This window comes from Nicotiana tomentosiformis, chromosome 3, assembly GCF_000390325.3.
Source record: "Nicotiana tomentosiformis chromosome 3, ASM39032v3, whole genome shotgun sequence".
Taxonomy (NCBI): Eukaryota; Viridiplantae; Streptophyta; class Magnoliopsida; order Solanales; family Solanaceae; genus Nicotiana; species Nicotiana tomentosiformis.
In genome coordinates, this window is record NC_090814.1 from 41,526,683 (window position 1) to 41,598,771 (window position 72,089).

The following is a 72,089-nucleotide window of genomic DNA, read 5'->3' on the forward strand; positions in this document are numbered from 1 at the left end:
GTGCACCGTGGTAATTGTGACTCGGTTGATTCTGTGGTACTGTGTAGTTATCATATCTTGTTGCTATTAATGTATTCCCTACGTGTTAGAGTAATTGAGTCGCGATCCATTTTAGAAATCATACTTAGGTTATATGCTTATTCTGGTGAGACCCACTGAGGTCATTTCTGTTGTTGAGTTATTTGCTTAAATTGCAATTATGTACTTGGTCACAACAATCATTTTCTTATCATATCTCAGTCTCTGTTATCATTTATTGTTACATCATGTTATCATTGTTTGGGCTGATTGGTATGAGTTTTGTGAGCCCGAGAGATTAGACAGATTGATGACTAAGTTGGGGCCTGAGGGTCAGCTTGTGAGTGATATTTATGGGATCAGGCTACACATTGCATCAGGCTTTATTGACATATTTATGGGATCGGGATGCACACCGCAGCATATCATGTTGACTTATATTAGTGCTTGGGCAGGATACTCCCCTCCGAAGTCTGACATACCACCAGTGAGCGCAGGTACTATTGAGTGTTGAGTGCGAGTGCCGAGTGCCGAGTGCCGAGTGTGAGTGTTGAGTGATTGAGAGTGTTGAGCGATTGAGAGTGTTGAGCGATTGAGTGTGCTGAGTGAGGTTGAATTCTCCGAGAGTGTGAGTATATGAGTTTATAATTGTGTTGCATTACAGGTGACATGCATATTTGACATGTAGACATAGAGATGTAACATTCCTCATGCTAGCTATACTTGGCATATTTTATCAGTATTGAGCCTAAACTATTGAATTTGAAAGCATGTCTACATTTTTGTACTGTGTACAAACTGATTATGAGATTTTTCTAAGTTATTACTGTCATTTCCCTGTTATATTTGTACGGTCATTATGTGGATTTAGACCGTACCTTTGTGAGCTCGTCACTACTTTCAGCCCAAGGTTAGTCATGTTACTTATTGAGTACATTGGGTTGGTTGTACCCATACTACACTGTGCACTTCATGTGCAGATCCAGATACATCTGGACCCGGTGGTTTCTAGACTTGGAGCATTACCTGCTTGGAGACTATTGAGGTAGTTGTTATGGCATCCGCAGACCTCAACTCTCATTCTTTTTAGTTTATTTAGCACTGTTCTATCTTTCCAGACAGTTGCATTAGAAGTTTTGACTGTGTTGACATTTAGTAGCTCATGTACTCGGTGACACCCGGATTTTGGAGATTTTGTATTTGAGTCGCAGTTATTCCTATCAGTTATTTATGAGATTCTTCACTGTTAAACTTATTACATCATGTTTTCAATTTAAAATTCATATTTATTTTGTGATTGTCGACTTACCTAGTACTGTGATAGGCGCCATCACGACATGTTGATATTTGGGTCGTGATAAGTACACTCATACTCAGCACACTCACAGTGCTTGGCACAAGTGCCCCTCACCATCACACACACAACCACACTCAGCATTGTACGGGTGCCTGGCACAAATTTCCCTCACCAAAGCACATATATAATATCGTTCCTACGCTCACTGTAATATCAGACTCCGGAGGGGCGGATCCTTTCCCAAGCGCTAATCAACAATCAATATAATTGTTGCAACGTGCAACCCGATCCAGATATTAATCTGTTGCGGCGTGCAACCCGATCCAATATAAAATCACAATACGACTCTATGACCCACATCAGTCATCAACCGCTCAAGTCTCAATGGCTCACATCTCATAGAACTCGGCTCAAATAACATCACATATAGAAGGCAATAACAACATATGTTATCACATACAAATAATGTATAGAGACTGAGATATAATATGCGGATGAAGAATTATGACTGAGAATATGAGTACAATAAGACAAACAGTTCAAAATAGCAAGAATAGCCATATCATGTATCAAACAAATAAACACATAGCCTAGACATGATTTCTAACATGAATCATAACTCAAGTAATCATACAAGTAGGGAAAACACGGATATAACGAGGCATGAAAGCAAACAAGTCTTATGGTATCCTAAAGTCTACATGGATCATAACTAGCCAAGTGTACGCACACACGCCTGTCACCTAGCACGTGCGTAATCCCCAACACATCTCAAGTATCATAGTTAACATGGATAATTACCCTCAAACCAAGTTTAGATATGTTACTTATCTCAAAACGCATGAATCAATACTCCAAAAAGTATTTCCCACGTGAATCAACCTCCGAGCTCGAATCTAGTCAAAGGAACTCAATATAATCAATAAAAGCCATAGGAAACAACCCCAAACAATAAAGCTAAGATCTTGGTCCAAATATGCAAAGCCAACCCAAAAAGCCAACCATGGGCCCGCACCCCAAAACCTGACAAAACTCACAAATCTCGAACACCCACTCCACTACGAGTCCAAATAAATGTGTTTCATCCAAAATCGACCTCAAATCGACCCTCAAATCATAAATTTTTACTCTCCAAAATCATAGAAAAAGATCCCCAAATTTTACCTTTAATTCACCTAAACTAGGTGTAATAATACATGGGTAATTAATATCTAATGATGTTTTAACTTCAATACCACACAAGAGGGGGGTGATTTGTGTGGTGTCCAATTTTTCGCGTGCACGAATTATGGAAAGACCTGGTTCTTCTATGTATTCCTTATACTACTGTTGCAGAATAATAAATGCAGAAATTAAAGAACACAAAGATTCTTATGTGGAAAATACCTGGCTCAAAAGGTGAAAAAACCACGACCTACTTCCCAGTAGGATTTTCCCAAAACTCTTCACTAAATCACTGAGCCAAAAACTGCATTTACAAAATACTTTTGTAAACCTGGGATTAACTCTAATCCCGTTGTGGCACACAGCCTCTAACTATTGCGACAACTTCAAGTTAACTCTAACTTGAATACTCTGAGTACCTATTACAATTGCCTCTAGATAAAGCTGAAAGGTACAATATGAAAACACCTACTACAATTGAACTAGAATAAAAGACAGACACTTGGAACTGGTTCTTGTATCTGGTTCATGTAGCTTCAGGTTCGTACACTTGAATCACACACGAACTGCTTGCAAAATGCCTTGCTATTTTGCTCTCAATTCACGTTTAACTTCTGCTTTTGTGCGTCCCATGTAGAATGAGAACTTCCTACGATTTATAGAGTTAGTAGAGTAGAAAACAACTAGAGTTCTAATGCTACTCTTCCTTGGTGGAAGAGTTCTAGTTGATCTCAACCTCTAACTCCTCCCTTATCTTAGATAATGTTCTCGTTGAGTAAGGAAACCTTCTCCTTATCAATTATGCAATCTTTTCGATCAGGAGATATCTATTATTATGTTAGATTTCGTTTATCTCCTGTATGTGCATCTCATGTGCTTTGAATATGCCCGTGCCTATGCCTACCAGTGATGGACCTGGTTCATCCCTGAGTTCCTTTGTCAATCTTCAAAACTATCCTTTCCTTGGGCCAACAAATTCCCCATTTTTGATGATGACAAATTTTGTGCTTCCATAAGCTTAGGCCCTGTTTCAACTTAGCTCAACATCAACACAATGTTAGAAACATTTTTTCTTTTTATCACTTATCATCAAGGACCATGTTTATTAGGTTATAAATATCACTATTCAAAGTGTAAAGCACAACCTTTTTCTCCCTTTTGGCATCATCGAAAAGTTGCATAAAAACTGTAAGATAACCAGATTTTAAAACTTACTCATGGCCACTGGAGTTACTTCAAATGCAATCATGGATTAATCATCATAGATCAAGCTAAGAATTTTAACCATCAAAGAAATATAAACAAACAGTTAGAGAAAAAATAGTGAATTTCATTGATGATTAATAAGATTCTACTACAAAGCATAAGAAGAAATAAAAATACTGAAAACATGAGCAAACAAAAAACATCCCAAACTGGGTCACTGGTTGATCTACACTAGGCTAGGAGGCTTAAGGCTTGGAAGAACTAGGTGCTTGGTTTTTTTTTTGGCTTGGAGAAGTTTCAGGATATCTTGAAGAATTCCATCATTCTTCTCCTTTTCCCTTGCTAGTTCAGTTCTGAGAGCATCTCTCTTAGACTCTACCTCAGCCAACCTTTTCTTCAGCCTCTCAATCTCAGCATCCTTAGCCCCACTTTCTTGCACCAAGGCTCGCACCTTGCTATTCACTAGTACCTTCTTAGATGAACCAGGTTCTTTAGGAGTGACATGGACTTCATAGTCACAAGCAGGTAGCGTATTTGCCCCAAAATGATCCTTGCTTGTACCAACCTCCCTTTCTTCTTTGGATTATAACTCTCAGTCACTCTCTTCAGTAGGTCTGCGAGGGTTTCCTGTTCAGATGAAACAGGTTCATCTATATTTTTCCCAAGTTGAACCAGCCCTTCTCGGCTTCGCCAGACCCACTTCCCCCTGTTTTCTTTACACTCTCCTCTACTCCAGCATATTTTTCTTCCCAAACAACCATTGCACTTGTGTCTTTGGTTAAACTCACAGGAGTGGGTGAAGAATCAACCACTCTTTTACCCTTTCTCCTCACAGCACTTCGAACACCCTTGCTCTCTTTTTCTTTTTCTTTTTCATTTTTACCATTAATTCCTCCAGACTCTGTAGTTTCAACACCTGCTATAGACCCTACTAGTATAAACCTATTCTCCAAATTTGTTCTCTCCCTGCAACAGCCTTGCGAGCAAGCATCTTTACTCTTTTCTTAGAGGTTGGGGTAGTGGAAGGGATGATAGTGAGTGTGGAAGTTTAATCAAACTGAATTTCAGTTTTGAAAAAATTTTGGAGTGTATCCCTAGAATCTAGGTACTTCAATTCGGTTGAGACTCTTTTGAACAGAATTGGTTCACTTGTAACAGATAAGTCCAAAAGGAATTTGTGAAGATGTCAGCTATTTGCTTGTCAGTAACACAAAATTCCACAGTGATCAATCATTTTTCATAGTTATCCCTCAAAAAGTGATGCCTAACATCTATGTGCTTAGTTGTCTTATGATGAACCAGGTTCTTGGTCATACTAATTGCACTAGTGTTATCACAAAAAATAGGGATACAACCAACATCAATTTCAAAGTCCATTAATTGTTGTTTGATCCACAACAATTGAGCACAACATGAAGCAGCAACAACATACTCAGCTTCAACAGTAGATAAGGCCACTGAATTTTACTTTTTGGTAGCCCAAGACACAAGACATGAGCCAAGAAAGTGTGCCATACCTGAGGTGCTCTTTCTATCCACTAGAAAACCTGCATAATCAGCATCAGCATATCCCACTAGATTGAAATTACTATCTTTTGTATACCATAGACAGAGATCAGTGGTGTCTTTTAGATGTCTCAAAATTCTCTTGACAACAGTCAAGTGAGACTCCTTTGAATTTGCCTGAAATCTTGCACAAAGGCCTACACTGAAAACAATGTTAGGTCTACTAGCAGTGAGATACAACAATAAGCCAATCATTCCCCTATACAACTTCTGATCGACAGATGAACCAGGTTCATCCATATCCAACTTTGCAGCTGTTGCAATATGAGTGTCAATTTTTTGGAATCTTCCATTTTAAACCTTTTAAGCAACTCTTTTACATATTTCTGCTGATGGATCATAGTTCCATTTGAATTTTTTTAAATTTGTAAGCCTAAAAAGAAATTAAGCTCTCCCATCATGCTTATTTCAAATTCACTCCTCGTTAGTTTAGCAAATTCTTTATTTAACTTATCAGTAGTTGCTCCAAATATTATATCATCAACATATATCTGAACTATTAAAAAATCTTTATCTTTTGCTTTCAAGAACAAAGTATTGTCAATTTTGCCTCTCTTGTAGTCATGCTCAAGCAAAGATTTTGATAATCTTTCATACCATGCTCTTGGTGCCTGCTTGAGCCCATAAAGTGCTTTGTCAAGTTTGTACACATGATCAGGATTTTCCTTGTTCTCAAACCCTGGAGGTTGTTTGACAAACACTTTTTCCTTCAAATAGCCATTTAGGAAGGCACTCTTGACATCCATCTAGTGAATGGTGAATTCCATGTAGGCAGTAAAGGCTATGAGGAGCCTTATAGCTTCCAACCTTGCCACTGGGGCAAAAGTCTCATCATAGTCTATGCCTTCCTCCTGACTATATCCTTGAACCATCAATCTTGCTTTGTTTCTTGTAACGGTTCCATCTTCATCAAGTTTATTTTTGAAGACCCACTTAATGTCAATTACTGATCTATCCAAGGGTCTTGGTACCATATGCTAAACTTGACTCCTTTCAAATTGGTTGAGTTTATCTTGCATTGCATTTACCCAATCTGCAATTACTAGTGCTCGAAGGGTCTAAAATACCCGATTAACACAAAAACGAAAAAGGAAGACGCTAACCCACAAAACTTGAGCATGAATATGGTCCTTTTTTTTTGTTGGTAAATATGAATATGGTGTTTTAACATCACGTGATCCGTTTTTGTATAAAATCGTACACCATTTCCTTTATTCTCAAAACTGGAATAGATCCCTCCGAACGGCTCCTTGAATAGTCACTGCTGCATTTTTTCCCAACTCCAAACCAAGCTTCATATTTTTCGCGAAATACCAGAAGACAAGACATCGTATGTGTTAGCTTTATATTAAATTGGTAGTATCCTCTCTATTGAAATGCAAAATGGACTCCTCATGCTTAGATTGTTTGATTGAAATTAATAACAGAACGCTGGTTTTCCTTTTGCCTTCTCTTAGGGTTTAGGGTTTGTTTGATTAAGAAGTGGGATATTCTTTAATAATCTCGAGCTATTAATTTGATAAACAACTTTTTTGGGTCGATTTTATTTACAATTTTAATTGCACCAATAATGAGTTTCCCTATTAAATTTCTAGTACTTTATAGACCCAATTTTGAAGTCTTGGACTCTTTAAAGTTTAATTTTTGAACTGTGACTTGTTTGTATATCTGCATGCATGTGTGTCAATGTAGTAAAAAAGGAGCTTTTTTTTCTTTCTCTATGTAGGTCTTCTTCCACTTTGTTTAATGTGCTTTATTTTATATTTATTTATGTTTTTTAATCTTTTTTGTTCCTGGAACTTCATTACTTGCAGAACTTCATTTCCTTCCAGACTGAATATACTGGTTTTATTAAGCAAGAGGTAACCATTGTTTGTTTGGAGCATATAATGAAATCCTTTTGAAATGCACCAGTATGGGGTTTGTCATGGAGGGCATCTAATGCTATATTTTTCATATTTGATTTAATGCCGCTATATTTTGTCTTGAGATTCTTTTGGTAAAATATGGCATGACATGCTATGTACTTCTGCACTGTGTTTTCTACCATGTTATCCATTGTTTAGTTCGATGGTTGTATAACATGAAATTTTATCTTTTGGCATGTTTTTACATATGTTTCTTAGTCCTTATGTTTCAACATATTGCATAAATATTCTGATGTGAAACCACTGATGTTTTCCAGGGTTGCTTCTGATTTGGCCATCCTGCCATGGCTAATAATTCTCACTTCACTGGCATGCAGGTATCCCTTCCAGAAGAATCTTTTTCCCTTTTCCTAAAGTTAGAAAATTTCGGTTTAATATAAAATTCTTATGCATTCTCTGGTATTTATACATCAAATACTTTGGTATCTCTGGTACATCGAATACGTTGGTGTCAAAATCTGTGTATGTAGAGAATAAGGTTCTACCACTTTTTGTATACCACTTGTATACCGGAATTTTCCTCCACTACATCAATGAACGTTACTTTATCAGAAAAGGCTTCTCGGAAGGCACAGTAGTTGCTGAATGGAGGTGTGCCAAGGTATAATGAATATGCAATCTGTATCATTCATACACACACATGTGTGTGTGTGTGTGTGTGAGAGAGAGAGAGAGAGAGAGAGAGAGAGAGAGAGAGAGAGAGAGAGAGAGAGAGAGAGAGAGAGAGAGAGAGAGAGAGAGAGAGGGAGAGGGAGATTTTGTCTTAATAACAAAAATGTAGTCTTTCAATAGTTTTGTTTGAAATCTGTTATGAGAACAACTATCCTAGGCCTAATCCTCTTTACTAATTTTGTTAGAATCTTACGCCTTCTCTATCAGTAGTCTTCTGCCTTGACTTACATATGTCTAGACAATATACAATTTTTTCCTGATAAGGAAAGGAAGGTACACCGTTGCCGGGGATTGAACCCCGGTCACCCACGTGAGGCAATATACATAAATGGAAGTACGTTCTTCTAAAATCTTCCTGAGTACTGCTCCTGGAGAATTTGTTTGTGTCTTATATGTGTTTACTATTAACTTGAATGTTGTTGCTATGAAACTAACCCTTATTAACAAAGAGGTGACGTGGTTTGTCAGTCTGCTCTGTTTACTTTGGTGGTGGATATTTAGAGTAAGAAAGATCTGAAAACTGATGTGCAGTAGGTAAAAGAATTGGTTGAGATTCTATTATCACGTTTGCTTTCGGTTTTCGTCTTTTACTGACAACATTCTTTTCCTGGATAATATTGATAGCAGAGCTCTGTCCCTATCATTCTTCAGTCATATTTTGAATTTATTACAGTTAATAGTTGAGACATCTGTGCTGCTGTTAGTGTCTCTACGAGCATAGAGAAGTTGAGGATAGCTTCCATTAAGGACTAGTAGGTTGATCTGTTTTGTTTCTGCTTTCTTCTTGACGGGGCTGCCTTTAGAGGACACCTCTGATTTGATACATTTAGGGACCAAGTTCTGGAATGGAACTCCTAGAGGCTTTCTGATTGGAAATTACTTCATTATTTCCCTGTTGTTTGCTTTGGTTTGTTGCTTTACTCTTCCTGAGTTTGATAATCAAAATATTTCTTAATATTTATCCTTATAAGAGTATGGGTGATGCATGTTCTTTCTAAAATGGATTGACAAAAGGTTACGTGGTTGGAAACTTGTTGACCACTCTAAGAAGGAGAGGAGGAGGAGGAGGAGGAGGAGGAGGAGGAGTAGTAGTAGTAGTAGTAGTAGGTTATCTAAAAGCGTTTCCTTGGAGAGGTTAGTTTTGGCACTCATCTTTGGAGTCTAACAACTTCTGTAAAACTTATGACAATAGAGACAACTAGAGCTCAAGGTCTACTGACAGAGGTTCCTATTCCAATCCTTGGATGTTTCTCCTTAAGTTACTAGTTTTCCCTGTTAAAAATAGATATTTGTTGGGCAAATAGCATTTTTAGTCCCTATGTTTTAATTAGATTATCTGCCATTACAAAGAAACCTTTCCTCTCCTTTTCTTGTAGAATTCTTCAACTGAAGACTAAGAACTTTCCTGAAATTCAATGGTAGTGTTTGTCTCCCATGTACTTAACAATTGCATACGGGACTTGAACTTCCTTTTCCATTCAGAGCCAACAGAGACTCCTTGATTATCTGCAATATTTCCATCTCAATCTTAAGAACACTGAAATTCTAAGCTACAAAATCTAAATTCACCAAAATTGGCAAATGAAAATGATGAGCTGAGCAAAACTGAGAGTAACACCATATGAAATACTAGTGAATGTGAAAGTAGCGATAAAAAAATGGAGGTTTTCTCGAGGGTAAGGAGAATGAATAATACCCTCGGCAAATTTCTGGGTTTCTTCCCATTGATATAACAGGTTTTTTCGTCGCCAGATGCTGCTCGTTGTCCTTGGAAGCCTCTGCCTGCGGCTGCTGCTTGACGGTGGGGTTCTCCACTTCTCCTGTTGCTCCCATGAATTTTTGTTCTGAAACTATGTAGGATTTGATTAAATGTAAGCTCAGATGAGCTTTGCATGCTTAAACGAGATAGAAACAGAACATGACGATAACAAATGCAAAGTGTAGTCTTGAGTGTTCAATGTTGCTTTTTAACTTATTGCCACGTCTGATGACTAACCCACCAGAATACAATACAAGAAATAATTTATGGAGTACAAAACAAGGGAAAATTAGATGCCTGAATTTGTTGTCCTTAATGTTTAACAGCCCATAATTTTGTTTGATGTTCGTTTGTATAAGGACTAGACACACACATTGCTTAATTGAAGGTCAAATGTGCTTCTTCACATATCCAAGGACTAAAAAGTAATAATGCAATAACACATGGACTAAAAATGCTATTGGCCCTATTTTTTAGTAAGGTAATTAATTTTAATTAATGTAAGGGAAATCCCCGTATACAAGTAGTATACCAAAAAGTAGAGCAACTTAGACCGAACTATGTTTCTCTACAAAAGTCACCTAATCATCTATACAAACAAGGACCTTATGGGTGTACCAAAAAGGAACTAGAGACAGGAGGTTGCTCCTTACATGTACAAAATCATCCTCGACCCCTTCAAACGCTCTCCTATTCCTTTCCCTCCAAACTACCCACATAAATAGCTACTGGAACTACATCCCATGCCTTGGGTCTTCTCCTCCTCCTGAAAGCTCAGCTGTACATTGCCTCCTTTACTGTTCTTGGCGTGACCCATTGTACTCTTAAGCAGTTTAGGACCTCCCACCATAGGCGCGTAGCTACTTGACAATGTAGTAGTAAGTGGTCCACATCTTCTCCTGAACAATTACACATATAGCACCAGCTAACATGTCTGATTCTCCTTCTCAAATTCTTGGCAGTCAATATTGCTCCCTTAGCAGCCAACCACACAAAGAAGCGCCGTTTTTTGGGCGCCCTTGGTATCCTAATCGAAAAATGGGGTGAAGTCTACTTCATTCCTTACTAGGAGTTTGTGATAGAATAATTTGACTGAGAACTGTCTATCCCTCCCCTTCTCCCATCTCCAACTGTCAAGTACAAGGTGCAATGCATACTGTTTGTAAAGTAGTTCTACTTTTTGCGTCACTTGGCCATCAGTTTGTTTTCATTTTTCTTCTGTCTGACGGTGCTTTCCGTCCATCCCGTTTTAGTGTAGATTCCTTTTCTTCTAAGTTTAGATGAGAGTGAGGTGGACGATTTCATGTATTCTTAGAAAGTTACTTCATTTTCTGGCCAATTCTCAGTGTTAATTTTCTTGGAAGGTTTGTCATAAGTTAAAAGATTCAGTACTCTGCAATTACCTGGGAAAGACAGGCAGAGCCCTTAACAGCTGATTTGGACATTGTGGCTCAAAAGTAGAAAGAACTAGTTGGCTCGGATAGGTGTATCAATGGATAGTGAGTGGGGTGGAATGAGACTATGTCAGATGGTTATTAAAAAGTAACCACACCCTTGTAGAATAACAACTCCAACTCAATAAACTACCAGTGAGTTGCATCTTAACTAGCTTAGCTGAAGTCTCACTAATATATTCTAGTTCTTTCCTAGTTTGACACAATTTTTGCATTAAAAGATGTGTTTCTTGTAACCCGAAAAGAAAAGACACTTTGTCCATCAGAAGCAGTTGAACCCAAGCCTTTAGGTAAAGATGCTTATAATTTTGTCCATTCTGGTCAAGCGCTATGATAGGCCATATGTTTGCTATCTGTCGTTATTCTCATTTCAAGCTTTGTATTGATTAGATGATGACAGTGGTTGAGCCACACCAGTTATTTTGTACACAGTTTTACACCATCTTGTTATTATGAAAGATTATCTGATTTATCAAAACAAGAAAAAGGTTTTCATGTTACTATCCGTTTTGTCTCCCAGATTCAGGTCTTGTCCTTCGAATTAATTTAGGCAGTTGTGCATGGATACTCTCAACATTGTTGCAATGATTGGAAAATCAACTAAATGTGATTGAAAAGTAGTTATATTGCTGATTTCATCTGTTCTCCCTTGCATGAATGTTGGTTGAGAAAGCCTCCTATACCGCCTTTGGCTGGTCCTCCAGGTCCTCATCAAGGTGCTATTCCATCCATGTCGCTGCAGGTAAAGTTTTTTACGTATTTTGGGGGCTGGGGTGGAGGGATAAATGGTGTTTGACTGTAGAATTGCTATGATAATTATGTTTCCCACGTTTTAGCAGTTCCAGCCTATGCTTCCACCCCAGCAGGCACAACCATATGTTTCCGGGCCATCTCAACAATTTCAGCCACTTGGACATACAAATGTTGCAATGCCTCCTCAACCTTCACAAATCCAATTTCCTCAACCAATGCAACAGGTTGCTGGTAGACCTGTAGTAGGAGGACATATCATGCCTCAAGGACCACCTACTCCCCATGATTTTCAGCGAAATAGGCCTGTCACTCCTGTTCAAGCACCACTTCAGCCAAATCTTCCAATGTCAAATAACCACATGCCTGGTGCAGGTGGCCCAAGTTTGCCATTATCTTCTTCATATAATGTAAGACCTTGAGAAGAGCTCTTGTGGTTATTGTTTTATTAGTTTTCAATGTTCGTAGAAAGGAGAGATGGTTGGCATCTCCCCTGACAGCCTTCGGGCTTTACCTGTTACAACACATCCGGTTAAGGCTTCCCGCTTCGGTGGATCTTACCCCAATTTTTTCCATCTCCAAAAAAAAAAATGTTTTCTTTCATCATATTGTTGAAATTCATCATTTCTGTTGTCATCTTCATCTTGTGGGAAACAGCAGGTAAATGCAGATTCTTCCAGCTCCCAGTATCAGATGCAGACACATGATCATAGTTTTCCGTCAGGGGGACAACCCTGGATGTCAACAAGTAATCATAATGTGAACTCTGTGACAAATATGCAGAAGACTGGGGAACTAGCAGCCCACTTGGCTGTTCCAGTGAGAATTCAATGTGTTTAATTGTGTATGTTTCTATCTGTTTCAATGTTTTTAATATATTTTGGGTTTCAGGAAGCTGTTTACGGGGTTGACTCTGTTGAGACTGCTCTGTCAGATTGGATTGAGCATGCTTCTCGAAAGGGGAAGAAGTATGTGATTACCTTCTTTTCTTGTCTTTAATTCTTGGTAACATGTTAAGGTTAATGGGTGTGTGTAACGGCTAAAAGAGTCAAATTTCAATTCTATGATACTGCAATTTCTGTTGAGGCTACTCCGTCAGATTGGATTGAACATACTTCTGGAAATGGAAAGAAGTATGTGATTTCCCTTTTTGACTTGGCTTTAATACTTGGTAACATGTTAAGGTTAATGGGTGTGTGTAGTGACTAAGAGAGTCAAATTTTCAATTCTATGATACTCCAATTTTTGGTAAGCAAACGTTTAAGATTCCAGTGAATGTACTGATATAAAATATTGGTATACAAGAAAAGGTGTGGAAAAGTATTAGCTTTTCATCTAGATCCAATCATTTATAGTTTGAGTGCTCTAGACACTAAAAGAAGAGCATGCCGAATTTGACTTATCGGAATCCTTGCTTTTGGATTATATTCACCTAGGTTACTCATAAGAATATGACGCTCAATTCCCTAGAACACGTGTATTTGAGAGTTGTGAGAAGGCACGGGAGAAAATATGTTATTGATATTGGATGATAAATACAATACAAGAGGTCCCTATTTATAGCTATACACTACAAGGAGATATTACTCCTCTTCCAATGTGAGACAAGACTACACTATACATATCTATAAACTAACACTCCTCTCAAGCCGGTGCATACACATCATATGTACCGAGCTTGTTACACATGTAACTAATACGAGAACCAGCAAGAGACTTAGTGAAAATATCTGCTAGTTGATCATTCGACTTTACAAACTTTGTAACAATATCTCCTGAAAGTATTACAAAGTGACAGTCGATCTCAATGTGTTTAGTCGTCTCATGAAACACCGGATTTGACGCAATATGAAGAGCAGCTTGGTTATCACACACTAGTTCCATTTTGCTGATTTCTCCGAACTTTAACTCCTTGAGCAACTGCTTGACCCAAACTAACTCACACGTCGCCATAGCCATGGCCCGATATTCGGCTTCGGGCCTAGATCGAGCAACTACATTCTATTTCTTACTCTTCCACGAGATCAAATTACCTCTTACTAGAACACAATATCCAGACGTAGAACGTCTATCAAAAGGTGATCCTGCCCAATCAGCATCTGTGTACCCAACAATCTGCTCGTGGCCTCGATCCTCGAATAGTAATCCTTTGCCTGGAGCTGACTTTATATACCGAAGAATGCGAACAACTGCATCCCAGTGACTATCACAGGGAGAATCCATAAACTGACTTACAACACTCACCGGAAAAGAAATGTCAGGTCTAGTCACTGTGAGGTAATTCAATTTGCCAACCAACCTCCTATATCTCGTAGGGTCTCTAAGAGGCTCCCCATGTCCAGGCATAAGCTTAGCATTCGGATCCATAGGAGAGTCAATAGGTCTGCAACCCATCATTCCAGTCTCCTCAAGAATGTCTAAGGCATACTTACGCTGTGAAATAACAATACCTGAGCTAGACTGAGCGACCTCAATACCTAGAAAATACTTCAATCAGCCCAGATCCTTAGTCTGGAAGTGCTGAAAGAGATGTTCCTTCAGATAAGTAATACCATCCTGATCATTACTAGTAATAACAATATCATCAACATAAACCATTAGATAAATACACAGATTAGGAGCAGAATGCCGATAAAACACAGAGTGATCAGCCTCACTACGAGTCATGCCGAACTCCTGAATAATTGTGCTGAACTTACCAAACCAAGCTCGAGGGGACTGTTTCAAACCATATAGTGACTTGCGCAATCTGCGCACACAACCATTAAACTCCCCCTGAGCAACAAAACCAGGTGGTTGCTCCATATAAACTCCTTCCTCAAGATCACCGTGGAGAAAAGCATTCTTATTGTCTAACTGATAAAGAGGCCAATGACGTACAACAACCATGGACAAAAAGAGACAAACAGATGCTACTTTAGCCACGGGAGAGAAAGTATCACTATAATCAAGCCCAAAAATCTGAGTATATCCTTTTGCAACAAGACGAGCCTTAAGCCAATCAACCTGGCCATTCGGGCCGACTTTGACTGCATAAACCCAACGACAACCAACAGTAGACTTACCTGCAGGAAGAGGAACAAGCTCCCAAGTGTCACTCGCATGTAAAGCAGACATCTCGTCAATCATAGTATGTCGCCATCCTGGATGAGATAGTGCCTCACCTGTAGACTTAGGGATAGAAACAGTGGACAAAGAAGATATAAAAGCATAATGTGGTGACGACAGACGATGATAACTTAAACCGACATAGTGGGGATTAAGATTAAGTGTGGATCGTACACCTTTGCGGAGTGCAATTGGTTGACTAAGAGGAGAGAAGTCCGCAGTAGGTGCAGAATCTGCTGCGGGGCGTGAATCACCTGGGCCTGATGCTGGATGTGGACGACGATGATAATTCAAGAGTGGTGGAGCTGCAGAAGGTTGAACTGGATTATGTGGAGGAACTGGAGCTATAGGTGGTGGAGCTACAACCGGAGCTATAGGTGGTGGAACTGGAGCTATAGGTGGTAGAGCTACAACTGGAGCTATAGGTGGTGGAGCTACAACTGGAGCTGTAGGTGGTGGAGCTGGAGTGACTGAATCTCCAAAAGATGAAACTGGTAGTACCTCAGAAATATCTAAGTGATGACCTGAACCTGTGAAGTATGATTGGGTTTCAAAAAAGGTAACATCAGCAGACATAAGGTACCGCTGGAGGTCAGGAGAGTAGCATCGATACCCCTTTTGTGTTCTCGAGAAACCCATAAATACGCACTTACGAGCACGAGGAGCTAACTTATCTGTTCCTGGAGTAAGGTTATGGACAAAACAAGTGCTTCCAAAGATACGGGGTGGAAGAGAGAACAAAGGTAAGTGGGGAAACATGACAGAGAATGGAACTTGGTTCTGGATAGCTGAAGATGGCATACGATTAATAAGATAGCAAGATGTAAGAACGACATCCCCCAAAACGCAACGGAGCATGAGATTGTATGAGTAGGGTACGAGCAGTTTCAATAAGATGTCTATTCTTTCTTTCAGCTACCCCATTTTGTTGAGATATGTACGGACAAGATGTTTGATGAATAATCCCATGAGATTTCATAAACTGCTGAAATGGGGAAGACAAATACTCTCGGGCATTATCAGTACGAAATGTGCGAATAGAAACCCCAAATTGATTTTGAATTTCAGCGTGGAAGGTCTGGAAAATAGAAAACAACTCAGATCGATTTTTTATCAAAAATATCCAAGTGCACCTGGAATAATCATCAATGAAACTGACAAAGTAGCGGAATCCTAAGGTGGAACTGACCCGACTAGGACCCCAAACATCTGAATGGACTAAAGTAAAAGGTGACTCTGCTCGATTATCAAGACGCCGAGGGAAATGGGAGCGGGTATGCTTACCGAGCTGACATGACTCACACTCTAGAGCTGACAAGTGAGATAAACCAGATACCATTTTCTGAAGTTTTGACAAACTGGGATGTCCTAACCGTTTATGTAATAAATCTGGTGAATCAGTAACATGATAAGTTGTAGAAGGAAGACAAGATGTGAGTTCATGTGATTTAGCAAGAATAAGGTAATAAAGTCCGTTTGATTCACGCCCGGTACTAATGATCCACCCCGTACTGCGTTCCTGTATAAAAACATGGTCATCAAGAAATAAAACAACGCATTTAAGTGATTTGGCTAAGCGACTAACAACTATGAGATTAGAAGGACTATTGGGAACATAAAGGACTGAATCTAAAGGTAAGGAAGGAAGTGGGCTTGCTTGACCTATTGCAGTTGCCATGATTTGAGACCCATTGGCCATTGTGACTTTTGGAAGAGATTGAGAATACGAAATAGTAGTGAAAAGAGATTTGTTACCAGAAATATGATCTGATGCACATGAATCAATGACCCAAGACTTAGAGGACGAAGATTGGGAGAAACAAGTCACGCTATTACCTGTTTGAACAACAGAAGCTATCTCAGAAGATGTCTGCTTACATGCTTTATACTGAAGGAACTCAATATACTCTGCTAAAGAAGCCATCCGACAATTCAAAGCATCGGTTCCCATGTCGCTACAATTTGTAGCAGTAGGGTTAACTTGAAATAGTGGAAATAAATAACTCCTGTGAGAAAACTGAAGAAATAGCTTGAAAAAACACTGTTTACAGCAGGAAAACAGAACACTGTTCTGTGCCGGAAACACTATTTCACGCCGGAAACACTGTAGCTCGCCGGAAAATTTCAAAGTTGTCGGAATTTGTTGTAACCAGGATGGATAGACTCGGAATTCCTTTGTGAGCAAGCTGTCCTGAAGAAATATTTTCAAAAAATGGCCAGAAAGGTCACTGTTCACGCCGGAAAAATATAAAAGTGGCCGGAATTTGATTTGAATTAGATGGGTAGGTTCGGAATTTTGAGGAGAGCACACTGTCCTGAAGAAGCTTCACGAAAAAATTGCCGGAAAGTGGCCGGAACCCTCGTCGGAAAAGTTGTTGCCGCCGCGTGGAGGAGCGTGGCGGCTTTTCTGCCGGATAAAATTTCAGGGGTTGGTAGTCGGAGGGTGATCTACCTCGTGGTGGTGTTGGTTTTAGCACAACACCGACAGAAAGTGACTTTTACTTAGACAAGCCTTAGGTCACCGGAAAAATTACACGATGACTAAGTTCTTTCTTCCCGGTTAACGCTGGAATGACGCACAACGATCTTTTCTCACTAATGCTCTGATACCATGTGAGAAGGCACGGGAGAAAATATGTTATTGATATTAGATGATAAATACAATACAAGAGGTCCCTATTTATAGCTATACACTACAAGGAGATATTACTCCTCTTCCAATGTGGGACAAGACTACACTATACATATCTATAAACTAACAAGAGTCATTAGACCTTTGGCTAATAGTTCAGTTGTTCCTAGAGGAATTCACTCTGGGCATCCAAAAAAAGGGAGGGCTGTATCAGTGCCTGGGAGAATTATCCATCCCTCTAATAGAAGCTGATGATGTGAACTTAGAGCTCTTATCCCTCTTTCTAGATCATCTTGCTACACGCCATCTGTCAAAATGTTAAATGTGTTGCTTATCTCAGATATCTGCTCGCCAGGCAAGTTGACAGTTAGCACTTCCTTTCCTCTTTAAGACTCTTCAATTTCTCGCCAAATTGTCCACATCATTGTTGGAAATGTCACTTCCCAAGCAATGTCTCTATTTCTTCTTGTAATTCTGTCGCGACTCTGGAAAATGGTTCTTCATGTTTCCTTGCATACTCAACTGATATCTCTCATGTTTAGCATCTTATTCCATGCCCTTGCTACAGTGTAACTTTGAGAAATAAGTAGAAGAGTTTGGTGGAATGCATCAAAACAATATCTTACGCCTGAATGCTTCTATATGCACTCTTTACTATGCTTTTTTAAAGGTAAAATAACTTTATTATGATTGTAATTAGTTTGGAAAACAAGCTGTATAACCATAAAGTAGAAAATCCGCAAAAAAGATGATTCTCTATAAAAGATACCCAATCTCCTTACAAACTGGATTCTAATTGGTGCACCAAAAAGAAATTAGAGGTAATATTCATCAATGTACACAATCACTTTCTATCCCTTCAACAGCTCTCATATTTCTATCCCTTTAAAGGAAGGACATAAGAGCTAGTGGAGCAATATCCCACACCTTTGTCTTCTCTCCCTTCTTCTGAAAGCACAACTTAATATTGCCTCCTTCACTGTGCCTGACATCCTCCATTGTAAGCCGAACCATTTCAAAATCTCCCACCATAACTGATATGCTACATATAATGCAAAAGGAGATGATCTATATCTTTACACGAAGTGTTATACATAAAAAACCAACTGACATATGTAATCCTCCTCGTTCTAGTTTCGCTGTTGAGATCACTCCTCTTACTGTCAACCAAGCCAAAAAACATACCTTTCTGGTGTCCCAGCCAAATTGATTGATACAGGGATGCTAGTTCTTCTCTAACCAAAAGCTTATGGTAATACGACTTAACTGAGAGCCTCCTGTTGATCCCAACCCCATCTCCATTAGTCCTGTTTGACAAGCAATGCGTTTACCTTGTAGAACATTTCAAATAGGCTTTCAAGTTCATCTATCTCCCAATCTTGAAGACACTCCTCCTATACTTCAAGTCCCATTGAATTCCTCCTCATGCATCCTTCTTACCCGCTGTTCTGTCATTTCTTTCCGTAGATGTTTGGAAATGTGTGAATCAACCACACCACATGTGCTTCCAAAAATTGCCCCTAGTTCCATCCCCAACCCTAAATATGACTTATCCGCTGAACTCGTCCCATCCCTTCATAATATTCCTCCACAGGCTGCTCCCAAAAGGAAAATGTGTTTTAAGTCCTCGGCCCCATCCACCTTTCATGTTTTTCTGCTATTACCCCCTCCATAGAGCTTGTTCCTCGATCTCAAATCTCTATGTAGAGCCTTGCTGAAAACATGAAGATCTATCCGTGAGGCCTCCCCATCTCTTTGGTGTCGTTACTCTCTCCCATCTGACTAAGTGAAGCTTCGGAGCCCCCTTTCCTTACTCCCATAAGCAGTTCCTTTGGAGTCTCTCTAATTTATATGAATACTAACCAATGCTTGTAGCGGTGACATGAAGCATGTCGGAATAGTCGACAAAACACTCTGTACTCCCTTCCTCCCTTTTGACAAATAGTTCCTCTGCCATCCTGCTAATCTCTTTTCAACTCTTTCAATCATCACTTTTCACTGTGTTTGGTCCTTGTTAGACGCACACAAGGCACACCAAGATGTATAGTGGGTAGAGCTCCAAATCGATATGGTCCACTGCGCCGCCCACTCACATGATCTCATACTTTGTGAGGTTTATCTTCAGATCTTGATACTATCTCATACCATATTGGGTTAATGTCTGCATCACAAACACTAATGTGTTGTCCGCGAACAAGTAGTGGGTAAATTGGCTCCCATCACTGTCGAGAAGTCCCTCAAGTATCCACCTACAACTGCTTTGTCCATCATTTTTGTTCCAGTAGTATCAAAGTCAATGTGCCCTGCAGTCTGAGTCCCCTCGGACTGCCAAAGACACCGCATGGACTGCCATTCACCGCAACCAAGTTCTATCTGACTATTGATAAGCAGAACTTGATCCACCTCAATCAATGAAGTTATTTTGACCCCAATTTACCATCATACATCTTTTACATGTGGATTCATGCTAGTAGGTATTGCTAATTGAGCATCTTTTAATGATCACTTGCAAATCATGATTGCTATTGTTATTATATTTCCTATGGGTTTATCACTTCAACCAATTACTAACTTTCTTACAATTCTGCAATTAAATTTTTAGATATTATTATAATCGAAGGACAAGAATCTCTAGCTGGGAGAAACCTCTAGAGCTGATGACAGATATGGAGGTGAGGTCACTTGTCAGCCAGCTTTTAGTCTTTTGCTTTATGCAGACAAGAGTGGGTTGCTCTAGTGGTAAGCACCCTCCACTTCCAACTAAGAGGTTGTGAGTTCGAGTCACCCCAAGAGCAAGTTGGGGAGTTCTTGGAGGGAGGGAGCCGAGGGTTTATCGTAATCAGCCTCTCTACCCTAGGGTAGGGGTAAGGTCTGCGTACACACTACCCTCCCCAGACCCCACTAGTGGGATTATACTGGGTTGTTGTTGTTGTTGTTGCTTTATGCAGATAGTGACAGTTTAGTTTTATCCAATTTCTTGTACTTAAAAAAAAAGTTTTATCCTATTCTTGAAGTATGAAGCTTAACACTCTTTCTTTCCTGAACATCTGTGATTTCTGCATAATGTTCGGAGAGAGAGAGCAGATCTCTCTGATCTTGCTATACTATGTAGTCTTCAATTGGGATATTCATTTGCCTTTTGTTTCCAGTATAGCTATAAAAGATTTTGTATTTTCCACTATTGTTCTAAAAGATGTGTGTTAAGCATATGCAATACATGATTATTTTGGGCCATTTTTTTACCAGCAATTTTTTTGTCTTGATTAATGTAATGTCATTGTTACTCTATAGCTAGATGGGGAGTGGAAACTTGATGTAAGACTGAGGTTCACTCTTCACATTCTGGTTTACAGAAGAGTAGTTTGGCTGGTGGGGAGATTTTTGGACTTTGATTGTTTAAGGTGAGGGACAAATATTAAGGGACTAAGAGCTGGAGGTATAAGGAAGTCTGAACACTTGCAAGTTACAAAGCAGTAATGTTACTATTCAAAGCGTAAAATTTTATCCTATTGAAATAAATATGCACAAAACATGGAAGAAGTAAAAAAGTGGAAGAATGATAATTTAGGATTTTGCCAAGACCCCAAAAATTAATCTGTTGAGGATGGTCCCAAATCACAAATAAACTTTATAAACTTTTGGAAATTAATTCAAGTGTTCTAGGACTGAGTTGAATCATAAATGGATATAAGCAACAAGCTTCTTTGACTAGTACTTTAAGATGAGGCTACACAATGCACGTTTTCTTTGGATCTATTTGCCTAAATATGTGTCATACAATGAGAAACCATAGGTGTCTTGACTTTCTTCTCTTTGGAGGGAACATATGATATATCCTCGGAGTTACCTTCATTCTTTGTTCCTAAAACTTGAGCAATTAGCTGTTATTATGATGTGCAGCTTATAAACTAGAAGATCAAACAATAAATATAGAAGTGACAGATGTATGAAACACAACCTGCCAAGTTTCATTAGCTGGCTTGCATTCTGACACTTGCTTTTAGTCCTTTGTATCTTAATATCAATATTAAAATGTGTGCTTGGATTAGGTATTCTTTTAAGAGCTTGAGTTCCTTCCTCTAGTCACTCTGATGGGATTGTTAAAATGTGAGGAAATCTCGTTATATTCCTTCTATTGTCAAAGAGAAACTGTAGAAAAGTGTCAAAATTTGTTGGAGTTGTAAGGACAAAGCACAGTTAAAGTATGAGCTTTAGCAAAGAAAGGCGCCAATCAAGAATATATACAAATAGTTAATTATTTGCAGAATATATCTGGACCCCCTTGAACTTAGCACATTTTGTTCAGTGCACACCTGAACTAATTTTGGTTCTAATTACTCCCTGAACTTCGCATTTGATAGCCTCGACCCTCCGGGATGCTGATGTGGCAAAAACCATAAATACACTCTCTTTTAGGCCATGGATGGGAAAAAAAGAAATTAGCTTTCAAGTGGGGTATTTTCCAACTATTATTGCCACATAATAAAATACAATGATTTATTTGTTCCTATTGTATTTCTCCTTGTTTCTTCTTAATATACATGGCGTATTTTATCCCAATTGTGTTTGTTTCCTCTTTAGATACAGTGGTTATTTGTTCCAACTGTGTAAATCCTCTTTTTTCTTTTCGGGCCAAATCAAACTTCATTAGTTGAGCTAAATAAAAAGAAGGTTTAGCCAAAGCAATGGAGTTCAAAGAGTGTACTTTCTAGAGAAAGAAAAAGATTGTGTATTTTTTCCTCATGCAATAGCTATTTGTTTTAACTATTTATTATTTTTTTGGGTCAAATTTGTAAAACATTTGGTTGGAATTTCATTATTTTTTTGCTAATGCAATGGAGTTCAAACCGTGCATTTTCTAGAGAAAGAATAATTTCTTTTTTTCATGCAATAGTTATTTGTTTTAACTATATATTTATTTTTTTGGGGTCAAATTTGTAAAACATTTGGTTAGAATTTTATTATTTTTAGCCAAAATAATGGAGTTCGTTTGCGTATTTCTTTTTATTTCTTCTTTAGATGCAATTTTTTTTTGGTCAAGTATGTAAAAATAACTTAGATTAGAATATCATTATCTTTAGCCAAACAAAACAATTGTAGCCAAAACAATGTTGTTCTAAGTTTTTTTACATATATGGCCCGAAAAAGATGATCCATGTAATTGGTGGGTTTAAAAGGATAAAAAAATATACTTTCAAAGATTGTCTTTGCCTTCTCAGAAAAAGAAGAAGAAAAATTCATTATAATTCTAAACGTTTTTGCTAATTTTTATACTTAGGGTGTGTTTGGTATAAATGTTTTTCAACTTTCCCATGTTTGGTTAGCTTAAATGTTATGAAAAAATATTTTTCTTGTGAAATCATTTTTCTCCTTACCCCACTTGTGGGATTCCACTGGGTTGTCGTTGAAATCATTTTTCTCCAAATGGTGGAAAATGACTTCCCTACCAAGAGGAGGGAAAACATTTTCCAAGGCTCTCTTTCAACTTTCCCCATCCCACCCTTACCCCCCCAATCCACACCCTTGCCACCCCCTATCCCCGGAGCCTTGACCTACCACACTGTACCTCGACCTCGCCCGGACCTACCCCCACCATGGCACCCTCCGCCCACCCTCTAACTCCCCGCCCTGACCAACCTCCCCCTTCCTGGCCCACCGCCCACTTCCCCTACCCAATTTGGTCAAGGGCAACTTTCAAGTGGAGGGCAAACGTAAACCATTTGGACCCATATTAGTCCGAACATTAAACTTGGGATAAATATTAACAATTTTCTAAAGTATAGGTGTAAATATGATCATTTTCTTTTTTAATGATTCTGTTAGCTGAATTGAAAACAAGGGCAAATGTGTGCCAGTTGTGTAACGACGAGGGTATGATTGACTAGGGCTGCTTATCAGGCGGATTGGGCGGTTATTTACTCTTAACGGTTTGGCTTATCGGTTATCGGCTTTTAAATATATTAATCCGCTAGCCACCCGATAAGATATCAGGCGGATTGGTATCGGTTTAGCTCTTATCGGGCGGTTATCGGGCGGTTTATCGGATTATTTGCTGACCGCTGTGACTCAAAATAAAATTCATATGCTCAGCAGACTACATTCCAGTCTATAGAATATGACACCTAAGAAGAGAGCTAAATAGAAGAAATATAGAGCTACATTCTAGCGTATTTCCCAGTAGAATCATCTCTGGGGATGAGCCTATTAACAACTTATAACTATCAGAAGAAATAGAAGAGAACACTGGGTATAACACATGACATCAAAATTATCTAATAGTAACTAACTGGAATAGTAAATTATAACTAAATGTCTAATAGTAAATTAGTAATAGATAGAGTACTGGAAGTGGAAGAAGGGTTTTTGATTATTTAATATATATATGGATCAAAATAAATTTTATATACATATATATATATATATATATATATATATATTTTCTTAACGGGTTAACGGATTATCCGTTAAGAAAATTGAATAATCCGCCCCCAAACCGATAAGCCGTTAATAAAAAAATTTCAATCCGTTCCCCGTCCGTTAAACCGTTAAACCGATACCAATAAGCCATTAAGCTTCGGTTTTGGTTCGGTTTTCGGTTTCGGTTCGATTTTGAACACCCCTATGATTGACCCCAACTTTAAAGGAGGGTAAAAGTAGACCATTTCACAAACCACAAGGGCAATTTGAACCTTTTCCTTTTTCTCTTTTGAAGTTTGGCAGGGGATATCAATAACCTCCGACTGGTGTTAATGTCATTGTTTTCTTATTCAACATTTGAATTTGCATGTTTTCTTTGGTTTTTGATTATAGCTTGTTTGAGGGCTGTCTTTCTTGATGCATATGTTATTTTGAACCACTGCACGCATGCTTCCATGTTCCATCCTGGACTGTACAGCTGGAAGTTACTGATATCTATTCCTGAGATACTGTATGTTCAGCTTTTTGACTTGATCTGCGTTCATTCTGTTTTCATTGGGGACAGAGGGCGGATGCATCAACTGACTGGAGAGAATTTACAAGTCCTCAGGGAAAAAAGTGTGTAACTTATATAGGTTCTTCTTGTCCTTGTTCTGGTTGTTCTTTTACAGTGTGGATACTTTTGTGTGTTATTTATGCATAATGCTGATTGCTTTGATTATTCTCTACAGGTATTACTACAACAAGGTTACTAGAAAGTCAAAATGGAAAATGCCTGATGAAGTCAAGGTGATGTTAAATTTTAAATCCAATATGGATTTTTCATTGCTTTAAATTCCATGATAAAAAAAGAGGAAACTATTCTGTTTTGTTGTATCTGTTTCTCAAAAATCTATTATTTATGCATCCACAGTTGGCTCGTCAGGGTATGAAAGTGGATTTAGTCAAGGGATTGGGAAAAGAAAGGGACAGTATTTCACACGCTTCTGATTTTGGATCCATTTCTGGTGTGAAAACATCATCCCCCAGTGCAAATGGTTCACTAGTCTCAGCACAAGGAGCTATGTCAAGCCCAATTGCTGTGGCACCAGTTTCTAACTTACCAACTATTGTGGCTTCAGAATCATCAAGTTTATCTGGTAATATTTCTTCCCTGACGATTGGTGCAGTCGAAATGCAGAATTCTTTGGAACCTGCCTCGCCAGCTGTTGCTACTTCAGAGAAAAATGGAACAGCAGTAACCTTGGAAAATTCTGTTGCAACACCAGTGTATGCTAGAAAGATTCATATGTTTCAGATTAAATTTGCCTCTGGCTTGTGTTGCTATCATATTTGGACTTCAATTTTTGCAGGACTAGTTCTGAGTTTCCTTCAGCTCAGGACTCAATAGTGTATGAAGATGGAGTTTCTCTGGAAAATACGGAGGTACTTTGCCTTTTTGAAATAATTATGCGATTAGGTAAGTACTAGTGGTTAAAACCCTAAGAAAGCTTTTATTAGCTGGATGTTGATCCAACAATGTACTGCAGTTGTTAGTCAATTGCTAACAGGTAAAGATTATGCTCCAATGAGTTTTTCTCTTCTGTACTTTGTGCTTGATGTTGTGCCTTAAATGCAGGAAGTTAAGAAAGATGCTACGATATCTGAAACAGGCAGTGTTACTCCATCAGAAGAGAAAACAGTTGAGCCGGGACCATTAGTTTATGAGAGCAAAGCGGTAAATTTAATTGTTTTTCCGTTTTTCTCCCTTTGTTGTATGTTCTGAAAATTTCTCTTACTCCTATTCTCCTGTTTAAGTATCTGAGCTTTATTACCTCGAGTTATTGCTTACATTGCTTGTTATGATATCCTTTTGCATATTGTCTTCAACTCTTGGCTGCTAAATTCAGGAGGCAAAGAGTGCATTCAAAATTCTTCTAGAGTCTGCAAATATTGGGTCTGACTGGACGTGGGATCAGGTTTATTACTTGCTTTGTTTTGTGCATGCGGAATAATTGAGGAAGATCATTTGATATGAATTGTATTTGTCAGGCAATGAGAGCAATAATCAATGACCGGAGATATGGTGCTCTAAAATCTCTTGGTGAGCGGAAGCAAGCTTTTAATGAGGTATCTCTCCTAGTAGGCATTTGATGATGATGCAGTTGATGGAAAATTTTCCCTTTCCAGTTGATGTTTTGGTTACATAACAAATATCTGGAATGGGTCAATTGCTGCTTCAATGTTTCAGCATACTGTACTTAAAAAAGTATAAGATCTATAGCTTAATATGTAAGTTCTGTGTTCTGTTCCAGTATCTGAGCCATAAGAAAAAACTGGAAGCTGAAGAGAGACGTGTTAAACAGAAGAAAGCTCGGGAAGATTTCAGGATAATGTTAGAAGTAAGCGAAATGTTCTTTTTATGATTTTCTTTTGTGAGTTTCTTCCATTTGATATATCTTAATGTGTAAGACACTTGGTATATTTCACTTATTTAAAAAAAAAAAGATTTGATTTTCACAACAATTGCTGTTATTTTTCAATCTTCCACAGGAGTGCAAGGAGCTGGCACCATCTACAAGATGGAGGTTTGTCTTTCATTTGTAATGCTAAGTTGTATGCTGCTGGTTTTCTGTTCTTGATCATTGTTTGTATTTTTTGTGTACCTTGAATTTGCTCCATCATTTGTGCAAGTTCAGTTTGATCCACTAACTATCTGCTATTGATTATTCAGTAAGGCAATCTCCATATTCGAACATGATGAACGTTTTAAAGCTGTTGAACGAGCAAAAGATCGTGAGGACCTTTTTGAAGATTATATGGAGAAACTTGAGAAAAAGGTGAATCTTCTTCCACAGAGTTAGTAAAGGAAGGCACTTACAAGAAGTTGTGGATTTCCCTTGTGTCAATCAATTCTTGTCTGCTTGTATTTGTTAGAATCCAGCATTGGTTAAGTTGCAGGCTGTTATTTCCTTGTATGATCTTGGACAAGCCTCACTAATTGAGTTAGCCTTTCATGTTGAGTTAGGCAAGCCACAAGGTCCATTATCTTAAACATGGTATTAGAGGCAGATTTATTCTGATGCTAGACTATTCATTGTTAGCCCACCAAGGTTACTCAACGCCCCAAATGTCCAGTCTTGGGTGTGCAATTAATGTGTTAGAATCCCACATCGGTTGGGCTTATGGGTTGTAGTTTCCTTTATATGGTCTTGGACAATCTTAAACATGGTTTAAGAGGCAGACCTATCCTGATGCTAGACTATTCAATATTAGCCACGTAGGTTACTCGATGCTCTGTCCAGTCTTGGGCATGCGATTAATGTGTTAGAATCCCTCATCAGTTAGGTGTATGGGCTGTAGTTTCCTTATATGGTCTTGGACAATTCTCCCCACCTTAGCTTTCAGAATTGAGTTAGGTTCTCGGTTCATTACCTCAACAATATTCATTCCATTCCCTCTGCAAAACGTCTTTTAATTTGTTACCCTTTTTTTTTTGGTTTAAAGAGGGAAAAAATAAGTGTTCTAAAGTTTCAACTTAAAATCTAGTGTTCATTGAATAAATTTTAAATGGGTTCTCAAGGGGCGACAGCATTTTAAATTTGTTCACCAATGAATTCCAATCTAAACAGACTTTTAATTGGTATTTCTGCACACACTTTCTTATCTTCACTCTTCCGTCTTTCCTGTACTGAATGGAATTTTGCTTGAATCGAAACCATGACACGCTTCTTTCTCCCTCCCTCTGCTGATCCCTTTCGCCCCAAAAAATAGAAGAAGCTTTTCAATACTTTCATGCAAGTGTAGATGATGTCCCTTTTTAGAAGTGGTCTGCTTTAAAGAGAAATTTTATCTTATTACTTTGTACTGAATCTTTTTTAGGAGCGTGCAAGGGCATTGGAGGAGCAGAAGCGCAACAGAGTGGAGTATTTAGAATTTTTAAAATCCTGTGACTTTATTAAGGTATTTGTCCCAGTGGAATTAGCACCAGTTCCTATATTATGTTTTTCCATTTCCAGGAGGTAGAACTTTCTTTTGTTGCTGACTTCTTTTGTTCAGGCCAGCAGCCAGTGGCGGAAAGTTCAGGACCGCTTAGAAGATGATGAAAGATGCTCTTGCCTTGAGAAAATTGACCGTTTGGAGATTTTCCAGGTAGTTCTTATTTTTCTTACTCAAACAATTTTTTTAACATCTCATTTTGTAAGCACCAGCATTGAAGTTATGTTGCAACCTTTTTTTTTTTTTTTTGCTTTTCTGTACATTAGGAATATATACGTGATTTAGAGAGGGAAGAGGAGGAGCACAGGAAACTGCGGATGGTATATTGTTAATTGGACTCTGGGGTTTGCCATTAAATTTACCTTTTGAGACTTTGTTTTATCTCTTTCTGACTGAACATATACCACGGATTCAAATAGGATGAATTGAGGAAAGCAGAACGTAAAAATCGTGATGAGTTCCGAAAACTGATGGAAGAGCATCTTGCTGCGGGAATACTTAATGCAAAAACTAACTGGCGTGATTATTGCATCAAGGTTATTAATTCTTTCTTACTTTCCCTGAGAGTGATTATATTCATTAATTTCCTTTTTGTTTTGTGTTCTTTTTGAATTTCATAACCAAGAATTTCCTTCTTTATTTTTTGTGCTTTCAGGTCAAAGATTTACCTGCATATCAGGCTGTCTCATCAAATACCTCAGGGCCAACAGCAAAAGACTTATTTCAAGATGTTTTTGATGAGCTGGAGAAACAGGTGAACATAGGTTGCTAGTATCTCTCTAAGTAGTACATTGGCTCACAAATGTACTGGTGAAGTTTCTTGTGGCGTGGGAGATATGTTTCATGTGAATTTCTGTGGATGATAGCATTTTGCTTTTTATTGTTGATTAGTATTACCAAATCATGCTTAATTCGGCCTGATATCAAAGAGGAAAAGGAGGTACTGATGGAAATAATATTGTAGGATATGGAATTTAGAGGTTAGAGAAAAAGGACTATACTTTTGTGGCACAATTGCTATGTGAAAAGGTGTGTGCACAGATTTTCTTTTTATAAGGTTTTCATATCCTTTCCACTAGACAAACACAGATTGAATTTACAAACTGAGTGTTCTGCAGAGATCATGGTGCCAAACAACCAAATTGATTTATTAAAGCAAGCAAGGACTAAATTGGTGATATATCTGTCAACTACAGTTTGTAAGGGGATTTAACAAATCAGCCGTCATAAATTTTTTGATCTGAAGCATTTTAGTCAATTACCAGTTGAAGCCTGACATGCCTCCACGATCTTCTCTGTTTGCTCATCAATCAGAGACAGAATCTCCGACAGATTTTACTAGTGCAAGCTTCATGATATAAACTTTGCTCTTTTCTTGAGAAGCATAAACTAGAGGGAAGGCTTTCTTAAAGAAAACATAAACTACAGCGTTACATGTATTTTGGGTGATGCATTAATATTTAGTAGAAGGTTACTAGTACTTAGAGTGATCCATTGATATTTAGTTGTCATTTCTGATGATATGATCACCTGAATGCATACCTTAGCACATCTTTGGATGGCACTCTAGCTTAGCATTACAAGTAGTTGCATTCTGGAAGAACTGCAAGTTCTTGTGCAATGTTTCAATAACTCTCTCCTCCACCCTATTATATGGAAACGTTATCTTGTTACGTAAGCGCACCTGTAGGTGCATAGTGTCTGTTGGGAGAAATTTTGCTTTTGAAATATCATTGTAAATGGGCCTTACTTACTGAAAATATGTTTGACTAGCATGCGTGTCAAAAAGAAATGTCATTGTGAATGGGTTAGAATAATTGCTTTAACAAAAGGGATCTTACAAAGAAACAGTATCAGCTTGATACTGTTTTTTTCTAATAAAATCTTACCTCATCAAAAAAGAAAATTCCTTTAACAAAAGGGGGCCTTACTTAAAGAAGATATGTTCGGCTAGCATGCTTGTCAAAGTCTGTCATTTGTTCTTTGGGAGGATAATTGCTGTATTTTGGATCATCTGAAGAACCTTGAAAAGTTGATTTCAATAGCTGTTTTTGAAGTCCTCGAGTCCCTGAAATTTTGGGAAGTTCTGTTTATGCACTTTCCAACACAGAAGATCTTTGCAAGAAAAAGGATTTAGGATCTTACATACTTCCCAAAATGTTTATTGGATACAAGTTTCAAAAAAAAAAATTGATATATCAAAAGACAACGACTGGGTGTGGATAAGAAAGGAGTATACATGTGAGAAGACTTGCTTTCTATAAGGCGATGTTAACTGTCAAACACCAATTGTAATCCAAAGGTTATGGAATTAATTAAGCTATCATATGGCCAGGTTGTATAACATTTACACTTTTAAAGCATTATGAATTCATGAGAGGCAGTTACCAATGTTAAACTCCTTATCAAAAGAAAAAGAAAATCATTGGTAAAGAAATGGAAGGAGAATTTGGACTAGAGTTATTCTCTCGGAAATGATTAGATGTTTCATTTCCTATTCTATAAGACGCAATAGGGGGAAAAAAAGTTAACCTGCTAGATGAATTTTATGTCTCACATGGTTATTGCTTTTACTTTGCATTCACTCATTTGTATGGAGGCCATATGTCCTTGGGATTTGGAGGAAACCAATAACTACTTCCCACTAGAAAAATTTTACTTAGAAACCAAGTTCCTAAACTCAAGCCTCTTTTGGCCTTTGGCTAGACACTTACACTAACTAAAAGATATTTTCTTTCATTTTCTGCCCCTTCCTAAAAGAATTCAAGTTAATGATCAATGTTATCAGTATTTATCTCTTTGCTTGATGAAAGAGGTCCATGCTGGTATCCTCAACATAGTAATGATCTTGTTCCCGCTCTCCTTCAATGATTGGATTTGGTCATATTTTCTTAGATGCGCTTTCGAAATATAGTCAGATGCTGACATCCTTTTTTTCTTCTGAGATAAAGATGCCGACTTCTATGCTTAAAGTTTGTATTACTGTTAACGTGCAGAACTGATTCTTGTTAACAGAGATACCGTCCAATAATTTTTGCTTTTATCCAAACTGTGGTGCTTGATTTTTCCTTCAAATTCAACCTGATCAATGCAATCAAGTCAACTGCGTTGTGGTATTTTAGATGTCCTACTTTGAACAAATGGAGAAATGATGTATTCATGACAAATATTTCATGCCATCACCCTGCTTGTAATTTATAGACTTAATGGTAACTCAAATGCATGGACAAGGCTCCATATAATATCCTATTTTGGTTATCTTGCTGCAGTATCTTGATGACAAGTCACGCATTAGAGATGCAGTTAGGATGGCTGAGGTAACCATTACTCTTCATATTTAATCATTGCAGTGCTTTGGCCAGTACCTAATATTTTTGCTGAGCCGTCTCTGCTTTCAGATAGGACTGACATCAACCTGGACGCTTGAAGATTTTAAGGTTGCAATTGCAAAGGATATTAGCTCTCCACCGATATCAGATACCAACTTAAAGGTCTAATTATGGCTAAGGCACTGTATACTCTGTTCCACTTCGAGCTTTTGTTAGAATTGAGTTTTAAGTGAAACTAAAGAACGCTCTTTCACTATATAAATCTGTATATATTTGTCTCCTTTTTGTGTTTGGTGAGGTTCTGAGTAAGTTGATTGGACTGAGTGGTAAGGCGTAAGTGGTACTTCCATGTTATGTTTCATTGGAAGCTGGTCACTTTATGAAAGCTAAATTGGCGACTCCTAGGTAGTCAGTCAGCTGGGGTTAGTGTCATTTTTCCTTAGTATCAGCCACAAGCCCACAACCTATACCGTATAAAATTTTGCATCTTCAGGTAATGGAGTTAAAAGAAGACTTGTGCGTCGGTTAACAAGTAAACCTGAAACCTTCTAGCAAAAAGGCGAGGACCACATTGATCCAACATTTGGTGTTAGTTTCTGCTTTTACTGAAGGCTATTTCCTGAAAAGAGCTGCAGAAGAGTGGGTCATTGGACTTGTTATTTTAATGTCATCCGCTAGTGCTGGAAGGTTTTTGCTTCTATTGTCGTGCGACCATTCCCATAGTTACTTTATTTCTTTCCTGGACAGCGGTGCTTAATATTACACCTACAGTACATATCTCAAGTTGCTTAATGCCAAAGCAGTTTGCCTTGTTTCTGTTTTTTATGGTTAGATGTACATTAAGTAATAGCTATAGAGGGTTAGAGTTTTACTCTACAAATTTGGTGAAACAACATAACTGGATGATATCAAAATTATTTTATATTTTTGTAATGGGGATATTCTCATTCTTCAAATATCATTTGGGTTTTGGAAGTTCTTTATGTTCATGGTTTAAACCTATAATCTATGTACTCGGGAATTGCAAGGTATCTTATCGAGGACTTATGCTTAGACAGTTGGTTGGCTTCTTGTATGCTTACAGTAAACTTTTAACATTCAAAATCTTTGTAAGGTACTTTATTAAAAAATAGCCATATTATATGAGGGATTACTCCAAAAAGATGATAATAGTACTTTTAAAGAACTTATCCCCCTTGCCCTTCCAAATGGAGGAATAAGAAGTCATACACGGACTATGTTGAATCTTCTGCCATGCTTCCTTTCTAAACTTTCTGCTCTATTCTTTTGGACATGCCGAGTCATTGAGTATTGAATTTGCTTGTTTCATCCGAACAGTTTGTCTTTGAAGAGTTACTGGAAAGGGCCAGGGAGAGAGAAGAAAAAGAAGCTAAAAGACGTAAACGTCTAGCAGATGAATTCTATGAACTTCTGCATACATCAAAGGTATAGTAAACAGTTTATAATCTCTCACATTGCAACAATCCCATGACGTTTTCCTTAAAACAGTATATCTATTTTGCTCTGATTGCAGGAAATTACTGCATCATCAAAATGGGAGGACTGCAAATCCATCTTCGGAGATAGGCACGGAGCTACTTTGGCTTTTATTGATCTAGAATTAGTAGTCATTACTGCAAGGATCATATCTTTGGAAACTCTGATAATTGATATTATTTTCAAAAACTAACTCCTTGAATATTCTAATCCCATTAATTCACATACTTCTAAAAAATAACTTAGAATAGTCAATATGATGAACAATATGGTGCTTATGTTCCTCAACGTTTAAGTTGGCTATGTCTTTTATAGTATAGCGTGAATTACCATTTCACGAAATCACTTTTAATTACTTGTCGCTCAAAGGAAATGGGTTGATATCAATTATTAGTTGTTTCAACACCGAGAGTTTAATACCTAGCAGTTACTAGTTTATTCATTTCTGATATTTGTGGATTGTTTCTAGATTCCAATGAAGTAATTATTATGATCTCTACTATTAACTTGTCTATCCTCTTTTGCTGTAACGAAATGCTTTTGATATTTAATAGTCTTCTTTACTCATACTCTCACATTCTCATTATGTCGTAACATTGAATGGATTATTTTTGCTGTTATTATTTTAAAGAATAATGGGCGAAGAGAGCTTTCTTCTGGAAATATTTGACAAATTCAGTAGTGAACTAAAAGAAAAGGCAAAAGAGAAGGAGCGGAAGCGGCAAGAGGATAAGGTACTTGACTTACTACAAACCCTTATTCTCCTCTCGCTTTCGTATTTTGGGTTGTAGATGTGGTATGGGTGTGATTTCGGTTGATATGGATTGTCTTCTATTTTCTTTCTGAAAAGTTTATATGGGTGTGATTTCGGTTGATATGGATTGTCTTCTATTTTCTTTCTGAAAAGTTTAGATTCACCCTTACTGAACCATAAGATTCTAAGGAGCTCTCTTTAAACCTGTGTCTCGGACTCGGGTGCGGGTATCCGGTACGGGTGGGGATCTAGAGGTTAGATTCTTCATTACATAAATATTTGGATTTGGGGGTATTCCGAGTGCGGATACGGGTGCCGAGATACAACCAATAAATGTATATTGCGACATATAAAGGATATATTCAGTTAATTAAAGTTGTTGAACTGAAACAAATAAAAAATTACTTCTTTATAAACGCCTAATATTTTATTTGTAAGATATTGCATGTAATAGCAAAGGATTCTCATACTCTATGTAACTATATAATATGACATAAACCCAAAAATAAAACCTAATAACCAATCAATATATACATCTTGGTCATAGATGTAGTCAAAGCATCCAAGGTAAGCTGACTAGCCTTGAATTATGGCTCTGCAGGCAAGAAAAGAGAAGGAAAGGAAAGATAGAGAAAAGAAGAAGGAAAAGCATAGAAGGGATAAAGACAGAGGGGATAAAAGCAGGAAAGAGAGGGAAAGAACCAAGAAAGATGGCACAGACAGCGACAAGGCTGATACATACAGTTTCGAGGAGATCAAAAGATTAGGAAGTGACAGAGATAAGAAACACCGCAAGCGGCATATGAGTTCCTTTGATGACAATGAAAATGAGAAAGATCATTCAAGAAATTCTTACAGACATGATAATGATCATAAGAAGTCAAAACAGGTCTGATATCATCTTTGAAAATATCTGAAGATTAGGGAGATTGTTCCTTTTGGTAACTCTGAAACTTTCTAATGCATAGAGCTTTGATGTAATAGGTGGACCAGCACGTGTGGAGTTCTGAAGTTAATTCCGAGGGCCAGCATAAGAAACAAAAGCGAGATCATAGGAGTGGTTCTCATAGGGATGGTGACAGTGAGGATCATAAAGATGGGGAATTTGGTGAGGATGGAGAAGTTCGGTAGCTTTTTTTCTCTCGAAATGATCTCTTATATGTTCATTTTGTTGTGTAAATATAAAGTAGCAGTGATATATTGCCCCCCCCCCTCCCCCCGCCCCACCCCCACCCCCACCTTCCAAAAAAAGGAAAAAGGACTTGATGATAATGTTATTTGGCAATTGATTGTAGTTGCAGCAAAGTCAATTCTTGTTCTGGTTTAGATATTTTATAAGCAGATGTTCTGGTGGCATTATTTAGCTCAGGAGTATAATTTGGAAGGTGCTGATTCATACATCAACTTCTTTTATCATTTGACCAGTCCAAAAACTTATATGCAGTGAAGCAACGTTAGTTATATGCCATGGACATTGACAAACAAATGAATTTTTAGAAAGCTCAGACCTCGTTAACTTAAATTTTAATGCCCTATGATTTTCTATTTTGCTTTTCTTAGTTGAAAGTTACGGTGTGGCATATACAATGGCTGAGCAAGACGAGTGCATCTGACTTGGGGGGTGCATTTCTGGTATAGTAGGTGCACTTGCAGTTTCTTCCATTCTAGCTTAGACGTAGGTGATTTCCATATTGAAGGCATAGGAGTTGTTCTTCAGGTCCTACCTTCGGCTCGTATTGGCACTTCAGAGATGTCTTATCCTATATATACTATAACTAGTGAGGGTGTGCCCGGGCTCAGTTCGGGCCCAATTGTCATAGCTAAACTGGTAAAGTTTTCTTTCTGTCCGAGTTGCTTAGTAGTTAATTAAATAAAGTTGGTTTTTGAGGGATAAAGCATCTATAAAAGATCATAGGGAACCGTGGGATAGTTGATAAAAAGATAATTAGAAGTCACTTGGTGATGTAGAACGTTTGACTTTGTAATCAAAATGCCACTATTTGCATGATCAAAATAGATACTCTCTCTTCACCCCTTTTTTTGTACAAAAAAAATTACTATATCCTAAACAATTCTGCTGAAGTCAATTTGAGTTATAACATATTAATGCTTGACACAACCAAGTTTATTCAAAACTAATTTAAACTTGATTAACCAATTTTGGCAAATGTAATATTTTAGTATATCAAGAAAAATATAAAGATTTTAAGTTACAATACTTTTATTATCAAATTCCCTATTTAATAATATCTTAGTGAAAAAACTTAAATCGTCCTCATAAAAATGTGGTCAGATATATCTATATGGTGATAATTAAAAGGTTTAATTTAATTACTAATCTAACTTAACAAAGATAAAATTACATTAAAAAACTAATTTTTTTACCTAAATTGATCATACTAAAAAGTTTTGTAAAGTTGTTTTCTCTTAAAGTTTCCTTTTTCTTTCAATCAGAGTATTTGTTTCTTATTTTTATTGAAATTATTTTCTCAAAGTCCTTTTGTGAAGTTCAAATGCACATTTAGTCCGCACAAAGTCATGTTACTCAAGCAATGTGACAAATGTGGGTTTCAAAATCAAAGCTAATTCAAGATTTTAAAAAACGTTTCCTTTAGTAAATAGATTATTTTTTTCCTTTAGTTTAAACTTTTGAAAAATTGTTCAATTTTTATAATATAATCCAACACAAAGGCATGAAATTTTGTTTCCAAAACTTTCTCCATAATACATATTATATTAAAATGTGAATGTTTGTTTTTTTATGGATCTTCTAGCATGTTACTTTGAAATTGATGATGGTTCAACTCCTTCTGTGTCATATTGTTCTTATTTTTGCTGGGATGGTCGACGAGAACATATATTTTTTTTCTGAAACATATCCTTTCATAATGAAAAAATTAACTGAGTATTGGTTGATATTTTGCAAGTATGATGGGCATGAGTCTATGTATATTTTGCATCTTCAGTTATATGCATTTCGCTCCCTCAACTCTTGTGGTTTCTTTATGGTACTTCATAGTCGGTTAAACTTTCTCATATGAATCTAATTTAAATTAATTTTATTTTTTATTTTTCATGAATACTCCTAGTCATAAGATCCTTCCCAACTTGTCACATTGCATTTTGAAAAAGTTGTATGCTGAAGCAAAAATTAAAATGATTTCTTTCTTTCCTTTTTCGGACAACACCTAATTTCTTAATATTTTTTCTAATATCAACTTCAAATATTATCTGAGTTCTCTTCAAATATTTTTTTATTATTTCAAATCATGTCGTTTAAACGATACTTTCATTAATTGATCGTTCTCTAATCTCTCTCTATATATATTTTTTATACGAACGAAAGCTTGCAACAATATAGTCTAACCTTGAGATGGTTATCATAAATTCATAAATTTTGATAATATTCTATTGTTCTTCTAATTATTTTATTCAATTTATACTTGATAATTTTAAAAGCTTTTGCATTTTTCAGCCAAAAAACTAGAATTTCGCGCGATTTCCATATTTTCGTGTGCTTTAGCCCACGCCTTCCAAGGGGTCCCGGGAACCCCGAACCCCGATCGCCTAAAAATTTTCCGGGCCATCAAATACGACCTAAGGAACCATAGTAACCACCCCGCCATGATCGTACCTCATTTTTTGCGTTTTTCGGCCAAACAACTAGAATTTCGCGCGATTCCCATATTTTTGTGTGTTAAAGCCCACGCCTTCCAAGGGCTCCCGGGAACCCCGAACCCCGAACCTAAAGAATAACAAAATTGTAAAATTATCATTTTGGGGGGTTTGTGGGTCGGATTTAGCTCCGATTAGCTTTTGTTCATAAATCTTCATAAGTCTGAATATTCTTCTACCAAATCGTATGTATTTTGTGGGTCTTCTACTTCTTTTTCGTATTTAAGTATTTTTTCCCAAATATCTATTTTTATGTCAGTAGGTTTTAATTCTTTGATAAAATATAGGACTAGTATTTTATATTTTTCTAGCATTCTTTTTGTCATGTAAGTAGTTATTCTGTATTTTTCTATCATTCTTTAAAAGTGGTTCAGATTATATTTTTGTTTAGTCTTTAGTGGATTTGTTGTATTTATGACTATTTTTATATTGTAAATATTTTATTGTAATATTCTGTTTGTAACGGTTTTATTTTTAATATTTCCGTTATGTCTTGTTGTATATTTATCAGAAGGTCTATATCCTTTGTTATTAAGTAAGTATTGATTGTTAATTTTAGTTGTTGTTCTAAAGCTTCTATTTTTTCCGTAATTTCTATCCAGTATGATAAATATTCTTGATTTATCATGCTTAATCATAATATTCTCTTATTATAGATTCTAATTTTGATATTTCTATTTTACAATTTGTTATATATTCTACATATTCTATTTCTCCTGTTTCTATATATTCGTTTATATTAATTTTTTGGAGTTGGAAGAATGTTATTAATTTGTTTATATTTAGTTTTTCTAGTTTATCCTTATTATGTAGTTCTTTTAATTGTTTTATATTATCTCTTATATGTTCTAAAAAGATTAGATCTTTAGATTCTTGATATAATTGCATATTTTGATGTAATCTATGTTCTTGTAATTCTATTATTTTTCGGGTTTCTGTTAGGTTCATCTAGTCTGAATATATATCCTCTGTAAGTATATCAAATTCAGATAGGCTTATTGTATTCTCTTCTTCTAAGTCAGATAATTCTGCTAAATCATACCATTGTTGGGTCATTAGTTCTAGTATTTCGTTCATAAGTAATTTGTCAAATATTATATTTTTGATATCATTATTTAGTGATCTAAGTATGTGTAAAATGGTTATTTTATATTCATCAGTGTTATCTAAGATGTAAGGATGATCCATTTTTGTTTGATGTTTTGGCTAAAAATATTCCTTTAATCTCTTCGTTTATCATGTTTATCGTCATCCTATAACAAGTTATTAAGAACAATTCTTTTAGTCACTACCATGATTTTTTGCTTCAATCGTTTTACCCTAACAGCGCCTCAACTCTGGTTACTTCCCTACCACGGCCTTCTGCCTTACTGGTTTCACCCTTAGGATGGCATAGTCTGGGCTTAAACTACTCTCAGCATAATTATTCATGGCAAACTTACTAAAATTATTCTAAATAACAGTTATAACATGATAACAATTATGATAATCTAGAGATTTCAGGAATATATGTATTTAGCTATACATATTTTAAAAAAAACTTACTTGATACTGTATATCGGGGATTTCTTCTTTCATAGGTTTGGATTGCTCCATAGATTAAAGATGTTAATTTATTTCACTGAATAGATTTTTACAAGAGAGGTTACAAGAGAGTTTTTTCAGAAGGATGTGAAAGGGGTAAGGTAAGGTGTGTCCCTCTAAGCCTTAAGGGCTGTCTATTTATAACGGAAACTAATCCAAACATCGTCCTCCTAACTTTACACTTGGACGGTCTAAAATTAAAGTAAAAGACGCGTTCCCAACAGTTTTTCCACTGACAGTGGTAGTGATAAAGTGGGACTCACAACAACAACTTAAAAACTAAAAGACGGAAAATAATTTACATAAAGTCAAAAGTTGCTTTAATAATTACATAGCTTTTTTCTTTATGTCATTTTCTGCTTCTTCTTGGGTCCTGCCGATCCTGCTAGCTGTCCTTTTGTTTTTGTCTTGTAGCTTTTGTTGTAAGATTCCTTTGTCTCTTTCTTGATATTTTGTTGCGTATCTTTTTAGTTTTCTTCTTCTTCAAATTTGATTTCTGGAACTATGTTTTTCTCTCCTTGACATTTCGAACATATGTGCTCTGAGTAGATTGGACTAATTTGTTTGCAGTATCTTGTCATTAAGTTTTGAGAAATAAATTCTCCTCTAATAGCTCTTGTAATGGGTGCTTCTTCTGGTTGGATTAATGTTTTAATCCATCTCCGTATCTCTTCCATGTCGTTTTCCCTTAGGTTTTTTGAATGGGTGTAGATCATCGTGTGTTCTCGGGATTGGTATCCCCAAATAGGTTTTTCTTCTACATAATTGTTGACTAGTTCACTTAGAATGGTTGATAGTCCTATAATTCTTTTGTTTGAGTAGAATGCTGGTATATCAGGTTTGGGTATTTCTGGTTGTATTTGTACATTTTCTGGGATAATCATTTCTCTAGTTAGTCCTAATTTAATAACTTGGATTATTGGTTTTATCTCGTTATAGAGTATCTCTGCTGGTGCTACATAAAATTTTATATAAAATAGGTCTCCTTTGGTGATTCTCTTGTAGGTAGTAAAGGCACTATATAGCTCTGGTATTGTAGCTATTTCTTGTCCGGTTTGTGTGTACACTGTACTTAATAGTCCGTAATTGTAACATGTTTTAACTAAATTTGCATTCGTCCCTGGTTGGGCAATCAGTCGGTTGTATCCTTGTAATGGTTGTGTTATATAGTCTGTTTTTGGGTTTTGGATTGTTTTTGATCTCGGATTTAGGTTTAAAAAGGTTTGAATCTTGTGGATATTTTGTATATAGCTGTTGGTAATATAATCGTAGGTTTGTTTTTCCTGGTTTAAGCTTTCTCTATAGCTAGTTGTTTGTGGTGATGGTGTCAAAGGATTTTGGGATTTTGGGGTATATGGCTTGTTGAACATGGCGTTCATATTTGTATTTGTATGTTTTCCTTTTCTTATTGCTGATGTTGATGTACCTGCAGCTGTATGTAAAATAGTGTTAGTTTGTAGGTTTTGGGTTTTTAGGTGTTTCCCAACGTCACCTCCTAGGTCCGCATGTTTTGAGCCATGCTGCTGGCTTAGTTCCGCATGTTTTGAGCCATGCTGCTGGCTTAGGTTTTTTGCTTCTATAATCTGCAACCTCTTTTCTACTTCCGTCATTTGTAGTGATAGTGTAGTAAGTATTGAAAATAGGTCTTGTGTAGTTTCTTCTTCATTTGTTTGTGTACTTTTGTCTTGATAAGTAATCTGCAATCACATTCTTGTCAGTAGGAATTATTTCTATTGTAAATGTGAAATTTAGTATATTTAATACGAGTCTTCGTATTTCTTTCGTTGTAACTGAGTCTTGTACCTTTTTGGTTATCCACCATTTAACTTGTGTGTTATCTGTTCTAACAATAAATTTGTTATATACTATATATGGTTCAAACGATAATAAACACTTATATAAAGCTAATAATTCTTTTCTATTTATTTCCCATTTTAACTGTGGTTCCGTAAATGATCCTGAATAATATCTACAGTGATGTTCTATTTTTTCATCCTTATATTTGTATTTAAGTACTCCTCCATAACTATGGTTACTTGAGTCTGTCTCTACTATATATATAAATTCTCTATTTTCATCTGGAAAATATAGTTTTGGTAATTTTTTACACATATCTTTTATTTTTTGTATATATGTTTTGTCTTTTTCATCAAAGTGATATTCTATATCTTTCTTTAATTTTTTCTGTAAAGGTTTTAAATTTTCTGCCAATTTAGGTATATATTCTCTAACTTGGTTAACTAATCCTAAGAATGATTGTAATTTCTTTTTTGTATCTAGGGTTTCATTTAAATTTATTATTTTTTGTACTATATGTGTTTGCATTTTAATTCCATTTTTATCTATTTGAATTCCTAAGAATTCCACCTGATTTTTAAGTATTTCTGCCTTATTTTTACTAAGGCTAATTCCTGAGGATTCTATTATATGTATGAATTTTTCTAATAATTTTATATGTTGATCTTGTGTCCTTGAGTATAGTAGTATATCGTCTATGTAGATTATACAGTTTTCTAATTGATTAAAATAGCTATCCATAAAATGTTGGTATCTTCCTGGTGCATTTTTATATCCAAATGGTAAAACGTTCCATTCATAAAATCCTTGTGGTACTGTAAAAGCTGTTAATTTTTTAGATTCTTCTTCTAATTTTAGGTGATAAAATCCTGATTTACAATCGAATTTACTGAAGTAATTATATCCTTGTACTTGCCTTATTTTTAATATTTTATTTGGTATCGGGTAATTATATGTTTTTGTTTTTGCATTTAAATTCCTATAATCTATTACCATTCTACTTTTACCTCTTTTTTGCTCATTATGTTTATTTACTATAAATGCTGGGCTATTATGTTTACTATTACTTTCCTGTATATAATTATTTTTTAATAGTTCTTTTATATGCATTTTGAATTCTTCTAGATCATTAAAATTATATTTTAATGGTTTCTGTGTTATTATACTATTTTCATCTATTAATTCTATTTTTACTTTCGTTTTATGTTTATCCCATCCTTGAAGGGGATTTTCATTATATAATGATTCTAATTTGTCTTGAATTATTTTTATCTTATTTATAGCAAATATTATTAATTCTATTTGTTGCTCATTTATTTTTTCATTTTCTAATTTTTGGGTTACCTTTTCACTTCCTTTAATCCACGGTGTTGTTTTTCTTATTTTATTTCTTACTCTTTTTGCTCCTATTTTTTGTTTGCATGGTGTAGTAAACCACCAATGAGTTTTTGTTATTATATGTGGGTATAATTTATCTAAAAAGGGCATTCCTATTAATATATCTTTATTTGTAAATTCATAACTATATATTTCATCCATAGTTAGTATTTTATCCCATATTTGTATTTTTATATTTTTTGCTTTTTGCGTTATCAAGCTTCCTTCATTGTTAAATCCTGTTACCACAATAGGTGTTAATAATTTTTCCCATTTATCTTCAGGTAAACAGTTATGTCTGCATACATTTACTCCTGCTCCTGTATCTATCATGGGTGTATAATATCTGCTGTAATATCCTTCTATTATTATTTTTGCTAGTATATATATTTTTGTCATGTTAAGGTTCTTTCAATTGTTATTTTCTTATTTTTATATGTTATTATAAGATGTCTATCTCCTAGGTTATATGGTTTAACTGTTTCTAACCATTTTATTCCTAAGGTAATATTTTCATTTCCTTGGTAAATATTAAATTCTATTTCTACTGGGATTCCTCCAATAATTAGTTCCTTCTTTGTTATTTCTTCTGTTCCTACCAAATTTTTAGGTAATCCTGGGCATATTGTTTCTGTAGTTATTATTTCACTTTCTTTAACTAGTTCTTTAGTTATATAATTGTCTTCTTGTCCAGTATTTATCATTATTAGGTATTTTCTTTGATCTATTACTCCTGTTATATAATAGTTGTGTAACTCCGGTTCTTTTATTAATCTTTGTGGGTTTGTATATTCTAATCTTCTCGAGGTACTTGCTCTTGAAGATGTAGTTTGTGGGGATTCATAATTTATTCTTTTAGATGTGCTTAGTCTTTCTCTTACTATTTCTAAATCTCCTTCCATATCTATATCTTTGTAACTATAATCATTATTGTCTATGACTGATATTATACTATCAAATGGGTTTTCTATCTTTATTTTTTCAATCTTATTTCGTGCTGTTATTTTGTGATTGGTTGTTAATATATATAAATTTTTACATTTTGCTGTAAATATTTTACTTCCTGGTGCCAGCTCTATTCCTGACATTTTCCAGTACAATACTAGTGATTTATCTATATTAGCATCTTTTAATGCTACTGTATAGTTAGCACTAATTATAAATTTAAATTTTTGGTATATCAAATTTCCTTTTATTGCACAAATTATACTCTTTTCTATAGGTTGTACTATTCTATCATCTGCTAAATATATTTCTATTGGTGTATCTATCCCTTCTCTAAAACAGGCTTTTATAAGTATTTCTGTTCCTCCTAAGTGTACATATTTGATCGGATTTTTTGCTTTTATATTCTGAATTTCTTTATTTATTGTTCTTTTATTTATTATAGGTATTTTAGCTTTTCCTCTAGTATATTTACAATCTATTATATGTTCTTTTTGACTTATTACATAATATTCTTCTTTTTTAATTTTGAACCAGTTTTTTATTGTTGGTACTTCTAATATTTTACCGATGCTTAAATCTAAATCTTTTCCTTTTATTTTTTCAAAAATATCATTATCAAATATTACTTTTTGTTCACTTGATTCTTCATCCTTATATTCTTCTCTGCTTATTATTTGTATATCGTTTTCAGTCATTTTCCTCTATATCTGATAGTTCTTTTTCTGATTCTATTTCTGTTTCTAATTCAGGTTCTAATTCATAAATACTATCTTCACTATCTAATTCATAATCTATATAGTCTAGTTGCATGTATTCTTCATTATCAGTGTTAATTTCTGTTATTTGTTTCTTTTTAGGGTCTCTAGGTAATTTACAATCTTTGGCTAGGTGTCCTAATTTTCCACAATTGTAACAAGTACATTCGGATAACTTTTTCTTAATTCTATATGGTCTTTTTCTTTTGTAATCTTTTATATAATATCTTTTCCTCGGGTTTTTATACTTATATTTTAACTTATTTCTTCTATATTTTTTATATTTTCTTTTATAATTTTTCTTTTTATAATAATTATCTGTACATCCAAACTGGGGTGCAGTTTTAATTTTACAACATGTAAGGTTTTTTATCAGTGTTTTTTCCATTTTAATTTCTTCTTTATGTTTTTCACATAATTCTATAAACCAATTCTTTAAATATCTAATTCTAGCTCCTAAGGTATCTTCTAATCCTGCTTTTTCCCAATCTCTTATTATTTTAGAACTAAAAGGTTCTGGTAATTTTGTAAAGTATATTTTTCTGATTTCTTTTCCTTCTTCAACACTATATGTTCCTTTATAGTAATATTCTTTAAATGCACACGTATATTCGTCTATGTAACACATGTTACATATAGCTAGTTTGTTCATTAGATTTCTACTTACTGTTTTTTCTTTTTGTTGCTCTTCTATTTCTGTTGTCATACTACTAAATTCATTTCTTATAGCTAATTCATATTTTATTAATATGTCTATAGTTGTTGTAGCTGATTCACCATCGAATTTTTTATTACTTCTTAATGCTTTTATACTTTCATCATTTAGATTTTGTATCCATAATTTTACTGTTCCTATTATTGTCCTTTCTATATATCCTGGTGCTTCTGGAATTGGTATTTTATTATCTATTAATTGTTTTGATATATATCCTACCCATAGTTGTATTATTTTATTAACGTCTTCTACGCAATCTAAGTCCAAAAAGTTATATTGTTCATTTATTGTTTTTGGTGTCCATTTTCTGTTTAATCTTTTATCCCATAATACTTTACTTCTGTCACTTCGTTCATAATTATTATTGTAATATGTTGGTATTGTTTGTTTGTATTTTCTTTCTTTTGATGTACTTGGTTTTTCGCTTATATCTCCGGCATATATTTCTGGATTTATTATGTTATTTGTTTTAGTTATAAGTTCTGTATATGTTTCACTTATTTCTGAATCTTCTGAACTTTCTGTATTCTGTTCATTTTCATTATTAGTTTCATTTATTTCTTCAAGTTTTACTTCTATGTCCTCTTTTAATTTTTCCCTAAATTTTTCTATTTCTTCCTTCAATCTTTCTTCTTGCTCTAATTCTTTTTTCTTTTCTCTTTCTCTCTGTTTGTTTTCATACAATTCTTTTAATATTGCTAATTCTTTTTCTAATTCCATTATCCTGGTGTTTTTGTTTTCTTCCACTTGCTGTAATTCTTTTTTAGCTTGTTGCCTAATTTTTTCAATTTCATTTTTCCTATCAATTTCTTCATTTTCTTTTATTATTCTTGTCATTGCTGTTAAACTATCTTCTAATCTTGCAGTTTCTTTTTCTAACATTAAGTATATGTTTTCTCCTACTTTCTTATATCTTCTTCCTATATTTGAAGTTATTATTTTTATTTTTAATCCATCCAAATTTTCGTATGTTTTTTCGTCTACCGCAAATTCTTCTTTATTCATATTTTATGTTTAATCTTAAGTTGTAGGTTTTTTGCTTCTATAATCTGCAACCTCTTTTCTACTTCCGTCATTTGTAGTGATAGTGTAGTAAGTATTGAAAATAGGTCTTGTGTAGTTTCTTCTTCATTTGTTTGTGTACTTTTGTCTTGATAAGTAATCTGCAATCACATTCTTGTCAGTAGGAATTATTTCTATTGTAAATGTGAAATTTAGTATATTTAATACGAGTCTTCGTATTTCTTTCGTTGTAACTGAGTCTTGTACCTTTTTGGTTATCCACCATTTAACTTGTGTGTTATCTGTTCTAACAATAAATTTGTTATATACTATATATGGTTCAAACGATAATAAACACTTATATAAAGCTAATAATTCTTTTCTATTTATTTCCCATTTTAACTGTGGTTCCGTAAATGATCCTGAATAATATCTACAGTGATGTTCTATTTTTTCATCCTTATATTTGTGTTGATAGTAGCATTTTGCTTTACTTATAGTATAACCTTTGTCCGTAACACGTACTGATTAATTTATAAATTTTTGACTTAATATTAGACTCAAATAATCAAAAAGTTTCTTAGACTTGGAGTTTGTAAATCTCTTTGTGATATCATCATCTCTCTCAAATTCTAGATTCGAGTAGGTGTTGCTTATGTAAACAATTTGAGGTTGGCTTTGTATGTGTAAAAGGAAGAGGGAGAATATGTCTTGTAAATTTGAGCATATGCCTTAGTTACTTTTATTCTTTGCAAACTCTGTTTAGCTCATATATTTTCGAACGTTTTGTCTATTACGTAGCTTTTGCTAAACTTCTGGGTTAAATGCTTTTGCTAAACTTCTTAGGTAAAAGAGTTAACTCGCTCAACTGCTGACAACAGAAATATATGTGATATAAAGGAGAAGATTGCTTATATGGCTCATGATTTGCTTATATGGCTCATGATTTTTGGTTTGAGCTTCAAACTGCCAACACTAGCTCCTCCACTGTAAAAAGATGTATTTGATAATTTATTGTACATGATACATTTTGTAAACATTTGACCAAAGTATATCTTGATTATATATATTCTGCCATTTAATAACTTTGGTGGCATTAATTTTTGGTACAATTGGTCATTGGCATCAAGAGAAACCATACTACCATGAGACATTTCCTTTTCTAAAACTGTGATAATCTAGTAGTAAAAGTTTTCTTCTCAAATGCAGGTAGGTAAACAACAAGGATATTAAATTTGAAGAAGAAACAGAGGAACCAAGATTGGAAAAAATTGTGGACTTAGGTTTGAACTTTGCAAAAGATACAAAGTCCAATACCGATGAGGTTGTTGAAACAATATTTCAAATATTTATAAAAGACGATTACGTAATGACTACTTTTTGAACCGTGACGATGTATTAGACAATTGCTTCTCAATACAGTTGGTTGAGAACAACAAGGGTACATATTTTGTTGCAGAAGAAGTGGAGCCAAAATTGGCAAAGACTGTGGAAGACATCAACTTGAGTTCTCCTAAAAATGGGGAGTCCAATGAAGTTGTCAAATCAAAACATATGAACATGGAGACAACAAACTTGACACTATTTAAAGATGTTGAGGAGCTAAAGTCTTAACATAAATTCACTGGATGCTCAAGTAATTGAGGCTAGTCTTCTTGTACTATATTTTGGTACTCTACAATTTGAGTATTTGGTTTTGCACTAACAACGCATCCTACAATATCTGTTGAACTGGTATTGACTTGTCAGTAAGCAACTCTTAGAGTAGCCTGCGAACACCCCCCCTTTCCCCTCACAGTTGGTGGAATTATTTAGTTTGCAAATATTCGTGAAGCTTTAGGTTAAATCAGTTTTATTTAAGCATTTAAGCAAAATATGGGTAATACATATTTCGCTGTTGAATTTTGGATTGAGGCACAATTTATTGATTTGATTGATCCATGATATTGTGTACCTTAACAGGCTCACCTCTTAATCTAGGCAGGAATAGATGAGTAGGAAGAATTAATGCAAATACATCGAAGTTGAGAAGTTAGTCAATCATATATTACCTCCGTTAGGACGACATTGATTGCTTTGGCACATACGTTATACTTGATGATCAAGATCAGGCCTAAAGTGGTAAAAGACAAACTTAATTCATATTACTTTTTCGGAAACCCCCTCTCCCAATGCAACCTTTTTGCATCTCCAGATTCTTTTTTCTTTTTAAGATCCTGCTTAACTGATTTATATACTTTTTGATATCCTAGATCATGTGCAATGGTCCAGGAACATGTACTCCACTATGTTTTTTAAGGTTCGTATGTTAGAGAGTGATATTTCTGTTTTCCTTTTTCGATTTGCCTTAGTATGTCTGAATTGCACGTTAAAAATGCTTGATTCAAATCCCAATAAGTTTGAGGTTGCACATGTGTAACGACCCGACCGATCGTTTTGAGCTATAACGTGTTGTTCAATGGTTTGAGGCCTTGAGTAGCTTCACATAAGGTATTATCACTTGTACGTGTGGTCGGAATTGAATTTCGGGAAGTTTGGAGTTGATTTGGAAAGAAAATTCTAATTTCGGAAGCTTTAAGTTAGAAGAATTGACTAAGGTTTGACTTTTGAGTAAATGATTTAGGAATCGGGATTTGATGGTTCCAATAGGTTCGTATGATGATTTCGGACTTGGGCGTAGGTTTGGGTTGAGTATCGGATCACCCGGGAGCATTTCAGCGCTTATTGTGAAAAATTGGTATTTGGAAGGCTTTATAATTTCCTAAGTTTGGTTTGAGGTGGACTTTGGTGTTGTCGATCTCTGTTTGGGATTCCGAGCCTTGAAATAGGTTCGTATTGTGATTTATGACTTGTGCGCAAAGTTTGGCGTCATTCCAGAATGTTTTGATATGAATCGGACGCGTTCGTCGAAATTTGAAAGTTTAAAGAAAGATTTCGATCGTCGATTCGCAACTTTGATGTTGTTTGGTGTGATTTGAGACCCCGAGTAGGTTCGTGTCGTGTTTTGGGATGTGTTGGTATGTTTGGATGGGGTCCCGGGGGCCTCAGGTTTGAAACTGATTGAAATTTGGATTTGAGGAAATGCTGGAAATTGCTGAAATCTGGTGTCACCGAACCTGCGGTGGCTTGGTCGTAAGTGCGGACACGCAGGTGCGATGGGGGTTGTCGCAGAAGCGGAGAAAGCCGGCCAGGAGAAGGGCCGCAGGTGCAGAGCTTTGGCCGCATCTGCGCAAGGGCAGAAGAGAAACCCTGGGCGCAGAAGCAGGTGAAGGCGCAGGAGCGGAAGAATGTCGCACCTGCGATGCCGCAAAAGCAGGGAATGTTCTTTGAGGTGCGAGGCTTTGTGTTGGGGGATTTTCCGTAGAAGCGGAGGAGTGGTCACAAAAGTGACACCGCAGGTGCAACGTTTCATCCGCAGAAGCGGACTTGGCTAGGCTTAGTGGGAACCACACCTGAGATGGGAATTTCTGCAGAAGTGGCAAATGGACCGCAGGTGCGAAGGTCGGGCTGGGCAGTGTGTTCTTTTAAAACGGGGGTTTGGCTCAATTTCACTTCATTTCGTCCATGGAAGCCGATTTTGGAGTGCCATCTTCATCATCTATTACGGGGCAAGTGATTTCTTCACATTTTGAGTTAAATACATGGTTTATATATGGATTTAAGCATGAGAATTTGTAGAAATTTGGGATTTTGGTGAAAAACCTAGAAATTGGTATTTTTGGAGTTTGACCACTATTTTGGAAATGGAATTAGGAATAAATTATATATTTGAGTTCGTGGTGTTATGGGTAAAGTTTATCTTCGAAAATTTTCGGAATCCGAGCATGTGGGTCCGAGGGTTAATTTTATTGACTTTTAGAGCGGAGTTGGGGCTTTTTATGAATTGATTAATTATAAGCATTGGAGTATATTTGCTCCCAGGGCCTAGCTCAAGTGGCAAAGGGTGGTGGATTTGTGTCTTAGGTCACAGGTTCAAGCCCCCACACCATGCAAAGTAAAGCCTGGTATTTATGTGGAGAAGGGTAGAGGGGCGGGTCCATTATCCACCGAGTTTCGAAGGCTGCGGTTGGTCCAAAGGATCGGCCCCAGACGGATTTCTCGGTCATAAAAAAAAAAGCATTGGAGTATATTTTGATTGAGTTGCACATTGTTTGACTAGTTACAGATCATTTGGCTTTGAGTTGAGGTGTTAGAGAGGCGTTGGAGTCGGTCATGGAACTTCAGAGCGAGGTAAGTTTCCTGTCTAACCGTGTTAGGGGAAAACTACCCCAGGTGATATTTTTTGTTATGTGCAACTAGTTGTAAGTGCTACGTCTGCACGAGGTGACGAGAGTCCGTACGTAGCTAAAGCATGTTTATGTCCGGGTAGACTTAGGACTTTATCATGTAATAATTGAGTTATTTGAACTCGTCCTGCTGGCTTAATTAATTAAAGTTATAACTAAATTTGATTTAGAAATAAATATATGTATAATAGGCCGAGCATTAACACTTTAAGTTTTGGGCGAGTTATTTGAGAAACGACAAAGATTATATTCGTTCTGTGCTCATTACTGTATTGTAAACACGTCTCGTAATTCGGTAACTTCCTTTCTTGTGGAGCGGGTCGAACACCTCGGCAGTATAATATATGCATCTATAGTTCGTGCCGCTCGATCTTCGACAGTGTACATATTATTCTGGATCGGGCCGAACGACCTCGGCAGAATCGTGTGTTATTTCGCTAGTAGTCCGAATATTCACGAGATAAACCTTCCACTGATGCCCGACATTTTTATGGTATTCCTTATTTATTTGATATTGACACTTGGAATTTCCTGAGCTATTAAGGTAGAATACAAGATCGAAAAATTTATACTTTAAAAGAAATATTTGGAAGATTAAAAATTTACAGATTTACCCCACTATCGCTGTGCACTTCATATCTGTTATGAATTATTATATTATTTTATTGGATCTCTAGTAAGTGTCGATGTCGATCCCTCGTCACTAGTTCTCCGGGGTTAGGCTAGATACTTACTGGGTACGCGTTGATTTACGTACTCATGATGCACTTCTACACTAAATGTGCAGGATCTGACAAGTTTATCTGGTGATCATCTTGGCGCGTAGGCGCATCTGTTGAAGAGACTTTATGTGAGCTGCAATTCAGGCTACGCATCACAGTCCACCGAGTCTCCATCGTATTATTTATTGTACTCCTTAGATAATGCTCATGCACTTGTGATACCGGATTTTGGGGTTATACTAGTTGATGCTTAGGGTTTCGTATATTATTATTGCCTTTCATTTCTTTTATAAATTACAAACGTTGTACGTTCCCGTGACTTGGAAGTGTAAATCTCCTTTTCTTATTAAAATTTGTGATTTCGAAAGTAATAAAATGAGCCATCAAATTGGTAAATCACCGTTGGCTTGCCTGACGGCGGCGTTAGGCGCTATCACGACTTATAGTGGATTTTGGGTCGTGACAACATGGTTCATATCTATTACTATATTCCTAATTTGGGATATCAGGCTCATCAAAGACAGAGGCGATAAAATGTACATTAGTCGTTGGACCATTTCTATATTCTCTTTTGGAGCATCATGGTAGGTGTTATTGGGAACTCTATTTACCAATAGTCGAGCTTATTTTAAGTATCCTGTCATATTCCTACACGGCTACACCATTGGCCCTTCCTTCAAATTTAAAATAATAATAAAGGAAAACTAAACAAGAACAAATAGATGAAAATGAGAGAAAAATGTTAATAAACTTAGCGAGAAATGGGATTTGGTAAAGCTACTTATTCTATGTGGAGAGCATTTCAAGAATCATGATACTTTCTTTGACCGATCAATTATTTGTCCAATGGTCACTACTGAAAAAGAAATATCCTCAAGCTCACTATGTGGGTTCTCTTATGTAAATAGAGCCGTTCCCAAGGCACTACTCATAATCGATCTCCTCTGTACGTTCAGAGGAACTTAATGGTATAATATTAGACCCTACTTCTCTTAGATAGTACTGATATGCTGTCTTTATGAAGCAACGTTGATATTTTCAAAGTTATATTCACTAACTTGAGTATACTTACCGGGCACATATAATTGAAAAGATCAACATGGTTTGTTGCGCTGTGATATAGTGGTTTTCCCAATTGTCATGGGTACGCATGCTATACCTAATGTAACCTTATGTTCTCATAGCCAGAGGAACCTATATTCAATTATCATTCATTTACCTTTAAACTTTTACATTTAATATCCAATGATTTGTGGCACCCTTTCTTTAAATGAAAATTACATTTCTTCAAGAATTTTTAGAAAAACTTAAAACAGATCAAAAACTCAAAGGTGAAATGGAATGGTCCATAGGAGCGGAATATCATGTTGACTGATAAAATCAACTCAATGTTATAACTTCTTTTTTCATTTTGGCCACCAAACTGAATTACATTAGTGATGTAAAATACTGTTGATGATAACTAATGTGCATCTTTTTGTTTTGATACAGACTTTTCTATGGGTAAAGGGCACGAGTATACGACGATGAGGTGACGAAATAAGTTTCATGAACTGAAATTGAAGTTATTGGGGAGAAACGTTTATGAGCTCTTTCGACGGACCCCGACTTTGAGCAACAAAAAGTGACTATTCATAAGCTCCTTGGTTAGTAATAAGTTTGAAGATTGAATTTTTTTTAAATATTTTTGCATTACTATATGCATGCAGGGAAGAAAGGACAATAACCCTGTTGTTGAAGTTTCTTTTGATTCAAGTACTAAAAAAATTGATTCAACTTTCAAGAGTAATGATAAAACTTATATCTTCAGTTTTTTGAGATATTTTGTGAGGGTAGATATAGAATGTGACTAGAACTTTGTATTATATGAAATCAGTTGCATTCCATTTACAAGGGACAAAATCCAAATAATCTTTTATTTCAGTTAGAATCGGAAGCGTAACACAGTGTATAATAAAATAATATACATTTGTTTATGTTGGTTGGGCCAGGCGAAGCCCGGGCTACCCCCACGAGCTGCATCCAGCAACAATTCGGATCAAAAGGGTGATTTTGTAAATACATCAATATAAAATAATTCCATTGGCTGACAAATGTGGTTTCTGCTGCTGCCTTGAAAGCTTATATCCTAATGGGCGATTTTTACCCTTTGGTCACGTCATGATTACCTTTTCCCCAAGACATCCAAATCAGGCGGGACCCGCTCTTGGCTACTGTGATTGTTTTTAATAGCCCGTAATTTACTTTGCCATTTGGCTTTTCTCTTTCTAACTTTTCAAGACATGGGATTTCACAGTAACAATAGTATTACAGTCAATTAAGAAAACTAAATGGTCTTGAAAGCAAAATTTCCAGAAGTTACATAGTATTTATGTATCTATGCTTAATTTGGATCAAGTTTTGATTCAACAAAATTGATACAGAAATCTTACGCGACATGGGACGCTTGTTATCAATTAGGCATCGAGGAGTTGTAGCGGTACTGCAGACATGGTGCAGGATATTGTTTACTGCGTGTTGGGGCAGGCTATTATCGTCGTCTTGCGGAAGAATGTTCTTTTGTTCCAGCTCAGTATCTGTATTTTCTATGGTTTCGAGACTGCACGGATTGCTACGATGTCTATGCGTTGTTATCGCACAATGTTGGTGTAATGGTAAGGTGCTTGTTTATGTGTCGAGGTAGTGAATGACTTGAAAGGAGGATTTCTCAGTGCATGATTTAGAGGTTCAACATTTAATTCCAGCAAAGGAAAGGCAATCGGACTATAGATGTTTAGGCCTTGGTCAATGAAGCGACGAGACTTGATATTTTCGAGTGTGGTGGAATTCTCATTTGTGATGTGGTGTCGTCGTCCTTGTTGGAACGCATTAAGGTTCGCCGGTGTTATGGTCTTCTTCGAGTTGCCTTCGGGGCAGGATGTTGGGAAGTGGCGCCTAAGAAGCGGTTGTCAGAGATAGCGGTGGGTAGCGGTTCAGAATCAAATTGGTATTTCTAATGTTGATGGCTTGAGAAAGATGATCTTCTAGGAGGTTTAGAGTTGGTAGCAATTCATTAGTTCTAGTACTACAGGTATGGATTTGATTTGAGGCAATGTTTGGGTAGCGAAGTATGAGAAAGGACATGGCGGGAAATGTTTCGCGGTGGTTAAAGTACTAGAAGGTCAAGTATGAAAAGCAGAGGTCGAGAACTTGATTAAAGGAGATGATTTAACCGAAGTAAGAGTTGCAGATTAGCATATGGATTCTGTGGTAGGATAGCCGCATGTCTTGAGAAAGTTTAGAGCGGTTTGGGAATCATGGTGGAAAAGTGACTAGGTCTACGGATTTTATTTGGGATGGTGGCTATTGTATTGAGGAACATTGAATATGACAGGAGTTTGCTTGAAATGAAGAGGGGTATGAAAACTTGATTATCGTTGGGATGCAACATGACTTCAAGTTTGGCATGTGTTATCGCACTTTTAGTTGATGTCAATGGGGGAATGAACGGACTTGTACAACTGGTGGGCGAGCATGGGCTCATGAGAGTTTACTGATTTCGTGGTAGTTGTACCCAGTGCAACGTCGTTGGAAGATGTCGGTAAGGAATTCCACAAGTGGGTGATCTCCTGTGACCAGATTAGTAGTTGCGTGATTCTGATGAAGTTTCTGCGAAGAGTTCTACTTACTACCCGACAAAAGGTCGAATATGCGATTGTGGCGGATAATACGGAATGTTCATGAGCAGTTTGACGAAAGATTTCGAGAAATTTGGCGAGTTAAAGGTGCGAGACCATGGTAATTGAGAAGGAGGAATCCTCGTGGGTTCTGGGTTTATGTAATGGCAGCTTAAAGCTAAGTGGGGGAGCCCCACCGTCTACGATTGGATCACGTGGTTGTCTGCTTGTGCGATTTCTGGTTATCGGTGTATTGGTGGGTTATTATGACTGAGGAATAAAACCATCAGGGGTAATTCGGGCAAAGAACTTGATGGATGTATGATATATTTGGCTTTATCGATTCATGTTCAGGTTTTTAGGAAGACTCAGAGTTTGTGCTTTTTGTGGATGTGATGTACAAGGAAAAGAGTTCAGTCGGTTGCTTCTTTGAGAGGGTGTTCATGTGCTAGTAGAGCGTTGGAGTTTGGTTATATTCAGGACCAGATCAGAGTGAGTGACTCTCGACAACAGTCCTAGTGGGTTCAAGAATTAAAGTGCAGTGCCTAAGGATTTCGGGTCCGTTGTGTGGCTAAGGATCGAGTTGTTGCAGTGCAGTGCCTTAGTTGATCAAAGGTTTGTTAATTTTAGTAGTAAGAGATAGAAAAAAATTGAAAAAAAACATAAATTTTTTAAATTTTTTGATTTTCCCGATGATGGATATCATTCGACGAGTTTCTTGAGGGAATAAGTCGAAAGAAAAAGACAAAAAACTTTTCTTTTGTAGTTAGTGTATTAATTACCCCTTAGTTTTTTTGTACCGCGGTTCTTTTCCAAGGGTTTTGTTTGAACCGGGTGTAGTTAGATTTTTGTTTTTAGGAGTAGGAAACCTTGTGCTATGGTTTGAAATGGAAGCAATATCTTTTGACTTTATTATGTCTTGAGAATAGTGAATGCTTTAGTTGTGACGCTTAGACTCAGTTTTTTACTCTTGTATAAGTGCCTTAAATTGTATAATCTTAACCTTGCTTAATTGCTTTGACTAGGGTGTCTTGATGATCCAATCTTGAGTGAGTTATGTGCCATGTGTATGTGAGGTTTGGTATATTCTGTGCATTGCATTTGATGTCTAAAACTTGCCCCGTGTGTTTGCAAAGCGAAATAGTAGTTTTGTTCAGTCTTGGAAGTGATATAGGCGTTTCTTTGTTGAGCCAGCTATATAGTTTACCCACCAACTTGTTATGTATCGTAGTTAACCCCGTTGAGCCTGTAATCCTGTTTTTTGGCAACCACATTACAAGCCTTACCCATTTGTTTGAATTGACCATTTATTTGAACCATTTGACAAATTCTTCTCAGCCTTCTTGAGGTACACCATACACTAATCTTTCTCAATCACTGGAGCCTTTTCTTTTGAACTCTTCAGCTTCCACTCAACACTTGCAGCTGGCTTCTTCTTTTTCACTCTAGTTGCTACATTCATCTCAAAAGTCACCGTCTCCTCACCCACTCTAAGCATGAGTTTTCTATCATGTATATCAAGAATAGCTCTACCCGTTGCTAAAAATGGTCTTCCTAGGATGAGGGGGACTTTCTTGTTCTCCTCCATATTCACCACTATGAAATCTACAGGAAATACAAATTTATTCACCCGCACCAAAATATCTTCTACTATCCCCTCGGGTGTTATAGTCGTTTGGTCTGCCAGCTGCAAAGATATTGGCACCGACCTTATCTCTCTAATCTCCTTCTCCAGTTTCCTATAAATAGACAATGGAATTAGATTAATTGAGGCACCAGAGTCACATAAAGATTTATCAAAGTTAAGAGTGCCTAAAGAGCAAGGTATCGTAAAACTCCCTGGATCTCCACACTTTTGTGGGAGTTTGTTTTGCAATATTGCACTGCAATGCTCTGTAAGTTTGACCACTGATGTCTCTTCTATCTTCCTCTTCTTTGTAAGGATCTCCTTCAAGAACTTTGCGTAAGCTGGCATTTGTGAGAGAGCCTCCGTAAATGGTAAATTTACATTAACCTATCTCAGCATATCTAGAAATCTCTCAAACTGCTTATCCAACTTTTCTCTATAGAGCTTTTGGGGAAAAGGTAAAGCAGGCATGTTCTTGCTGTCTTTATTGGATTCCTCCCTTCTTGAAGTTTCCTCCTTTTTCTTTTTCTCAGCTCCCTTCTTGCCTTTCTTTCTCTCTGTCTTTTTATCATCATCTTCAATTTTCAGCTCCTTCACACTTTCTTTTTCAGGCGTAGCTTCTTTGTGAATTGGAGTGGGATCTTTCAACACTTGTCCGCTTCTCAAGGTTACAACATTTACCATTTCTTTGGGATTCTTTTCAGTATCAGCTGGCAGAGCACCTGGGATTCTCTTGGATAATATAGTTGTAATTTGTCCCACTTGTCTCTCCAAACTTCACAAGCCTGTCCCAAGTTCTTTAATAGCTACACCATGAGCATCTAATCTCTCATCTGTCTTGACAATGAAGGATTTCATCAGATATTCTAACCCAGACTGAATTGGCTGTTGAGGCTGAAACTGCGGCCTCTGCTGATTCACAAAACCAGGAGCTCCTTGAAATCTGGAGTTATTTTGTTGCCATGCATTTTTTGTACCCCCAGGTGAACTCCATGAAAAATCGGGGTGCTTCTGACCCATTGCATTGAAGTTGTAATTACCAACAACATTAACTTCCTCGATCGAGGCTTGACACTCATGAGTAGGGTGTCCTCTACCACATATGTCACATGCTGCAGGAGGCTCACTGTGGTTTGAAGCTAAAGTTAGCTTCCTTATTTCCTTTGCTATGGCATCAAGCTTGTCACGCCCCAAAAACCGAGGAGCGCGACCGGCGCTCAACCGAGTGAACCCGATCGAGCAAGCCTATTAGATTCCTTCTACCCAAACTCATTCATGAATAAAGAGAATATATGTTCTCCTTAATTAAATAATAAAGTGGTCATGTCTGCAATTACCAATTTCTTACCAATAGTTTCATCATTTTTAAAGTCTCAAATGGACAAGTAATACAACCACAACATAACATAGTTTGTCTTTCCCCAACACCAATACACAACCCACACTATGTCTACGGAGCCTCTATAGATAAAGATGAGTACAATGGTAATGCCAGCAACAAGGCCCCGACTATACCTCAAACGAAATACACAAAGAACAAAAGATACATGACCCCGGGATGAAGTGGGGCTCACTAAGTCAGCTTGGAAGAAGGTGTACTGCTATCACTGATCAATGTCTCCTGCTGTGGAACCACCTGCATCCATTTAAAGGAGCAGCGCCCCCGGCAAAAGGGACGTTAGTACCGTCGAATAGTATTAGTATGAAAACTAAACACCAATTTAAGAATTTAGAAATACAAGATAATTATGATGAACCAGTGCGGCAATAGAATAATATAAATAACTGTCTCAACCATAGCAAGCTTATTAAAAGCTATCAACAACATTTATAGGATTTAAGATGAGATCCTATGTAACCATCTTCACACAAAGCGGCCCCGCCGCCTTACCCGATGAATGCAGGTGGAGGTGTACGTACAATACCACAACTCTAATCAAGTGGCCCTGCTGCCTCACCCCAATGTATGTGGGTGGATATATAACCACAGTACTAAGAACTTACACAAAGCGGCTATGCCGCCTCACCCCAATGTATGCGGGTGGTGGTGCTACAACAATACCAAAACTATACACAAAGCGGTCGTACCGCCTCACCCCAATGTAAGCGGGTGGAGGTGCAGTCCCACAATATCATAATTCTTACACAAAGCGGTCATGCCGCCTCACCCCAATATATATGTGAGTGGAGGTGTATCACAATAACGATCTCTCTACCATAATCCCCACACAAAGCGGTCATGCCGCCTCACCCCAATGTATGCGGGTGGAGGTGTATCACAATCACAATGTCTACACAACTTGGCATAATACCTTTCACATAAATCACGACTAGAAATTATAACATGTGGATACGTAATCCATAGTTTGGGACACATCCTCAATTTATAATACAATATGATAAGAGCATTTGAAATACGAGTTGAACATATATATTCATCACAAAGCTGATTGGAATACTCGTTTTATAATCAACATCTCGGAACTCACAAGGATAATGAGAATTCCAACTCTTAAAGAAGAGTTTAGCCAACATATCTCACTTGAGCTTCCTTACACTCTAAATGTTCCGAAATTCTTAGCAACTTCAATCAATTTTAGAAATATAACAAATTAAACCAAAATTAGGAAGATGATCATGGTTCTAGCTCATTTGAGCATTTTATCAAACACTAGATGTGCATTAAGGTTTCGATATCCTTTTATGGAGGATTTCATCATCCCACAACCCAACCTTTACCATTTTTAGCTCAACAATCTTTCTACACCCCTTGATAACACATGCATGTACAATAACCAACCCTCTTGCCCAGAAATTATCTTGCTTATTATCCATTTCTACACAAAATTCGAAATTGAGGGTTAAGGTGTAGAATCTTACCTCTAGGATGAAGACCTAGTGAGTTTCCCTTCTCAATATTCCAAAACTTGGGCAAGAATTGAAGAACAATTATTGGAGAACACCTTCTCACTCTAGGGCACCCTCTCTTACTCTAAAATGTCAGATTATCTCTCAAAAATGGCCCAAAATGCGTATTTAATGAAGTAGGATCGGGTTTTCAAAACCCAAAAATGAAGCTCCGGAACAGGTTTTGCGGACCGCATATCGGTCGCATATTGGTGTCCAAAGTTGGCCAAAATCTGCCTGTGTATGCGGTCACTATGCGGTCCACATAAATGTTATGCGATCGCATAATGCACCGCAAAACAGTTATGCGGTCGCATAATCGACCTCATAATTTCCCCGGACTGGCCCTTCTCCTGCTCACTTCTGCGGCCATTATGCGGCCCGCAGAGTGATTCTGCGGTCGCATAATGGACCGCAGAATTACATTTTTCTGCCAAAATTTTTCCTTTTCATTCTCGTGCATTGTTCAACCCAAAAAGTCCGAGCCGCGAAGAATTTCTATAACCCTCAAACACGTAAGCCTAGTCCGGCACTATAAAACATTATTTTCTTTGCAAATTTTACCGGGCTTTACACTTAAGTACTTTGAAATTTTCCAGGGTGTTACATTCTCCCCCGCTTAGGATCATTCGTCCTCGAATAAGGGTCGAATTCTGTTATTTGCATCTTATGCAACTTAGTCTTTCATACCACGCACCAGCAACCCCAAATTTGACTAACTCCCTAAATTTCCAAAATTTTCGCTAGAGTTTCCTTTGTAATTAGGCCTATCCACCTGTCAGAGAGCCACAGAAACACATCCTAACAGCATATACATAATCCAACAACGTAAAACATTATGCATCTAGTCCGGCACCATAAAACATTATTTTCTTTGCAAATTTTACCAGGCCTTAACTTAAGTACTTTGAATTTTTTCCGGGGTGTTACAAAGCTGTACCTGCACAGATGTGTTCGCGTCGACCTGGTGAACACTAGTTGTTATTTTTCTTTCAGCAACTTCAGAGGGCCACTGATTTGCATCCTCATACAACTCATCTAGAATTGTGACTATCTCCTCTGGAGTCTTTTTCATCAACGGGCTTCTAGCTGCATTACTCAATGTTCTCCGTGAGGTCGGTGTAAATCCATCCCAAAAGTCCTGGAGTTGCATCCAGAGTTCTATTCCACTATGCTGACACTTAAGCAATATTTCTTTGAACCTCTCCCAAGCTTCAAACATCGTTTCAGTCTCATTCTGACAGAAGTTATGGATTTTCCTTCTAAACTTGCCCATCTTAGCTGATGAGAAATATTTGTCATGAAATTTTCTTGTCATCTCATCGTGTGTTCTAATTGATCCATTAGGCAAGCTTCGAAGCTAGTGCTTTGCATCGTCTTTGAGAGTGAAGGGGAATGCCCTTAAGTAGACTACATCTTGTGACACACAATTATATTGGAAGGTGTTCATAATCTCCTCGAAGTCCATCAGATGATTATTTGGATCTTCATTCATCTTTCCTCTAAAGACACAACTATTTTGGAGGGTTTGAAGTAACCCCTGCTTTAACTCGAAATTATTAGCTGCAACAGGAGGTGGTTTCACACTCGATAAGCCTTGGTTGTAGACCGGTCTAGCATAATCACCATGTGGTCTCCCGGCACCGGGAGCTATATTTCCGAATTGGTTTGCACCCACAGGTCGATTCTGTGCAATTCTTTGAGCCCTCTCCTCCTCATAAGCAATTTGTGCATCTCTAAGTGGTGCTTCTTCAGCATCTCGTGCTGCTTTTTCTCTAAGTTGGGCTGCCTCTCTCGCAGCCAAATCAACATTATCTTCACCGTTTCCAGCCATATCTTTGGTTGAGGATTGCCCAACCTTTTCTAACGTCTCAGTGATCTTTCTTTCCTTCCTTAACTGTCGCAATTGTTTGTCAATTTCCGGCTCGTATGGTAGCAATTCCTTCCCAGAAGATCGGGTCATGCACCAATCTAACCTGTAACCTGCGCACAGTCAAAGAACACCAACCGTAAAAAGTAAAAAATAAATAAAAAATAAAATTCCTGAATTAGCACTACAAACTATTTCAAACACTATTAATGCTCGCTAGTAGAATATAGTATAGAAAATATCGTATCCACAAGGATTGGAGTTAAACAGTAATTTCGTAGTTTACAGCTTTATTGCTATTCAAGATGATCAACAATTTAGAGTTGTGTGATTTAAAACTAAAATTTACTAAAAGTCTAAATTATTGGCTAATGACAATCGCAACAAGAGTAAGCAAGAAGATATCAAAGGGAGAAAATAGGGGTTGATTGGATAGGTGTAGGATACTTGTTTGGGAACTAACTCTAGTTACTTCACTTTTATGGTTCAAGTGAGTCTCTCGAATTCACTCTATTATGTTCAAACATTCAGTACAAACTCCTCTCTCGATTAAGTATCAACCTTACGATATGAATTAAGTTAAGCTTGGTGAAGATATGGAAGAATTCGTAGTGGATTGATCCTTAGGAGAACCTCTTTCGATTATCCTCCTAACTAGGTCTAAACATTAATTCAACTATCCTCTTTCGATTACTAACAAGAATCAATGAATTCAACCAATAAGATAATGCAAAACATCACAAATTATGCCTCTTTCGATTACATAAACAAGTGAATATATATGCAGCAATAAAAAATCCAAAATGCTTCAATACATAAAACTAGAGTTAATATCCACAAACAATTCTCAAAACACCAAATCCATCAATCCCTAAGGAAGAATTACTCCATGGATATGGAGAAATTCATCACAATTAAGTTTACGTCAAAGGAAAACATAAAACATCCATACCCTTGTCTTGAGTGAGGATGAATGGTGAAATCCTTGTACTTTTGCTTCTCCCTCTTCTCCTTAGCTTCCTAGGTTTAAATTATGTCAAAAGTCCTCAAAATACCGTTTTTCCATGTATATATACCAAGTAGGGTCGGGCCCAAATAAATACACCTTCTCCTACGCAAAATATGACACTTTTTCTGGACAGGCCGTGCGCGGCCGTGCACCTGGAAGTGTGCTCGCGCACTTGACCGCACATTTTTCACCATGTTCTGCCTCCAGTGCGCGGCCGCGCACATGGATAGCGTTCTGTTGAGCATTTGGGAAAATGTAAAACATGAAAGTTGTAGCACTTTTAAACATCTTTCCAACGATATATTGTGGAGCCCAAACGGAGTTCTGAGCGAAATGCACTATCATCCGTTGATCCCCGAACACGATCCCGACTTAATCCTTGGGCTTTTACTCAGACTTCAAAGCTCCCGAATAGCATGAATTCATTCCCTAACATCTACATAGATCGAAATCACTCCTACAAGGCATAAAACACACAATTAGTGCAAAACACTAGCGATTAAAGTTCCAACTCAATTAAAGTGCAGTAAATTAGAGTGTAATAATCGACTAAAATATGAGATTATAGCCTACCATTAGTTGCTTCTTTGAGAGGGTGTTCATGTGCTAGTAGAGCGTTGGAGTTTGGTTATATTCGAGACCAGGTCAGAGTGGGTGACTCTCGACAACAGTCCTAGTGGGTTCAAGAATTAAAGTGTAATGCCTAAGGATTTAGGGTCCGTTGTGTGGCTAAAGATCGAGTTGTTGCAGTGGATTATGAGATGGGGCTTGGAATGTTCTATGTTATCATCGGGTATGCGGTGCAGTATTGGAGGAAAGGAATAAATAGCTTCGGATTCGCGGAAGGTCTTGCAGAATGGGTGCACCAGTTGGAGATGCTATTGTGCGCATAAGGAGAGTATGAGATGGTTCATGAGTATTGAGACGATGTGGTATCGTGATGCGGGTCACTCGAGATGAGTGCAGATTTGGTTCGTTACATTTTTGACTGGGGCTATTATTATTTCTAAGGAAAGTCGAGAGTAAATTAGAAGAAATTGGGTCGGTTAGTAATGGCTGAATCAGCATGATTGTGGCAAAGATCAGTTCCTTCAGCGTGTGAAGTTATAATGGTTCGTGTGAGGAGGAGAGACTCCGTCATTTATTGATTCGGTAGGTGGTTATGAGTTTCTTCACGTCTCTTTCGTCGTGGCAGTATTTCGAGAGTTGGAACAGGACTTATATGCGTCATGAGGCGTATTGCGGGCACCGGATTTGTGAAATTCTAGCTATTGTAGTCGGAGGATGCTATTATGGGCAACCGACTTATGTGGTGCATGGTGTGATTTCAGCATAGGTGCATGATCATGTTTTGGTACTGTGTGTGGTGATTGATACAGTGTTCGTATGTTAGAATTAGGTATTGTAGAGAAATTCAGAGGTTGGAATTTGGTTCTAAGTCTTATTGACTAAATAAAAGGGAGGATCTTCAGTATGACTCGAGCTAATGTATTCAAATGGGTTGTGGTGGCACGGGTAGGTGCACGAGGTGTTAAGTAGTGAATTTGGACAACTCCGAGGAGTCCTTAACACGTTCGAGGACGAACGTATGTTTATGTAGGGAAGAATGTAACGACCTGACCAGTCGTTTTCATATCTAGGGCGTCGTTCAGTGGTTTGAGGCCTTGAGTAGCTTCACTTCAGGTATTATGACTTGTATTTGTGGTTGGAATTGAATTTCGAAAAGTTCGGAGTTGATTTGGAAAGAAAATTCTAATTTCGGAAGCTTTAAGTTAAAAAAATTGACTAAGGTTTGACTTTTGAGTAAACGACTTCAGAATCAGGATTTGAAGGTTCCAATAGGTTCGTATGATGATTTCGTACTTGGGGGTAGGTTCGGGTTGAGTATCGGATCACCCAGTAGCATTTCTGTGCTTATTGTGGAAAGTTGGCATTTGGAAGGCTTTAAAATTTCCTAAGTTTGGTTTGAGGTGGACTTTGGTATTGTCGATATCCGTTTGGGATTCCGAGCCTTGGAATAGGTTCGTAATGTGATTTATGACTTGTTCGCAAAGTTTGGCGTCATTCCGAAATGTTTTGATATGAATTGGACGCGTTCGTCGAAGTTTGAAAGTTTAAAGAAAGGTTTCGATTGTCGATTTGCAACTTTGATGTTGTTTGGTGTGATTTGAGACCCCGAGTAGGTTCGTGTCGTGTTTTGGGATGTGTTGGTATGTTTGGATTGGGTCTCGGGGGCCTCGGGTTTGAAACGGATTGAAATCGGATTGAAATTTGAATTTGAGGTAATGCTGGAAACTGCTGAAATATGGTGTCACCGCACCTGCAGTGGCTTGGTCGCAGGTGCGGAAATGCAGGTGCAATGGGGGTCGTCGCAGAAGCATAGAAAGCCGGCATGGAGAAGGGCCACAGGTGCAGAGCTTTGGCCGTATCTGCGCAAGCACAGAAGAAAAACCCTGGGTGCAAAAGCGGGTGAAGGCGCATGAGCGGAAGAATCTCGCACCTGCAAAGCCGCAGAAACGGGGAATGTTTCCGCAGGTGCGAGGCTTCATGTTGGGGGATTTTCCGCAGAAGCGAAGGAGAGGTCGCAAAAGCGATGCCGCAGGTGCGGCGTTTTGTCCGCAGAAGCGGACTTGGCTGGGCTTAGTGGGAACCGCACCTGTGATGGGAATTTTCGCAAAAGCGGCTAATGGAACACAGGTGCGAAGGTCAGGCTGGGCAATGTGTTCTTTTAAAACGGGGGATTGGCTCAATTCCACTTCATTTCGTCCATGTGAGCCGATTTTGGAGTAATTTTGGAGTGCCATCTTCATCATCTATTATGGGGTAAGTGATTTCTTCATATTGTGAGTTAAATGCATGGTTTATATATGGATTTAAGCATGAGAATTTGTAGAAATTTGGAATTTGGGTGGAAAACCTAGAAATTGGTATTTTTTGATTTTGACCACGATTTTGGAAATGGAATTAGGAATAAATTATATATTTGAGTTTGTGTTGTTATGGATAAAGTTTATCTTCAAATGTTTTTGGAATCGGGGCACGTGGTCCCGAGGGTTGATTTTATTGACTTTTAGAGCGGATTTTTGGATTTTTATGAATTGATTAATTATAAGCATTGGAGTATATTTTGATTGAGTTGCACATTGTCCGACTAGTTACAGATCATTTGGCTTTGAGTTGAGGTATTAGAGAGGCGTTGGAGCTGGTTATGGAACTTCATAGCGAGGTAAGTCTCTTGTCTAACCTTGTGAGGGAGAAACTACCCCTAGGTGATATTTATTGTTATGTGCAACTAGTTGTAAGTGCTACGTCCGCACGAGGTGACGAGAGTCCGTACGTAGCTAAAGCATGTTTATGTCCTGGTAGACTTAGGACTTTATCATGTAATAATAGAGTTATTTGAACTCGTCCTGCTGGCTTAATTAATTAAAGTTATAACTAAATTTGATTTAGAAATAAATATATGTATAATAGGCCGAGCATTAACACTTTAAGTTTTGGGCGAGTTATTTGAGAAACGACAAAGATTATATTCGTTCTGTGCTCATTACTGTATTGTAAACACGTCTCGTAATTCGGTAACTTCCTTTCTTGTGGAGCGGGTTGAACACCTCGGCAGTATAATAGATGCATCTGTGGTTTGTGCCGCTCGACCCTCGGTAGTGTACATATTTTTCTGGATTGGGCCAAACGACCTCGGCAGAATCATGCGTTATTTTGCTAGTAGTCCGAATATTCACAAGATATACCTTCCACTGATGCCCGACATTTTTATGGTATTCCTTATTTATTTGATATTGACACTTGGCATTTCCTGAGCTATTAAGGTAGAATACAACATCGAGAAATTTATACTTTAAAAGAAATATTTGGAAGATTATGAAATTTATAGATTTACCCCACTATCGTTGTGCACTTCATATCTGTTATGAATTATTACATTATTTTATTGGACCTCTAGTAAGTTTCGATGTCGACCCCTCGTCACTACTTCTCCGGGGTTAGGCTAGATACTTACTGGGTACGCGTTGATTTATGTACTCATGCTGCACTTCTGCACTAAATGTGTAGGATCTGACAGGTTCATTTGGTGATCATCTTGGCGCGTAGGCGCATCTGTTGAAGAGACTTTATGTGAGCTGCAATTCAGGCTACGCATCACAGTCCACCGAGTCTCCATCGTATTATTTATTTTATCCTGTCTTATTTACATTCTGGACAGATGTTGTATTATTATTGTACTCCTTAGAAAATGCTCATGCACTTGTGACACCGGCTTTTGGGGTTATACTAGTTGATGCTTAGGGTTTCGTACATTATTATTGCCTTTCATTTCTTTTATAAATTACAAACATTGTGCGTTCCCATGACTTGGAAGTGTAAATCTCCTTTTCTTATTAAAATTTGTGATTTCGAAAGTAATAAAATGAGCAATCAAATTGGTAAATCACCGTTGGCTTGCTTGACGCCGGCGTTAGGCGTCATCACGACCTATAGTGGATTTTGAGTCTTGACAACATGGTTCATATCTATTACTATATTCCTGATTTGGGATTACAGTCTCATCAGAGCTTGATTTTATAGAGGCGATAAAATGTACATTAGTCGTTGGACCATTTCTATATCGTAATGACCCGGCCGGTCGTTTTGAGAGTATTAGCCTCGAACCCCTAATTATTGCTCCCTCTATCTCATTTTTGGGTTTCGTGACTTGCCGGGAGGATTTATTTTTGATTTCGGAGTGAAATGGGACACATAGTCCCTAAAATAGAAGTTAAAGTCGTAGGAATCGACCGTAGTACGAACTGTGTGAATACAACTCCAGAATGGAGTTTCGACGGTTCCAATAGCTCTGTAGGGTGATTTTGGTCTTAGGAGCGTGTTCAGATATTGAATTGGAGGTCCGTAGGTCATTTTAGCGTCAATTGGCGAAAGTTGGAAAATTGGATGATTTTTGGGAAGTTTGACCGAGAGTGAAATTTTTGATATCTGGGTCGGATTCTGATTTCGGAAGTTGGAATAGGTCTGTAATGTCAATTTTGACTTGTGTGCAAAATTTGAGGTCAATCGGATTTGATTTGATAGGTTTCAGCGTCAGATGTAGAAATTTGAAGTTTAAAAGTTCATTAGGCTTGAATCGATGTGCAATTCATGTTTTAAGCGTTATTTGATGTGATCTAAAGGCTCAACTAAGTCCGTATGATGTTTTAGGACTTGTTAGTAAGTTTGGTTGAGGTCTCGGGGGTCTCGGGTGGATTCCATATGGTTAACGGATCAAATTTGGAGTTTGTGAGAATGGCTGAAGGCACTAGTTCTAGTGTAATCGCACCTGCGTAAGATTGACCATAGGTGCGAGCCCGCATAAGCGGTTTGTTGACCGGAGAAGCGGCTGGAGCAGTGTGGGCAGAGGTCACATATGCAAGGGTAATTTTGCATCTTCGAGATCGCAGATGCGAAGGAGGCAGCGCAGAAGCGAAAGAGACCTGGCTAACGGAGCTCCGCAGAAGAGGCCTTCGTCTCGCAGAAGCGAGTCCGCAGAAGCGGATTTAGGACCGCAGAAGCGGAAGTTCCGCAGATGTGGATGAGTTGACCACAAGAGAGTGTGAACCGCAGATGTGGGTATGTTGTCGCTTCTGCGACGCCGCAGATGCGGCTAAGTGTCCGCAGAAGCGGAAATGCTCGACAGAATACTTAAATGCAAGGGTTCGCGATATTTGCTCATTTAAAACATTTTGAGCTCGGGTTTGGCAATTTTTGAGAGCATTTTCGAGGGATTTTTTGAGGTAAGTCTCTTGTACTTATTTTTGATCAATAACCTCATTTCCCCATTGATTTTTCCCACCTAGATTCTGTGTGTTTAAGGTGAAATTTGGGAGTTGGAGGCTAGGAATTTGGAGAGTTAAATTTGGGGATTTGGGTGGCGACTTGGTGTCGGATTTTGGTAATTTTGGTATGGGTAAATTCGATATCGAATGGATGTTCGTATTTTGTGACTTTTACCCGATTCCGAGATGTGGGCCAGAGTCGACCTTTTGGGGCGAATTTTTGATTCTTTGCTAAAGTCATAAATTTATGATTTAAAATAGTTTCTTGTAGTTTTATTCATGAGATGTAATTGCTTTTGGCTAGATTTGGGCCATTCGGAGTTGGAAAGTCGAGGGAAAGGCATTCTTACCGATTGATTGAGCGAGATTTGAGGTAAGTGACTCGTCTAACTTTGTGTTGGGGAGATCCCCTTAGGATTTGGTACTGTTGTAACAATTTTGATATGTGAGCGCCGTGTACGTGAGGTGACAAGTGCGTACACGGGCTAATTGTGGAATTTTCGGTTCTTGTTGAGTTGTCTTCTTTAAAATTCCTTAACTTAGTTGCCTTAGAATATGTAGTGATCATGTTTAGCCTAGTATCGCATGTCTACGTGCCTTAACTCTTACTTGCAATTTGTGCAACATGCTTAGTTGAATTACCTGCTTCCCTTGATTTATATTAAATCTTTAACTGTAAGATTTCTTGCTGTAAATTCGTTGTTCCTTCGGTTATCTGATGCATATTTATTTTGGGACTACGGGGCATTTACTTGGGAGATCCCCCTGTACTACATTTTTACATTGGGACTACGAGGTGGTACCTCGGGAGATCCCCCTGTACTGCATATTTACTTTGGGACTACTAGGCGGTTCCTCGGGAGATTCCCCTGTACTGCATATTTACTTTGGGACTACGTTCCTCGGGAGATCCCCATGTCTTGCATATTTACATTCAGGACTATGAGGCGGTACCTCGGGAGAGTCCCTGTTGTTTACCTCTGTTTGCTGTGCTATTATTTTCTGAAGTTTCTCGTTATTTAAATTCTCAGTCATTTCAAATATTACTATATCTTCTGCTTTATTTTTTTTTCTTTTTAAAACCAGTAGGGCACTGACCTGACCTCGTCACTACTCTACCGAGGTTAGGCTTGGCACTTACTGGGCACCGTTATGGCGTACTCATACTACACTCTGCACATCTTTTTGTGCAGATCTAGGTTCTTCCTACCAGGCCAGATACTAGTGAGCTGGACTGTACGTGGAGAATTCAAGGTATATCTGCCAGCGTCCGCAAACCTCGAAGTCCCCCTCTATCCTTATTATGTTGTTTCCCTTATTCTCTTTAGATTTGATGTATAGAGACACTTAGTATTTTCTCTTAGAAGCTTGTGACTTATTTCTACCGGGTTTTGGGAGTTGTAATTATTGATTTGCAGTTTATATTTTTATATCATGTGTTGATATTGGAGTTCAGTTTATTAATTATTTATTCCGCAAATTGTTAGGCTTACCTAGGCTTAGAAACTTGGTGCCATCACGACATCCTACGAAAGGAAAATTGGGGTCGTGACAAGTTGGTATTAGAGAACTAGGTTCATAGGTGTTATGAGTCACAAACAGGTTTAGTAGAGTCTCGTGGATAAGTATGGAGACGTCTGTACTTATCTTCGGGAGGCTATGGAACTATTAGGAAAAGCTTCACTTCTTTGATTCCTTATCGTGCAAGATTTTGGTTTCGGATTCTAAATTTTAGTCTTTCTATTCTCTCACATATGGTGAGGACACGTACAACTGGATCAGATGACTAGACACTCGCGCCCCCTGCTAGAGCACCCACACAAGGTGCTACAGAGGAGCCACCAGTATCTCCAGTTAGAGGACAGGCACCTGAGATGCCTGTCAACTGCACCATCCCTCCAGGAGACTCTAGCCCAGTTTCTGAGCATGTTCAGCACCTTGGCTTAGGCAGGATTGATACCACTTGCTCCTGACATATCTCAGGTCGGGGGAGGAGCACAGACTCCCGTCGCCGGTACCCTAGATCAATGGGTTCAGGTCGACCAGGTTCCAGAGATCATACCGATGCAGTCGGTAGCTCCAGTTCAGCCCAAGGTTAGGGCAGCAGTTTCCGAGGTGGAGCAGCTTAGGCTCGAGAGGTACAAGAAGTACCACCCTCCTACTTTCAGTGGCTTGGCGTAAGAGGATGCCCAGGGTTTTCTTGAGAAGTGCCAATGTATCCTCCATACTATAGGTGTTGCGGAGACTAGTGGAGTTTCTTTCACTACGTTCTAGCTTAGAGGAGCGGCTTATCAGTGGTGGCGCGCATACGAGTTAGATAGTCTGGCTGAGGCAGCTTCCCTCACTTGGAATCAGTTCTCAGATATGTTCTTGAAGGAGTATGTTCCCCAGAGTCTCAGAGATGCTTGGCGCACAGAGTTTGAGTAGTTGCGCCAAGGTTCTATGACTGCGTCAGAGTATGCGGTCCGATTCAGTGATTTGGCTAGGCATGCATCGGCCTTGGTTGCTACTGTTGGAGAGTAGGTCCGTCAGTTTATTTAGAGGCTTAACCCTAGTATCAGATTGAGCATGCCCCAAGAGTTGGAGATGTATATTTTGTACCAGGAGGTGGTAGGGATTGCTAGGAGGTTGGAGGGTATGCTGACTCGAGATAGAGAGAAGAGAGAGGCCAAGAGGTCTCGAGAGTCTGGCACTTACAGTGGTGCTCGTGCCCCGGCTGTAGCTCGTCAGGGTAGGGGTTATATGGGTCACCATGTTAATTTAGCATTTCCAGCTGCTAGCGGTGCTTTAGCCACTACTAGGCCCCAAGATCCTTATTATGCACCGCCAGTGTCTTGCGTGCCTCTTGTACGGGGTGCTTTCAGTGGTCAGTCCAGTTGATCAGGCCCAAGCCAGTCACATCAGTCACATCCTCCGAGATCTTATTTTGAGTATGGTGACACTTGTCATGTGGTGAGGGATTGCCCCAGATTTAGGAGGGGTGCGCCTCCACAAATTTCTCAGGCACCGCGTGCTCCACTGGGTCCTCAAGATATGGTTACAGCACCAGCTACCACCCCACCTGCACAGCGAGCTAGAGGTGGAGGTCGGACAGGTAGAGGTCTCCCTAGAGGGGGAGGCCAGACCAGATATTATGCCCTTTCTGCTAGGACAGAGGCAGTTGCATCAGATTCCATTATCACAGGTATTGTTCAGGTCTGTCATAGAGATGGATCAGTCTTATTTGATCCAGGCTCTACTTATTCCTGTGTGTCATCTTATTTTGCCCCGTATTTGGGTGTATCCCGTGATTCTCTGAGTTCACTTGTTTATGTATCTACACCCGTGGGTGATTCCATTATTGTTTACCACGTGAATCGGTCGTGTTTGATTTTTCTTAGTGGTTTTGAGACCTGAGCCAATTTATTATTGCTCAGTATGGTGGATTTCGATGTTATTTTGGGCATGGACTGGTTGTCACCCTATCACGCTATCCTTGATTGTCATTCCAAGATGGTGACATTGGCTATGCCAGGTCTACCGCGGCTAGAGTGGAGAGGTAGCTTGGATCATGTTCCTAGCAAGGTTGTTTCATTTCTTAAAGCTCAATGAATGGTTGAGAATGGGTGTGATGCGTATCTGGCCTGTGTGAGAGATGTTAGTGTCGATACTCCTACCGTCGAGTCAGTTCCGGTAGTGAGGGATTTTGTAGACGTATTTCCAGTGGACCTTCCGGGCATGCCGCCCAACAGAGATATTTACTTTGGCATTGATTTGTTACTGGGCACTCAGCCCATTTCTATTCCACTTTATCGGATGGCCCCAGCAGAGTTGAAATAATTAAAGGAACAGTTGCAAGAGTTGCTTGATAAGGGCTTCATTCGGCCCAGTGTGTCGCCCTGGGGTGCTCCTGTATTGTTTGTAAAGAAGAAGAATGGTTTTATGCGAATGTGTATTGATTATCGCCAGTTGAACAAGGTTAAGTGAAGAACATATATCCATTACCACGTATTGATGACCTATTCGATCAGCTTCAGGGTGCAGAGTGTTCTCTAAGATCGACCTGTATTCAGGCTATCATCAGTTGAAAATTCGGGAGCCAGATATCCCGAAGACTGCTTTTAGGACTCGGTATGGTCATTACGCGTTCCTTGTGATGTCTTTTGGGCTGACAAACTCCCCAACAACATTCATGCAAGTTTGACTCGGTGGGTTGGCACAGAACATAGAAAGTGAAGGCCGAACAACATTCATGCAAGTTTGTTCTCTAAGTTTGATTGTGGCGGATTTTGTGGCAAAATGTCCAAATTGTCAGCAAGTGAAGGCCGAACACCAAAGGCCCGGTGGGTTGTCACAGAATATAGAAATTCCAATGTGGAAGTGGGAAATGATTAATATGGACTTTGTGGTAGGATTATCGCGCACACCGCGCAAGTTTGACTCAATTTGGGTGATTGTGGATCGACTCACGAAATCAACACACTTTTTGCCGGTTAAGTCTACCGACAAAGTGGAGCAGTATACTCAGTTGTATATCAAAGAAATAGTCAGGTTGCATGGAACCCTAGTTTCCATCATTTCTGATCGGGGAGCACAATTCACTGCTAATTTTTGGAAGAAATTTCATCAAGGTTTGGGTACTCAGGTGAATCTTAGTACAGCCTTTCACCCGCAAACTAACGGGCAGGCAGAGCGGACTATTCAGACGCTTGAGGATATGTTGCGCGCTTGTGTTATAGACTTCAAAGGTAGCTGGGATGATCATTTACCACTCATAGAATTTGCATACACCAATACCTATCATGCTAGCATTCAGATGGCACCGT

At 37.6% G+C, this 72,089-nt stretch overlaps 2 protein-coding genes, 1 long non-coding RNA gene and 1 pseudogene across 14 annotated transcripts; 3 read left to right on the forward strand and 1 right to left on the reverse strand.

Moving 5' to 3' along the window:
• Positions 1–6,309: 6,309 nt before the first annotated feature.
• On the forward strand, positions 6,310–34,892 carry LOC104098947 (pre-mRNA-processing protein 40A-like). Of its 12 annotated transcripts, none has more exons than XM_070196869.1 (30): positions 6,315–6,581; positions 7,066–7,113; positions 7,437–7,496; positions 11,738–11,806; positions 11,901–12,224; positions 12,472–12,633; positions 12,706–12,782; positions 20,157–20,226; positions 24,537–24,589; positions 24,703–24,760; positions 24,885–25,240; positions 25,324–25,396; positions 25,590–25,688; positions 25,861–25,929; positions 26,003–26,080; positions 26,266–26,352; positions 26,504–26,538; positions 26,685–26,790; positions 27,833–27,913; positions 28,010–28,102; positions 28,216–28,269; positions 28,369–28,485; positions 28,605–28,703; positions 31,219–31,266; positions 31,348–31,440; positions 32,617–32,724; positions 32,813–32,865; positions 33,407–33,509; positions 34,131–34,418; positions 34,514–34,892. In XM_070196869.1, the coding sequence occupies exons 3-30, from the start codon at positions 7,464–7,466 to the stop codon at positions 34,658–34,660; spliced, it is 3,033 nt and encodes a 1,010-aa protein (XP_070052970.1). In that variant the 5' UTR covers positions 6,315–6,581; positions 7,066–7,113; positions 7,437–7,463; the 3' UTR covers positions 34,661–34,892. The 12 variants fall into 12 exon arrangements, with proteins under 12 accessions (XP_070052981.1, XP_070052978.1, XP_070052970.1 ...); XM_070196873.1 differs by having other exon boundaries at positions 12,475–12,633; XM_070196874.1 differs by having other exon boundaries at positions 6,316–6,581; positions 11,585–11,806.
• Positions 12,273–12,386, forward strand: LOC117278243 (U6atac minor spliceosomal RNA; annotated as a pseudogene).
• On the forward strand, positions 28,733–30,192 carry LOC108945621 (uncharacterized). Its single transcript, XR_001969811.2, has 2 exons — positions 28,733–28,978; positions 29,068–30,192. It is a non-coding gene; the product is annotated as an uncharacterized lncRNA (long non-coding RNA).
• A 3,851-nt stretch (positions 34,893–38,743) lies between the features above and the next one.
• LOC138906917 (uncharacterized) lies at positions 38,744–40,398 on the reverse strand. Its single transcript, XM_070196579.1, has one exon. The coding sequence runs from the start codon at positions 40,396–40,398 to the stop codon at positions 39,256–39,258; it is 1,143 nt and encodes a 380-aa protein (XP_070052680.1). The 3' UTR covers positions 38,744–39,255.
• Between the last annotated feature and the right edge of the window lie 31,691 nt (positions 40,399–72,089).

Coding starts and splice junctions, on each gene's coding strand:
- LOC104098947 (XM_070196869.1), top strand. CDS start 7,464: ATGGCTAATAATTCTCACTTCACTGGCATGCAG. Junction 12,783..20,156: donor GCTTCTCGAAAGGGGAAGAA/GTATGTGATTAC, acceptor TTAAATTTTTAG/ATATTATTATAATCGAAGGA. Junction 26,791..27,832: donor TGGAGAAACTTGAGAAAAAG/GTGAATCTTCTT, acceptor AATCTTTTTTAG/GAGCGTGCAAGGGCATTGGA.
- LOC138906917 (XM_070196579.1), bottom strand. CDS start 40,398: ATGACGGAAGTAGAAAAGAGGTTGCAGATTATAGAAGCAAAAAACCTA.